Here is a 62,999-nt window from a genome sequence, read left to right on the forward strand (position 1 = left end):
CGAGAAGGCTGGGACTGGGTTTGTGATTGTTTGCTGTTACTGCCAGAGTTATTGCTGCTTGTTTGACTGGTTATATATATATATACATATGTATTTATGTATATATAGTAAAGAACTGTTATTCCTATTTCCCACATCTTTGCCTAAAGGCCCTTGATTTCAAAATTATAATAACTCGGAGGAAAAGGGGTTATATCTGCCACTTCAAGGGAGACTTCTGCCTTCCTTAGCAGACACCTGTCTTTCAAAACCAAGACAATGTGGAACTCTTAGGATACAACTTAATCCAGCAGTGGGTGGCAGAGTTAATACAGACAGTAAAGTTGAGAGTGCTGAATGGGTTCCTTGGAATCTGTAAAGTCAAATTTGCTGCATCCTGGACTGGAAGATGCACACTTTGATTCCTTGGTACCCCTCCTTGTATCCGTGGGTGCATCCCCCGCAGAGCTGGGACACGAAGGAAGGGAAATGAGTCCCTGACTTGTGTGTGACTGAAACACTGGGGGCTGCAAACAGGCAGAGAGAAAGGAGGACAAAGAGCAGAGAGGAGAGGAAATGGGGCATGGACTTGCAGCATGAGGGCAGGGATGATGTGCCAGCTCTGTGACAGCCTGAGCACACTTGGCACGGGGAGCTGCCCTCGGAGAGGGAGCAGTGCTGGCCTGGCAGGCGGCAGGGACAGAGGGCACAAGACCTGCAGATGCAGCAGGCTCTGGGGGAAAGCAGTGCCCAGCTGCCTGCCAAAGCACCCTGCCCAGGGGAACAACCCCAGGTGATCTGTCTGCTCCAGTGTCTGGCATCATTTGTATTTTTATTCATTCCAGGGGATGGAGTTTGTGGAGTTCATACGGGAAGAAGAGCTCAGGACTTTGCTCTCCATGGTGCCTCCTAGAGAAGCTTCTTCATGAAAAAGAAGCTGTTCTAAAACACAGTGAAAACTCTAAAATGACTTTATTTTGCTCCCACCTTTCCCTTCCAGCAAATAACCTCTTTGGATTTTTGGTGTCTACCTTCTCTGTCACAGCAGTAAAGCTGCAGCCTTATCAAATGCATGGAATAAAATGTAAAGTGCACAAACACATCCTCTTACCCAAGTAAGCAACACAGAGATGGAGGGTTTCTGCTTAAAAAACAAAACACAGAGAAACAAACCTGAGCCAATGAATTGTTAATCCAAAGCAAAATACTCTTGGTTGTCAGATGTGTTCTCTAAAATGTTCCAAACAGACTTTGAAAGAGTTATAATTCATTAAGGCATACCTGACACAAATACTTTAAGTTTGGGGTTTTGTTTTTAGTAACTGAGCATACTCTGGGTTCCTTCAGACCTTGATTCATCTCAGTTTTACTATAAATGATTTGAACTTGTTCATAAATAACAAAAGTGTCAGAACTGATGCATTAGTTGAAAAGAAAACCTTCCATGTTCTCCAGTGGTAATGAGACTTTATTGTTATTATTTTCCATTTTTTCAGAACATATAGCAAATGATATACAAGAATATACTAACACCCAACATTTGGTGTGAGTAGTGTAGTGAAGCAACCCTAATGGAAATTATGTCTTTCTTGCTTAGAGATTCCCAGGAGAAGAATTAGAAGGAAAATATTCACCCTGGAATGGAACAAGTCAGACTAACTCCAGGCTAGATAGAACAATTTTGAGTGGTGTATGATACATAAGCCTAATTAGGTTTTGGGAAAGACAAACTGCAACAGCATCCCAAAATAATAATAAAAGTATAATTTATTGTCAATTTATCCCTAGGAAACCTAGTGACAGAAACAATTCTAATATAATACTGCTATTTGTATATGCCATGATTACAAGCTTTAAAGTTTTCATGCTGCTGCAACCTTTTTGTTTGTTACCTGAATTGCACAGAGGAATTAGGGAATTATTCAGCTATCTGAGAGATTGATACAGGGTTTTCAGATAAGTTTCCTAACTGAGGAGGGAGAATTTGCTAAATCTTGTTAAAACTGAGCACAGCCATGAACGTCCTGAAATGCCAACAGTTTGCAACATTTCTGTTTTCAAGCCTCTCCAGAGGAAAACGTAGTTGCAACCTTTAATGTCTTAGAGAATCCTTATTTCCATATGCCTGATTTCTCTGGAGCTGGGGGTCTTATGCAATGAGATAACTGGGATTGCTTCGGACTAGATCAACACTGCCAGTGGAAATGAGTAGAATTTACTCAGATGGAGGCCAGTACAAGGCTGTAAAAGGTGGAAACTGTGGGGAGCACCTTGAGAAATAATCACAGAATTATAAAATCACAGGGATGGAATTACAGAGTGGTTGAGTTGGAAGGGACCTTAAAGATCATTTCATCCCCTGCCACGGGCAGGGACACCTTCCACTATCCCGGGCTGCTCCAAGCCCCATACAACCTGGCCGTGGACATTTCCAGGGATCCAGGGGCAGCCACAGCTTCTCTGGGCACCCTGGGCCTACCACCCACTCAGGGAAGAATTTCTTCCTAATATTTGGTTAAAACCTACCCTCTTTCAGTCTAAAGCCATTTGACTTGTATAAAATGAGAAAATGATGTTAAAAAGGGTGATTTAAGATCAGATTTAAGTCCAGTCTTAGTTTTGGGACGCAGTAAGCAGTTTCAAATAATGGCAAACTTACTCTAACGGTTAGATATAATTACAGACCCCAAAAACCTTGGAGAACAAGGGTTGCTCATTCAGTTCTTCCCTTTAGCCTAAAGGAGCAGTGGAGAATAAATAGATAAATCCCTTAAAAGCAATGAAGAATTTAATGTATGCATGGAAAAGAGTCGGGAAACAATCCTCTAACTTCATTTGGCTGGTACCTGTAAAACACCACTCAGATATTGTTAGTAGCAAATGATTCAAATTAGTACAAATTCCTAAGCAAATTTGTGCTGCCTGGAATTATTTCTTTGGGGTTCTTTTGGGGGAAATAAGGTATTATGATCTCTGATGACGTCTTGCATCAATAAACTTAGTGTCAGGCCACTTTTAGGCTCATAAATCATCTATGGGGTTAAAAATGTACCAAGGCACACCTGTGTCTAGCTGTACATATGTATATAAGTGTACATTTTCTTGAGGAGATTTGAGACATGATTATAGCAATATTGCAATGTAAAACTTCCAGGGTTTACTTCTTCCAAAGCTGATCAGACTCATCAGAACTCCACTGGCAAGTTGGCCAGAGAGCTGCAGCCTTGGCTGAGGGTCCTGTCAGCAGAGCAAGAACAGATGGAGCAGATGTAGCTGCAAAACCACTCCAAGTGTCTCTGCCAAGGTGCTCCTTGAACACAAGGTCTTGGTTCTAGGATGGCCAGGAAGGAGAACTTCTTCCCTTCCTTTCACTGGAGTGGTTTAAGTGATTTGTAAACTGGAGGAGAAAAAATTTTTCAGACAGTACCAGGTGCAGTAGGCTTCGGGGAGAGTCAGCAGCAAATGGGAATGAGGGTAAAGAAGCTGGCAGACAAATCTTATTGATTTTAGCCTGCCAGAATGTATTTTGGATGAGGCTGGAGACCTGCTGACTCTGTCCTCTCCTAAAGACTGCTGAAACATTCAGACGAGGAGACCTGCGAAGCAGCAAAGTCAGAAAGCCAAGATTCCTCTCCACAAAGCAATTCTAATTTTAATTCACATTCACATATGCAGAGATTTTCATTTCTTAGAACCTAATAAGGGCCTAAGGTATTGTTGTTCATTTTGGATGCAGATTATTCTTGAAGCCACAGTTAAAATTGTATTTTCTTTCCAATATACTGCCTGGGACTACAGTTTTTACTTTTATGTGACTATATATGTTCCATTAATTCAAATGGGAAAAGGACACATGTTTTCCATAGAGAATAGACTTCATTACTCTTGGTAGATTATTTTTCCCTGCTGTCAAGGAACGAGGTGAGTATTCTGGTCCAGATCTTTTATTTACTCTAGTCAACCAAAACACAACATTCTACTTTCTCAGGATTAATATTTTTCCATGACTGAAGAGATTCTGGATCATGAAATTTATAATTCTGTCTTGATTTGAGATTTATTGCAAATCTGGTCCCTGTATCTGAGAACACACAGAAAATTGCTCCCAAACTGGAGATTTTTCGGAGCAATTACACAAATGGGAACTTTTAATTATCCCATTTCTTTCATTCTGAGATATCCCAGTTTGTTATTCAGTTTAATTTCAGAAATTATTGTATTACACTAAAATTGTAAAACAATATGTGCTTCTTTAGCATTTCTTGAGGTTCTATCTACTAGGGCTGGAGTGAGAATGTGAAAGCTATCTAGGTTTTATTAGGTACCATTGTCTTCTGAATAAGTAAACTATTAGATTCCTGTTTATTCATCAGTATAATACATAAGGAATAACCAAGTGAATGACTTAGAACCATTATTTAATTCAAATAATGAGGGAAATTTTTTTCAGGAAGGTCCTGAACTGTGAAATTTTAAACATAATTCAGTCCCAAGTATTGCTACAGAAGTTGATACAGCACTAACATTGACCTCCATAGGAGCAGGGTGCCTGTGATTAATGGGATTAATAGGATTAATTCCTGCCTACTCTAGGGGTCCTAATTTTTTCTTACTTTTGTCCTAAATAATATGCACATTTCCTCTTCCACACTGTGTTTTTATCAGCCTTTGTAACATAACCTTAAATCATCAGTCGTGTATGCTCCCATTCTGTTGGCAATTTCCCTCAGGTCAGGTGATGGAACATGTGTTTCCTTTTAAGAATAAAAGCTCTTTTGCCAGTTTAGGTGTTGCAGGTGAGAATTGTTTAAGCAGTTTCTGTCTGCGTGTTTCAGGGTGGTAGAGGAAGAGGAAGCCTGAGCTGGATGTTTGTGTCTGTTTTACACCACTAAGAACTGCTGGGTGATAAAAGGAACCTGCATGATATTCTGAAAGTGTTACAGGTATGATTGCACATATGATTCTTTCTTAATAACTGTGGATTTAGACTCAGTTTTAAACTCAGAAAGTGAGTTCTTTCTCACTATGCTACCATAGATTTAAAATTAAGTGACACTAGTGTTCTCTTTGTAAAAGCTCTGTTTGTTTTTAAAGCTTTCAACAGTTTGTCATCTGAGTAAAATAGTTCAGCTTTCATGCTGATGTACCGAGGTGGTCTCTTGTCAGAAAACATTTTGTGTTGCCAAATGAAACCACTTGTTCTTCAGAACTCACCTCCTCATAGCAGACTCTGAATAGGCAACCAGGGCAGAAATGTTTCTCTTTAAGTCCCGAGTTTATTGCCCTACCTCCAAGGAATACAGAGTTGCCCCCACAATTAATAATTGCAGCATCTTCTTCTAAGAAAGGCCTCTCCTTCTCTGAGATGAAATTGTGCTGCAAATTGCAGTTGCATTATATCTGAACCAGAAGCTGGTCCTGTTCCACTGCTTTAGTTTCAGTGGTATGTCTTAATCAAACCTTGGCTGCTGAAGCATAAATTAGTTCTAAATTGCATAGTATAAGTTTTGTTATCCTTTAATGAATAAGAAATTATGTACATCTGGGAATTTCAAAACATATTGCACTTTTCAATTTAGGTATAAATTACATGCAAATCTTATTTCTATTGCTGGACCTTTGTTGATGGCTGGGGTGTTTTTCCTAAGTATTGGGAGTGTTGTAATGAAACAAGTATTTCATCCTAGGTTCCACTGTGAACAGCTGTCTCCTCTCCTCTAAATCCCCTAAATAATTCCAAATTATCTGACTGCAGTTAAATCATCTTTCAAACTTGCATTTCTCCTTGGAGATGCCTGTCTAGTGTTTCGTGTCCTACACAGTAAATGGTAGCATTGCTATATTGGATGCACACTAGTACCCAACTCAGGGTATTCTATGATCTGAAAAAAATCATGGGTTTATTCTTTTTCTCTATAAAAGTTATTGCAGAGAATATTTCTGGGATATACAGAAACCTGTACCTGCCTGAGGGGGAAAAAAAAAATTAAATCTGAATAGAAGATAACAAAAAAAATGAGTATTTAATAACATCAGAATTGAATGGACAGGAGTTTAAAGCAGCTTTGCAAAGTCAGCGTGACTGCACTCTGTGATGGTGTGTCAGGTTCTGAAAACCACCTCAGACCAAGATTTGATGAGAATTGATTGTAGCCTTATCACTGTGAGTTTGTTATCAGATAGGAGCTAACTCGTGGCAGGTGTTTGTTTATCTGGGTTAGATAATGCTGCAGAGCCTCTGTCACCTGGCTGCAAAAATGAGAAGATTCCTTCATGGCCAGGAGTGTCAGGGGGGCAGGGGATGTGGCAGAGCTTGTTATAAGAGAAGTTAAAGTTGAATTTTGATGCATTTTGAGGAGGGGGAGAAAAAAAAGTTATTTGGAGCACCCCCATTGTTGGGTTTGGGTTTTTTATGTCTGTGCTTTCAACTTAAATAGGCTTAGTCCCAGTTTGCACACAGTGTGCATCCAATATAGGAATGCTGTTATATATTTCTGTGAATGACTAGGAAGTGAACTTGTGGAAGGGATTAATATTTGTGCATTAATGTTATGCTGACAGTGGTAAAAACTCGTTAATAGAGTCAGAAAAATGGAAAGAGTTGAGGAAAAAGAGGATAATTAAAATGATAATTTTCCTGTGTATTTTTCTAACTTCTGTCTTAAAGGCTTTCATTCTTGTGTCCTTTTTGTCAGTGTGATCTAATGAGGAGAGGAATGGGAGATTATGAAACATTTTCAGCAGGGTGATGGAAGCCAACTTTCAAATCCAGTTTCTGGCACTGTAGATTGTTAGATTATAGCTGGAATTTGGTGCCCAAATGGCACAAAACCAGCGATTCTCACATGGGTAGTGTTATCTACCAGAATTTAAACAACTTTCTTTCAATAGGTAAAACCTAATTTTGGTAAGAGCTGTTCCTTAACTCCTTACTGATCACCACATAGCCTCAGAAGTCAAAATACAGTTTTATTTCAGGGAAAAATGTTATTTTCCCTTAAATAGTAACGCATTAAAAACTGAACCCATAAAAACCCAAAGATCTATTTAGATTATAAAGCTTCCATTACTTTGTGTTTTAAGAGCATAAATGAAGCCGTAGAGAGCTGTACTTTGTTCTGCGTGAATTGTAATGCTCACAGTTGTTCATTTAATAATCCCAGCCACTAGCCAGGGATGTCTTTAAAAAAAATAAAATCTGAGTATTTTAAAATATCCCAAGTGCTGTGTAAATGTAATTAAAGATAAAAAATTGTAAATTAGTTCTCTAAGAAGATTTATATATATATATATTTTTTGCCTATGTTTATGAAGTATAGAGGCGTAGATTTGGTTAAATTTTATTTACAAATATATAAAAATATAGTGATGTGATTTCTGTAAACGTTTATATTTTCATAAAACACTTAATAAAGTAGAGGCTAAGCTGTTTCATTAATATTTGAGGCTAGAAAACTGATTCCCATCAGCCTACTCATTATTTTTCTGAGAAAACACCTTTTGTAAAATTTAACGATACTTGAACACACATTATTTGTAGAAGCACTGCCTACTCCTTCCTGCTTGCTCCTTCCCCTTCTTTCTCACACACATACAGAAAAAGTACTTTATTAATTAGACCACCACAACACATTTGTCTTCCTGTGTCAATCTCCTTTTCCAATCTCATTATATTCAGGTGCTGTGTGCTACTAGCTACAAACTCCTGACATTTCATTTTGTGTCCAGCCACCACCCATGGAGAGCAAAGGACAGCTTCTCTTGATCAATATCCCCCAAAAATAAAGCAGAAGCAGATTTGGTTAACCATATGTTACCCATAGGTGTTCTCAGGCAGTGTGTAAAGATAAGGTGTCAAGGAATGTGGGTTTGTTATCCTCTGAGAGCAATTGTACACAAATCTGGTGTAAGTGAGCCCATGGAATAAAGTGCTGGGATTCCTACAGAGTATTGGTTTGTGCCCTCTAGGAATACACCAGGAGAGTGTCTCAAACTGCAGTGACTTAGCAGAGCTCATAGGAAATAAAAGCAGTGGGGACATTGGGCTGCAGGTTATGGTGGGAGCAACAGCTGAGGGCTCAGCACTGGTGGCCTTTGGAGTGTCCGGTTGATGCAAGAACTGAACTGGAGAAACCAAACTGTGCTGAAAACTGCCATAACCTGGATGGGTAAAACAGCACCCAGGTGGGTGGTGGGATTTTAAAGCAGTGGGGGGATGTCCCAAAGCTCTGTCCAGAGGCTGCAGAGCTGAGAACACAGTGACAGAAGAGCTCTGCTTTGTTCACTGGTGTGTTTTCTGGTTTTGTCAGCCACAGTCTTTGTGAGCAAGTCAGGAACTTGGCAGAGGCTTTGGGTGGCGATGATGCTGCCTCACTGAGCTGGATTATCTTGACAAGTCCTTCCAGCCTTGCTGTGGTGCTTTAACATAAAAACAAAATCAAAAACCCAGTTGTGTCTCCTCTCTTTGACAGCACAGCTCCAGCCACCTCCCTCCTGGGAGCAGAGGGACATCTTGTGCTTGCTTATTTTTCCCTGGTGATTTGCACTGCAGGATGCCCTGGCTTGGTGAGCCAGTGCTTTGTTTGTTGAGCAGAGATGAATGCTGTGGATGCTTTGTTTAGGAAGTTGAATTATTAATTCATTGTACACAGAGTAATATCCCAAACAAAGCCTGGAGCTCAAAGCTCCCTAGTTTTGAGGAGGTTTATAAACAGGTTCTGCTAATCTGAAAAGATTAGCTGCCTTGTTATTAGAGGTAAATAAATACTCAACTTCAGAATTATTCTTTCTCCTTTCTAATCCAGAGGAAGGTTATAATGACCTTTCTGACAAAGTTTTCTTCTGAGTATCTCCTCTATGTCTCTCTCCTGCCAGAGCTCCAGAATTGTTTGCACAATGCTCTCAGACACGTGGTGGGATTCTTGGGTTGTCCTGTGCAGGGCCAGGAGCTGGACTTTGAGGATCCCAGTGGGTCCCTCCCAATTCAGGATGTTCTCTGTGTTGTCCATTCACTTCCCACCAAGTTTGCTTTGTGTGCTTTCCTAGGCAGACTAAGAAAGTCAGGGCCCCAGTAAAGTCTGGATTTCCAGCAGCTGTAACTTGTGCCTCGGAGACACTTTTGGATAGCTCAAGCATCAGCAGGCAAAATCTCCCATCATGTCATCCAGAGAGTGAAACATGAAAGTGTTTGCAAAGACTGAATTAGGGAATTTGCCTCTCTACAGTCAGCAGGGACTGAGAGTTTCACAGAGACAAAATCTCACCCCCAGTCATCCCAAAGGAGTTGATTCTGTGATAGCAGCAGGATGTCCCTTGAATTCATTGTGCTGGTTTTTTTCTCAGGTTTTCTATAACTAATGAATGTTATTCATTAAAGGAAACTTCCTCTGAGAACAGTAATAAAAGATAAACTGTGCTAGCAAACACAAAGATTTGTTTAGTCCCCAGGATCCTGTGTCCATCCGTGGTGACCAAGGAGGAGTGAGAACTTGTGGTGCATGTCTCACAACTTCTGTTCTTGTGCTTTCATGGTGAGTCAGAGAACTCCAATCCATGTCCTGTCCTGCAAGGTTGCAGGCCTCAGAGTTTGAATCCAGTAGGGTTTAATTTCCCTGTTTATCCATCATGGAAGTCCATGCTGCTACACCTGGATGGCTTTAAAAATCACAACAACTGCATGGGATCTCACCATACTGAGATATTTTCCCTGCTGAGTTTATTGTTTAGTTACTGATTCAAGATTTTGTGTATTTTTAGATCATTAAATCTGAGTAAGGCTTAAATGCAAAACCTAATGGCTGCCTAAATTGGCTGTAGGGTATTTGTGTCAATAAGGGACAAAATTATATCACAGAGCAGTATAAGTAGACTAAGACAGCTCAAATTGTCGATATGATGAAAATTATTCAAAGAAAGCAATTAAAACTCCAATCCATGCCTAAATTGCTATTGGTTGTAAGTCCAGTGAATCCATTTACACATTCTGTTGTAGGATACTACATGATCAGGGTACTGTAGCAGAATGCCTTGTCAATAGAGAATTATAAAAACAAATATATCATCATGTTGAAATAAAATGCAAATCCCAATAAGCATTCTTCCAAGCTGTTAAAAGGCCAGAAGAGATGGGAAGAAAGCTGAGATCTTTTGATTTCAGATGAACTGATCTTATAACCTGCAAGTTTGTATACATTCCCGTGATGAAGACTAAAGATATAAATTTATATACTGTAGGTTTTGGTTACACCCTGCTGTAAGTAGAAGCATGAAAAAAAAAAAAAACAGAAGAGAATATTTGTGAGGAAATCTTGCAAATATTAAAATTAGCTTAATATTTACTTAGCATTTGAGTTCTAGAGCCTTGCAGCAGGATGCTTATATTGTTTCATATAACTGCAGTACTGATATACCTTTATTCATGTCATAAGGCCAAAAAATAATAGACTAAAATTACCATTTCTTACCTGATTTTTTTTTTTTTTTTTAAGTGGATTTTGGCCCTGAGAGGCCCCATAGAGCAGAACTCTTTGACTGAGCCCCTGATCACCTAGGAATTTATTTATTTATTTTTCCTAATGAAAGTTTAGTAGTGTTCATGTTTTGATCACATCCATTAAAACACAGAGTATGAAAGGCTTGCACCTGCAGGAATTTCAAGCAGCATCCAAATAAATGATCTATGAATTATGCATATCCCAATAAAGCTTGTATTAACATTTCTTTAAATTGGGGTCTTATAAGACACTGGAAAAGCCAGGACACGGGCTCTATGTGTAAGGACATGCACTTCTCACCAACTCCTCAGCTGTTTGAAAACTGTGTGCATCACTTTGGGTCTTATTATGTCAAGTTAAGAGTGCAGGAGAAAAATTCCAGCCCTGTGAAAATTGAGAGGGTGTTTTCAAACCAGAGACCAAAATGTGGGAATCTGTGTACTGTGAGCCTCTGGGGAAGGAGCTGCTGCTGATAAATTAGCAAAGCATATTTAGGAAACACAGATGCCTAATATTTTTGTTTGAACAGTAATGTGTTTTCTGAATCATTGCATTAATTTTAGAGTCTTGATTAAGATACTTCTACAGTAATGGAACAGATTATTTTCATTTTATGCCAAATAACTGATTATGCTTCCTTGTAATTTATGTGTTGTGAGGTAAAAACTCTTTTGGTATCTGAGAGCAGTCTAGATTATTTAGCCTGACTTGTTTGATTGTTTTTAGGTTGCATGGATCTGGAAATATGAGTAGAACTTTAGGCAATATTAAGGAACAGGGGCAGCAAGAAACCTCAACCGTGCCATTTGTCCACTGCACCAAGGAATTTTTGCTCTATTCTTCCTGCACTTCTGCACATCACTGGCAGAAAAATATAGAAAATTTACCCAGTCATGAAAAAAGAAAATTTTCTCTATGAAAGTAACAATAACAAAAAGTTGGACTTCGCTGGTTATTCTATTAAGAGAGAAAATGTAATCCTTCAAAACAGGGGTGGCTGTGGAAATTCAATATTTTTGAGTGGCTAATGCTTTCAGTTAATGGTGTTAACTTGAACTCTGACCTTTGTTAGAATGCTGTGTTTTAGCTTTCCTTCAAAAATTTGGTTCCCCCTCTGTTCTGGCTGCTCCTGCACTGTGACCAGTCTACATCGGGCTGCAAGAGGAGTTTCTGTTCAGAGTCATTGTGTTTAAATAAGGAATAATTCTGTACCTCTTAATTTGTTGGTTTTTTATTATGTATGGGGAATATACTGGCCATGGGGATTTATATTTGTTTGCCTAGCTGGTCATTCCAGAAATCAGGATTTCTGTCTTGCCTAGGTTGTGCCTGGATAACATTGGAGCAGTTTTGCAGGAGAGGGTTAAAAGATTCCAGCCTGTCTGCTAGGAAAAAGAAGGAAGATATTTGGAATATTCCACTGAGTTGCATTTGGAATAATAATTGGGTGTATATTCCCTTATTTGTTTGAGATGCAAGAGTTTTGCATTCGAGTAGAATTATAGGAGAAAGCTAATTAACCTTTATAAACATAATTCATTAGGCTTGCAAGGCACAACAAACACTTAAGAAAAAACAAGCCTCTGGTAGCATGCGAAGGCTGGCACCTTCCTTTTTGTGATCTGCAGAAGAAGACCAGCTTTAAAAGGTGTCCTTACAGCTGTGGCAACAGAATGAGTCCAAGCTTTATTTTGATTATGTCTGCCCATTTTTCATTATTTCTGTATAGGCTTTTTGAATCTTGATTTTCGGCTCTGAATTTGATTTTCCTCCAGTATGAAAGAGTTGATTTATTTCAGAATAAATTTATTTTCTGTTCACCTGGTTTGCACAATGAAATCTAGGCAAATTGGATTTCACTCATAGATCAGTCACAGAAACAAAATGATGTGCACCTCTCTTCATAATGGTCATGACATCTATTTCCTCTACACCTTTTTTATGGTTTTCTCCTCATTACCTTGATTTCCTCAGTGAAGTCCAAAAAATAACATCAATAGGTTTTATATTGTGCCATATTCCAGGTTAAAATTGAACTCCACAGTTCAATTTTTGTGGAAAACCAAAGAAGGAATGTGGAACAGCATTTTGACTTCTGTGAATGAAGTCTCATTTTGGAGAACAGTTCCTTCTGTGTCTTTGTGATCCTGGTTCCTTCCCTGATCATTCTTCTGACTCATAAAATAATGGAGGCAGGGGTCCAGAGGATGCAGATGTTTTACCCATTATATGAATCTTGAAAGGAATTAATGCAGACTGAATCATCTGCAAGACTGAAATGCCAATTTTCTATTTCTTTAATGTGTTATTTCTCCTGGAATAATTTTTCTTGGCATTTAACTTTGCATCTGATGTTGCTGGAATTGAGTTTTTCCTTGTTTGCATCCCTTAACATGAATGTAAATATGTCATCCTGCAGGTTTAGCACAAAATGAGTGCATGTTTTCTGGGCATTTAGTGCTATTGGAGCTTTGTGTGCCAGGTGAGAAGCCTTTTTAAAAGCATTGAGAGCAATAAAAATAAAGAAAGGCTTTTTCAGAGTATTTATTTTACTTATTAATGAAAATAACAAGTCTCTTCTGTAGCTTTGTGTTTTGGCCTTTAACTTTTCATTAATTTCCTCTGTGAAACAAGCTTGTTCAAAGAATTAGTTCAAAACAGCCTGAAATTGCATTTAAAATTAATATCTTTTTACGTTTGATGTTTAATGTACCACTGCTATCAAAACCTTGACCTGTGCCAGGGGCGTTATCAGACTGGCAGCTGTGTGATAATGAGGGGGGGTTTGGTGGGTGTACAAACAGTTTGGAGAGACAGTAACAAAATTACATTGCTGCCCTCTGGAGCCCTCCAGCCCAGTAAATATTTAGCTGGCAGTAGATGGCAAACTGAAGATTAAGAGAATTTGCTGCCCTAAATCTCCTGGTGAGTGCAGCCCCACAGTTCTGGTGGTGATCGGGAGCTGACCCAGCCAGAAATAGGAGGAATTGTCATTGTTTGTCTGCCCAGTGATCTGTCTGGGGCTCAGATGAAAAATAATCCCAGCCTGTCCAAAAGGCCATTTTGCCTCTTACTGAGCATGCACAACCACATTTAGGGGTTTACTCTTGCCAGCTGATTTTTATCATACAAGAGACTGCAGTGGCTGCTTGCCCTAAAGGGGTTTCCCTCAGAAGAGAGGCTTTGCTAAGCCCAATCAGCCAGGTTTGCGTTCTCTCCTCTGTCTGCCACACACAAAAACTCCTGTGTGACTGCATCACTTTGCCTCCCCTCCTGAATTTTTTTTTTTTATGAACTTCACTCCCCTGCTCCCACTTGAGAAATTTTACTTTTTCTTAAGTCAGAAGAAGGTATGCAGGCATGTGTGGCTCACACCCAGGATCCTTTCCAGTAGCACTGGGCTGGATTCCAAGGGGTGCCAGGGGGACTGCGGAAGGAGCCAGCAAACCTTTATAACTGAGGTTTGTGAGTGTTGTGTAGTGTCTGATACCCAAACCAGCAGCTGCCATCCCCTGCAGCAGGGCGTGGGGTCCCAAAGGTACCAGCTGGGAGAAAATGTGTGTCTGGCCACCATTCTGTGCCTGAGCTCTGCCTTCCCCCTTTTAGTGAATAGGACATAAGCAAAAACTCTTCCTTGGGCTCTACATGATGACTTCTATGTTTCATCCCTAAGATATAAGGAAATAATCTAATTTTACAGATTAAAAATCACAGACAACCTGTGCAGCTGTACTGTTCCCCAGTGGTCAAAGCAGAAGGACAGGCCTCCTTTATGGCCATAAATAATTCAGCCTGGATTTAGTCTGGCCCACGCAATGTGTGATGGATTGGAGGGCACTTCTCTCCTATGCACCCTACAATCTCTTTTACATTGCGATAACTTTAAAAATTATGTTTGTTTTAATTTTGTATTCATATAGGCTGTATTCTGGTTCAGCTTCTTAGAAATTGAGTACAGCCTCTTCAATTTCAGAGGGTATGGGGAGTTCTCAAAGCACTAAGCTGGTCTGATGTTGCACATTAGATTTTGGGGGGAGGGTGAGTGGGTAGATGGAAAAATAACAAAAAAAAGAAATAGAAAAAAAGGAAAAAAAAGAAGATAACTTTTTTTTTTTTCAATGTCACACTCTTTACTTCTAGATGCCCATGAACAAATAAAAGGAATTAAATCAAAGGCACAAGATGCCAAATTCATTTTAATCAGAGTTCACTGGAAGCCCGAAGGTGACAAACTTCAGGAAGTGTTAGGGAATATGTGCAAGCAAAAGGAAACTTGTGACTTCAGTAAAGAAATCTCAGCCATATGCCCTCTGAGGAATCTATAACAGCTTCTCCAAGGATTTATACCATCACATTTTTCCAGCAGCGCCGTGCCATGCACATGGAAGGGTATTTCTGCTTGTGCTCTGCCTGTGACCAGAGCGTGCAGTGTGCTGGGATCACAAGCAGCCCTCAAAGCAGATTTTTCCAGAGTGACCATTGTGTGGTTGTTGTGCTGGCACTGCAGCTGGTTCCAGCTGGGCATGGAGCAAGTGGAAATCCCATCCTGTAGTTCTGCTGGTGTTGGATTGCATGGAAAGAGAGGGATTTGGCATGTGCAGCTGTCAGCTCACCACATGGGCAACTTTCGTGCCCTGGTGCACATTGGATGAAGGTTAATATCAAAACTCTGAGCTGAATAGCAAAGTGTAGGTCTGGTGGAAAACCTATGGGCTTGTTGGTGTTTGATAAGGCTGATGTGGATGGAACAATGCTGAAAGACTGCACTGGGGTGAGGGCTGAGGGTCATGGATGGTCCCTGTGAGCAGCAAAGACAGCCTGTGCCTGTCCCCCTGTGCCACCTGATAGAGGCAATCACTGAAATCACCCAGAAACACTTAGAGGAAAATAGCTGCAAACGAGAAATTGAGCACTCATGTCAAAGGAGTTTGTGTTACTAGGCATTCATCATAAAATGTATCTTATATTTTAAAAGGCTTGTTTGGTAAGCAAGAACATCAGGGCTACTCATAGATGATGTGTAATAACAGGGTTATACTCAGCCCCAAATGCTTTTATCTACTTCAGACCGAGCTCTGACTAAATGAAAGCCTTCACTTGCCTACTTTGCCTTCCATTTGAAAAACAGAATGTATCTATAATAAAAAAAAAGTCTCTATAACCTCTTATATCTAACCAAGGCTTTCAACAGATCAAATGTATTTCCCAAAATAAAGATAAAACAGAATGTTAGTTTGTGAATCATTCTGTATTTCAACCACTTAATGTACTTCAAACACACATACACAATCAGGACAAGAAAGCTGGCTCAGAAATTATAAGCAAATTGCAGCTCTTCAAGACATCCTATAAATTTTTTTCCCCAGCTGCATTTAAATAATAAGAGCTCTTCCTTGTTTTGGACATCCTTGTTTTCATATCTGTTTTGAAACCATTTATGCTAAATAAGGAATTGAATAGACAGATAATTAGCAGATTGCAAAGCAGTGTCTTAACTTTCCTGGTACTCCTTAGCTGCAGAAGAGTCTTTGCAAAGATCTTTTCTGCATAAAACCAGTTCACCAAGTTGGGCATGTGCCATCTAGTGATCCACACAGGAACTGGAACTTAAAATTAGATGTACACTCATGATATCCACCAAGTGAGTACTTCTGAAATAAGACATTTGGGCCATTAACATATATGTGCAACTTGAAACTTGAGATTTTGAGTTGTGAAATGAAATTTCTGTTACTTTTTCCTTCATTAATTATGAGCTGTGCAAAGACTTTTCAGGCAAATGTAATTTTTGGTGATTTATGAGCTTTCTGTAATGTAAGGGTCATGGAAAATTCTTAAAAGCTCAATGGTCATTGTCTGTACTTGCACAAAATTTTGCCTGTTCCTCTCAAAGTGCTAATTGTGTTCTTTCGAAAGCAGTTCAAATTTTATGAGAGTAAAAGCAATAAAACAAGTAGTTTATGGAAAAAAAAAAAGAGTAGGTTTTGACTGATGAAAACTCCTTAAACTCATTGAACCCCAATTATAAATCTGTGTTTCTTCTCTCAGACAACTTTTGGAAGTAGATTTTGGTAGTTTTGGTGTCAGGCACTGTGGGTCAATGTGCTCTGTGGTGCCAGAAATGGACATTACCCAGCCAAGAAGGAAGGTGAGCCTGCTTTGGCTTTGCACCTTTTACTCCTGTGGCTTTCGGATCTCCTGGGTTCTTCTCTGCTGTCCTGCAAAATTACTGTTCCTGTAATTAAGTTTGTTCTCAGCAATCCCTAAGGCCATTGTGGCAGTAGGAGAGACCTTTTCACTTTGAGTTTTTCTCCACTGCCCATCGCCAGCAACTCCTGCAACAACTTTTCACAGTGATAAGATTTGTTTTGAAGGAAATTTCCAGGGGCAAATAAAGCTGGATCAATTCAAGGCTTTCCTTGGGCATTAGGTGGCACACCTGTAGCAACAGTACCTGTGCTCAGGAAAGATCATTTTAACTTGGCCAATACCTTGGCATTGAGAAGTTATTTTTAATTTTTATTTTAAAATATTTGAACATATATACTTGAAATATATACTCAGGTAGGACTATTCAGCTCGGAGACTTTCTGTAGCCTTGTGGTATAAAAGTAATTTACGTGGAGAAGCTGTACAGCCTTTTTCTTCTGTACACTGTGAAATATTTAACTATACAACTGTGAATTCAGTGTGAGAAGTGTGAAAGGAGAGAATCATTACTTACTGCAGGAGGGTTTTATTAGGCAGGCTGCAGTTATGCTGCTGGACAAAGTGCAGTAGGTCCCTATTAACTATTTAACAGCTATCTACAACAGCAGACACCTTATAAATTAATAGATAGACTCAAAACACAAAGTGGCTGTAGAGGAAAAGCTCAGCAAAGGGTGTAGATGAGCATCCAATCCAGCAGCTACAGTTTAATGTTGGATATCACAGTTCTGGGGTTTTATAAGCAGCACAGAACCACGTTTCTGTGGGAAATGCTGGGGATGATGTGCTTCTAAGGTCCGTTTAGTAGCTCATTTCACTAAATGATGAGTTTCTATTACAAAACTCAGACGTAAATTATTCAAATGAAGAATCCATCGCTATTCTGCAGGGAAAGGTGCTGCTGCAGTGTGAGTGGATGCTGTAAGTGGCTGATGGATTTGGGGTGACCTGATTGAAAACACCTGTGCTGCAGCTGGCAGTGCTAAGGAAGAGATGACAGCCAGTAATTCCTGCCTGTTATTTAAGGTTAAAAGTGGAGACATTAAATTGTCAATAATTAATTACAGCTTTATTGAGGAGTTAATTATGATAGCCTTTCTGGGTTCAGGAGGCTGCATGAATCTTCCATACTGAGGTTTAGTAATTGAGATGCAGTTTAGCATTCCTGTCCTGACACAAAGCAGAGGGGAAGAAACTGCTTTATAAACAGATATGCTGATACCTTCTTGCATTAGAATAAATATCCTGCTCCGTTCCAGTGACTATTTCCTCAGGGAAAGGAGTACTTTCATCAGGAAAAGTTGAAGTAGAGCAAAATACATTTCTGTCAGCACTAGCTGGAGTGGTTCTCAGTGCAAGAAAAAGATTAAAAGAATATGAATATTTGAGAAAACTGAGGAAATACTGAAATTTGGCCGTTTTGTATGGGTGACATCTCCAAAATATATCTGATCCCTTGTGAGAAAAGGACTGCCTGAGGGGAAAGTGGACCCAAGACACCCTATATTCTGAGAATTATTCTTCTACAATCCAAATACTCAATCACTTCTGCAAGGATGCTGCAGCATTAGGAAGGTCATGATTTAAAACATTAAAGCAAATTGCTGATTGTACATCTCCCATCTGAAGTAGAAAATAGTACAAAGATGCTACAGGGCCATGTGCTGGCTTGCCTGGAAGGGTTTAATTTGCATTTCTGTTCTTGAGCCACCAGAACCCACAGAGGTGATGGCACTGCATGGCATCACTCATTGCCTACCATGAGTTGTACAGATTTCCAGTGTGGGGTTTCTCCCTAACTTTGTTACCAAGCTGGCATATCTATGACCTTATCACTCCATCAGCACATCAATCACAACATTACCTGAGTTTCAAAAATCACGTAAATTAAAATCCCCTGTAGACTGCTGAAAAGGGTAAATATGCAAAGGCAAGGAAAGTTTGGAAGTTTTTCCTTTGGCTTAGTTTCACTGATTTTTTCATACATTTTGATAAGGCACTTGACTATTTCTGAATTTAGAAGATGCTCTTAATATTTTGATTTCATGGAAATGATTGTGAGTGGCTAAGTCATAGAGATTGCTACTTTAGACTCCCACTTGAGCTCACTTATGTCCATAGAAAGACCTCTAATGACTCTATCATTCTGCCTAGGGTTTTCTTTTCCCTTTTCAGTTCAACTCTCAAGCTAGAATGTTCTAGCTATGACTCTTTTTAAAGCAGAATTTATTTATATAAAATTTTAACTTGAAAGCAAATGTGCCCTTTTAAAGGATGTCACCATCATCCTGCCTTAGGAGACTGAAAATCTGAGCCCTGAAAAAAGAAGCTATTGGACATAATTCATCAGGTGTTGGAATTTATTCTACAAAATAGAACAATCCTGGAAAATTTTTTTTCCTTTCTGAATGACAAAGGAAGCCCAAATAGACATTTGTCCATTCCAGTAGAATTCCAACAGAAAACTTGGTAAGTTAAATAAAAAGCTCTGTTTCAGAAGGAAAGCTAAAGTTCTGTTATAGTTATTTTCCTAAGGGAAAATCTGTCCTCTAAACACACTGAAGCACCTGCACTTGCTTGGAGACTAAAGCTGGTTTAGAGGTGCTAGACTAATTTAGCAGGGAAATGTAGCTAATTTTGTTTGTAGTGAAGCGTAAAATTAGATGAGACTAAGTACAAGCAAAGCCTGTTTGTTCCCTGTTTCTTTTTGCCTTGATACTTCTTCCAACCTCTGAACAAAAGCACTTGGCTTTAGTAAAACCGATGAGTTTTATGACCACAGGATTCCAAAGAGGACAAAAATTCCCCTGGGATTGGCAAGGGAAAGCAGCAGCTTTCAATGCTGACCTAAAAACACAGTGATTTTGCTGATCTGCCCCCAAAACAAGGACTTGGGAGAAAGAAGTCACCAGACATTGGTCATGGGTGGACAGGAGGCAGGCGAGCCAAGAGCTCTGAAATAGCTCTGGGGCTGTTGTGAGGAACACTCTGAGAAATGTTTGCTGGCAGAAAGTTTGGGCGTGGAGTTTTAGTGAGTGTGTCACTTGCAGGTGGAGGTCGTGCTGTCTAGACAGGAGGAAAATTCCAGCTGTCTATTCCTCTGCTCCTTATTATTTGAGTTTGATGTTTTAAGCTGATCATGAGATGCACGAAAGACGGAGTTGAGTCTGGCCAGATAGACACGGGGCAAAATCAGAGAATTAGATCAGCAGATCATAATTGTTGAGATTAAAGTTGAAATTATATTTATGAAGAAGATCATTGGAGACAAGATTTAGAGCAAAGGAATCAGGGAGCTGAGCCTGGAGCCAGCAGAGCCCCAACAAATGCAGTCATTCTGAGGGCCCTGAGGGTTCAATTAACCTTGACAGCCTGGAGTCTCTTAAAAGGAGCAGAGCTTACGAATGAAATGCAATGAAAAATTACTACTTTTAAACTATTGGCAGTTTAAAACCTTGTCTCGACAGCAAAACCTCCTCGACAGACACCTCTAAAATGCTGTGCGCTAAATGTGCTGTAAATTTATTCTTGTGGCAGGTTTATTTCTTCATTAAATATTAATGTTAGATGGGGTTTAGCATATGCATGACGTTGCTGTAAATTGAGTTAGAAATTTATCAGGTTAAGTCATGTTTGAGTCTTAAGGTCTCATTCTTGAATGTTCAGTCATGCAGCAAAGAGGAGGGGACCTACAAATAACAGTCCTCAAAGACAAATGTAATAAATTTGAAGAGGCTGCTGTATTTTTCAGTCAAATCATGTCGGTATCTCTTTGCGGATATTATTTTTTTATATATGTTTTTTTCCGTCTTCCCAGTTTCTATATGTTGTGCCTGATTGGGTAAAATTTTCTCACCATTTTATGGGAGATGATTTGTAAAAATTCTTACAGCTGAGTGATTTAGTACACAAAAAGAGAATCTAAATTTTTAGGACTGTCTCTCTTCTGGTCGGTGGTGAGGAAGGAGCTCTTAGCAAGTTGTTCATAAATAACTGTTTTCTTTTATGTTAAATGGAGAATTTTCCAGCATCTTGACAAATTAACTCTTTGGCTTTCTATGATATATAGAGAGAATTACCAAATATTGACCAGATGAGTGGTTCTCTGCCACTGAGAAGAGGTTTCCTTGCCATTGGATCTATTTCTGTGCCATACAGCTGCCATCAAATTGATGGTCCTGAGCTGCTTATATTTAATGATTGGAGGGAGAAATGGATCGAGGGGTCTGGGATAAGAAACAGGAGAAAGAGTGCAGGGCCAATTTTCAGACAGAGATCCCAGTAAACCTTTGGAATATACGAAAATCTCCTCTATGGATATGGATATTTGCCAGTAACAAGTGCCATGACCTCATGAGCCACAGCACAATTTATGTTTTCATTTGGGAAGGGGAGGGGGACATTCCCAAATCTGTGATTTGCTACTTGACCAGCTCTGGCTGACATTCTACTGAACAGACTTTGCAGCTGGGAAATGCCCTAAGGGATGTTTGCAGAGGGAAAGGATTTTGTAACATCTTCTAGAAATCCCATCTGTGTCTGATAATATTCTGGAACAACTTCAGTGGCGATCTTGAGATCCATATGGATCTTATTAAAGTCCTCTTGCTTGCTGTGGGACACTCTGGGACCCGAAGTGAGTTGTAAAAGATCATTAGCTAAACTCAATGTGATTAATTAAACCTTCAGATTTCTAGGTTTGTGTTTTAATGTATCTTTTTAATTAAAAGGGGAAAAAAAAGGTTATTTGGGTTCTCATAATTTTTTAAAGAAACGTGATCTTCATAAGTGGCAACGTTTTTTTTTCACTTTTTCCTGATATCTGGAGAAGAGGCAACTAGAACAAAATAATAAGGCATTTGTGTTTATTAATTTTGTTTTGCATTTGCTTTAACAGAGCTTCTGCTTCTTATTTTCATTAAATATGGGGGTTGCTACTTATCAAATATAATTGCTGGCATTGCAGGAAGAAAAGCTCTGCCAGGGTTAGGTTTTTACCAAGGCGATTTCTACCTGCCTAGGATTTAGAAAATCAGTAATGTTAAGGATGAACCAAAGGACAAATGGGAGGAAATGGCTGTAGAGATAAAGGTTTTGTTTGAAATTATTATTTGTTGAAAGCTGTACACTTTGACTGCCTTAAAGTTGTTAGAATATAATTATTTGTATATAGAATATAATTGAATGCAGTAACTCGCATTCTACTGCCATGCAAAATGTTCCTGTTATCTCCTAATCTCCCGGACTCAACCTCTTCCCTGCTAGATCCCCCCAGTCTGTCAGAGTCCTGTGTCACAGGAGAAGGAATGCAGGAATTATTATTGTGATGCTCACTGCGGCGATTCCTTTTCTGAAACCTCCAAACTCATTTTCTGATGAGTATCTTGATTTGTGGCATTTACAGTTACATGGAGGCTGAAAAGCTGAATGTGTGTCTTGACTTGTCTCTCTTGGGTTTTTTGTGTCATGGGAGATGTCAGAGCGTTTATCAGCCAGCAGCTTTTAAGGGAAAAGGGACAAATGTTGTTGAGACACTGGGCAATTTAAATGCATTGTTCCTTTTCTGGGTGTGCAGTTACCCCCACACAATGTGATTTCCACCCAAACACAGCCTTAATCTGCAGCTAGGAGGTGGAAGAGGGAGCAGCAATTACAGCCCCCATTTGCTAGAGTTCCTGGTGGAAATGGCACAGAGGATACCTCTTCCCACAGTTTATTAAAGCTTCTGTGCCTGTTTAGTCTACATTTAAATTTATACTGTTTAGCAAGTATAAAATTCACCACTTGTTGCTGAACCAGAGGATGTCCACTGGAAAGGCTTCTAATTTTTAATTCCAACAATTTATGGGGTAAAGGCTCTAAGTCTGGATGTGTTACACCAGTAAGAGCAGGAGAATGGCCCCAGTATTCTGCCTCTGACAGTGACCAGGGTATAAAGAGTATCTATGATACATCCCACAGAACCTTCACAGCTTAAACCTGTCTGAAGTTAGGCAATTCCTAAACCAAACGGGAATATTTTTGTATGTATGTACCCCAGGGGTTTTGTGTGATCCCCCCAGGCACTGTTCACCTCCTTGGTATTTAGATGTCTTAGCTCCTGTGTGAATCATGATAAATAACAGGTTCTGCTTTTGATGTTGGAAGATTTTCAGTCCTCAATTATTGAAAATCTTAATACTTTATCATCTGAAAAATGCTGCATTGCTCTTCCTTTTGTTATATAAAGCCAAGAAAAGCTTATTTGATTCTTGAGAAGATTAGGAGGATAGACAAAATCACAGATAGCAACAATTTTCCCAGACATAGAGCAGGGAGGAGGCACTTAGATGAGTCTTTTTTTTTTTTTTTTTTTTTTTTGCAGTGTTTGAAAAAGAGGAAGCAAGACTATGAGAAGAGTGAAATAATCACTGTTTTCATAACCTCTGTTGTAATTACACTCTGTATGTGGCTTGTGTAGAGTCCAAGTACCACCTGCATTTATACCTCATGTCTGGTGCATCACTCGCTCCACACCCTGTTTTTCACAAGTAGCCAGAGAACAATGGATATTGGAGCAATATAACAGGCCAGAAATGTCAAATTTGAAGAAAAGGAAGTAAGAAACAGATTACTAATAAAAAAAAAAAAATCTTTCAGGTACTTAACATTTTGATAGTCTCCTCACAATGAGCATCCCAATTCTGTGAAGCAATCGTTTTCCAACTCATCTGAATGACAAGTGCTAACAATGGAAAATAAACATAATGATGATCTAATATGTGCATCTGAGGAGGCCTTGCATGCCTTATTTGCTCCTAATTCCTGTTGAGAAGATACTTATTATTAGGATATCATGTCAATCATGTTTCTCCATTTACTCTAAACTGTTAGCATTAAATTGGCCCCATGCAGGAGGTGGGTGAGTGTGACACAAACCAAACCCACAGTCCTGGCTGGCATGAAAGCAAAGACAAAGATTTGTCTATGTGAATTCCTCCAAATAGACCCAGCATTTAAAAACCTCTGTCATTTCTCATGAGTGCTTTCCTTACAGCACGACTGACAAGAAGGGACACTGGGTGTCTTTCTGACAAGCTGATACTGAAGTCATGGCATTTATGATCTGCACATGCTCTGATTTCAGTCACTTTCTGCTTCTGGTGCCAGCAATGAGAGAGGGAAACTGGGCATAGTCCTACAAAGGAAACTCATATAAATGTGTGTCTATTTTTTCTCACTTAAGTAGGAGTTTGAACACATCACAGAGAATCTGGGCCAGACACTGCGATTCCATAAACCATTGTTTAAATTTGCATCAGTAGAACACACTTGATTTTCCTGGTTTACACTTGGAGGAAATGACTGATAGGAAGACCTAACTTGATATGTGTACTAAATTCTTGGTGGCATAAGAAGGAATGTCCTGGTAGGCAGCGTGTCTTTGAGGGGGAGGGCACCAGAGGCTGATATTCTGTTTTGTACCAGTGATTTGCCATTCATTTAAGCTGTGACTACTTGATTTATCTCTATCTATTGCTGTGTTGCCATCTCATTTTTTTTGTGTCTTGCCTATCAAGCACAGCCTTTCAGCAGAAGTGTTGTTATTGGTACGTACCTGTTGGAAGGCAGCAGGTGACAAATGGAGCTCTGAGCGCACTTACACTCGCTGTTATTGTGCAGCCAAAACCATTACAAGAGGAAGGCACTGGATGAATGTTAGAGAATAGCATTTGCCACACACAATAGCTGTTATTCATCTCTTTCTCTCCTCAGTCTCTTCCTCCTGATGGAGGCACAGTGAATAAGTGTTTTCGGATTGAGTTTTTCCTCATCATGGTTATCTTTGCCATCCCTATGAAGTCGATTCACTTTCAGAAAGTCCTCTGCACCTCTCAGTGTCTGTCTGAGCAGCGTTGCTCCATTTGAAGACTATACTTAGAACTAGTTCATTGTATGAAACAGTCATGATAGTAATTCGTTCAGGGGAAATTGCTTTTCCAAAGGTGGAGAAGTTAATTAAGTGTGTAACAGGAGGAAGCTAAACCTTACTAATTAGCGAGAAGGGTAACGATTATGGGAGAGAACAGATGACACTTGGCTGAAGATGAACTCAAGAAATTGCTTTAGCCAAAAGCAAGTTAGAAGAGTGAATAGAAGATGAGCTTCAAGAAAGCAAAGACTGTCACTGTGTCCTGATAAATTGTACCTCATTTATAGTGTGTCTGCCAGGTATTAATCAATAATTTGTCAGGGTGATCCTTCACTGGGAGGCACAGACCCTGCTTTGTGTGATGGAGAATTTCATCAAATCCTTTAGGTGCTCCCGAGGAGGATGTGCTGAATAAAAGGGTGGCAGCTCTTACAGACAACTGCAAGGCTGTTTATGGGGAATGTGGAGAGGAAACTGCAGCTCCACTGCTCTGCTCTCCACTTCTGGGCTGGTTCTCCTGGGTGTCCATCACTCTCTCCCTGTTTATTCACACCAGTCAGGAAGATTGTTTGAAGTGTTGGGTTTTGGTTTGGTCCAGAGTAAATTTTTTTCTTGTGGTGTGTGTAAAGAACCAGTCATCGCTCACACATCACTTTTAATAGGGTTGTTCTAGTTAGTATTTTTTGCTTATTGTAGCAGTAATGTAAATATTGGATGGGAAAATACTTTATTCAGTTGCCAGATTTCCAATGAAGTGATGTGCTCTACCTACAGCAAACTCAAACCAGTCTCCAAGATTTTTAATATGTTCCAATAACAACTATTTTATAAAAATAATAACAATATGTTTGTTTTACTTCAGTATGATAAATGTTTTTCTGCATTTTCTTTCTGTCCTCTGCCCAAAGGAGCTCTATTGCAAAGCTCTGTCGCAAGGTCTGCATCCATACTGCATCCCAGTGCCTATTTGTATAACCAGATGAGACAATTATAATGTTGACCTACATTGTTATAATGATAAATCAAATTCAGACTGCTCACAAATAATATTTTATCTTGTCAGTGTGTAGCACCAAGGCTGTGCTGCAAGAAACTTGTGGCCTGATATTTTTAGCCATGTGTCTTAAGCCTTCTCTAAGGCCAGAGCTCAAAATCCAGTGTACTGTAGGCAAATGCCATCACATGTTTATGACCTTTTCTGGTTTCCTTCTGTAGCTAAGGACAAATAAGTGCAGTTCACCTTTGGTTTCAATATTTTTTGTTTCCTTTGAAGCAATAGGTCTGGCCTTTCATCAGTCTAGTTACTGGTACCTGCATACTGCAGCCAGTTCTTTGGTCTTTTATTTGGAATTAATTGATTGTCAGTGTTCTGGAATGAAACAAAATAGAGGGGAATGAGTCAAAATAGAAAGGAGAAAAGCTTGTTTTCTTTATTCAGTGTTTAGATTCTGATGGGAGACAGTAATATTACAGCACAAAAAAAGCAGATAAAATGTTTCAAACCATTAAATTTCAATCTTCTTTGTTCAGCAAGTGTTTTTAGCAAGTGCTCCTTTAAGGCATTGTCTGGTCTGGATTTAGTAAATTCTTCATCTCTTCTAGATAAATAGTTTTCTAAGAGAGTTAGCAATAAACGCTGAAGATGGCTCAGCCTTGCATAAGAGAAAGAACACCCTTAGAGTCTTCAGCATTTCAATTGCATCGCTGAGGTGAAAAAACATTTAGGGCAAAGTTTTAATTTAAATCTAAACCAGTTTTTTTTTGTTTGTTTGTTTGTTTGTTTTTTTGTTGTTTTTTTTTTTTATTAGGAGAATTCCTAATGGAAGGTGTTGTAAAAAAAATGGAAAAAGTAATCAGAGTATATTAATCATTTAAACTTCTTTGGAGTCTGGAGCACTATAACTTTAATTAGTGATGCCAAATAATATAAAATAGGTCTTCTGTTGGGTAGGCATAAAGGATGAGGAAACTTCTGCATTCTGCCAAACATTACATATTGTCCACGTGATGCTTACTATGCCAAAGCAAGGAACTCAACGTGGCATATTTGGTGCCAACAAATATGTTATTATAAAAAATGAGAATTGAAAGAGATTTTTAAGCAGAGCAGGTTATGTAAGTTTTTGTTTTTCACTGAGTGTTCATGACAATTTGCATTTATTCACATTAGCTTGTGTGGGCTGCTATTTATTTGCACTTCTGTAGTGCCTAAGAGTTCTCTGACTGTATAGACCATTTATTTTGTGCTAGATGGTTTATAAATGATGATTGTATATAGAGGCAAGGACTGAGTGTATATTAGTGTGCATTTACACATTTATCTGGGACATATCTGCCGTTGGTGAAGACTTGTGTGGATCTGAAGTAGGTGGGTAATGGGATCATTTGTGTTACTCCAGTCCTGCACTTTGCTTTAGAAAGTTCCTCAGTTTTGCCTGAAGTGTTAAACAATAAACACGTTTGATAAAAGGGTTTGATGGGATAAAAAGTGCTTTAGATACAAAACACTGTTGGTAAAAGTCCATGGGAGACCACCTCTAATTAGCCTTATCAGATTTAGGAAAGGAGCCCATGGCAAGAGGTGCAAATATAGAAAGGATCCTAGAAAGAGTCACCTGGAGAAATGGACAGAGGTGTCTTTTGTCTTAAGGAAAACTTGAGATTGATTGAGGTTCATCTGTGTTCCAGATGGAGGGGAAACAGAAGTAAAATTCCAGATATGCTTGAAATGAAAGTCGAAAATATATTCCTTCTGATTTGCCACAAGCCTTTAAAAGCCTTGTCACAAAGCCTGGTGTAGGATAAGAGTTTAAAATATAAAACTGATACCTGTTCCTCTATGCATACATGGAATTAATACTTAGAGAGTTGCACACTATTTTAAAATCCTTTGCATTCATGTCCATCAAGAAAATAGGATCTAAAATGTTTCTACTGCATGATGCAATAAGGAACAGTAAAACTGATTATTTTTGAATTTATTTAGGGGGGAAAAAGGCAGAGGTAGGAATGAGATTAATAAAATAGCCTAAATTCATCTGCAGATAATAGGATTGCACCAGGGATAAATTTGTCCCCATTTGTTTCCCAAGCTTTTTATATCTGAAGCTTGAGGTCAGATCAGTAGAGGAAGATACAAGATGCCCATAAGTGAGTTATAGGAGTTTGCAATGCTGAATGAACAATATTTAGATTTTTTTAAAATTTTGGGATGGTGTCATAATGTGAAACATCCTCTCAGAGTATTTCATGTCTCTATTTCCACTCTTCTGCCTTATCACAAAACATTTTGAAACTTGTAGTGCTCTATTCAGAATTTGTGTTTTCAAGAGAATTCTTTCAGGGCAGGACCAACGGTTCATGTCTGGCCAGTTCCTGGAACAGTGACCTGGAATGGTGAGGGAAAAGGCCATAAACACTCTTGGCTGCTCTGTCCCATTTCCTGCCTGCTGGAACATCCCCAGAGGAGGCAATGCAGCTTCTTGTGAGCTGCAGGGAGTCAGTCACAGCTCTGACTGATCTTAAATTGTGCCTGTGAATGTTACACAGCCCTCTCATTCTCTGCCTTTGTCCTCAGATCCTCCAGGAGGCAGAGGAGGAAGTATTGAGATGACAGAATATAAAATAAACACATCTTTCTTTTGGACTATTCAAAATTTCTCAGTCAGTTTTGGTCTTGGTAATGTTAACTTTCCTGCATTTTAATTCTGTTCAAACAAGTTCTTCCATCCAGCAATGATGAGGCAGAGTTTCACCCTTCATTCATTTAAAAAACCCCAACCAAACAAGCTGGTAAATGTCTAACACTTTGTTTCATGTTTACAACATTTGCTTTTTTCTCTGGTTGCATTTATGCAAAAATTAATTTGCCAACATTGCTAAAAGTAGTTCCTAATACTCTGTGGACTTGCTTGATCTCAGGAGGTTTTCTGCTTGTAATTTGAAGGCTTCAGAGTCACCTTTGAAGTGAAACTGAGTATTTGGTTGTTTTGTTTAGGATGGGTTATTTCATTTCATCAAGTGTTGCAATCTACAACTATTTGTCTGCAGAGAAAAGAATTTTGTTTATTTTTCTTTTTCTTCCCCCTCTCCTAAACATATTCAGGAACTTTATTCTGGGCTAATGGAACATCTTTGTCTAACGTGTCAGATCTTTAGCTGTGCTGGAGGAACCTGAGTTAATGGAAGGGATGGATTTGTTCTCATGGCACCTTTTCCTTTCAAACTCTGATATCCTCAGAGTGGTTGGAGCTGTTCGGCAGAGCCTCTCAGAGGATTCCTTCCAGCAACTCCCTGATTAAACACACTCCTGCCACCCCCAGAAATGGGGTGGAGTAGTTATGAAGAGCCCAACAAAGGGGCAGGTACTTTTCCTGGAAAACAGATACAAATAACCTCAAACACAAGATTTCCTCCATCATTCACGTGGTTTTTCCGGCTGCCTTCTGAGACCTTTAGGAAAGGTAATCACAGCAGCTCTTTCAACTATTTTGAAAGCATCTGGCCATTTTTTTTACATGAGAATATAACTGAACAAATATTTTGTCTCCCAAACCCTTGCCAACCTTTCTATGAGAAGAAGGCAGCTTTCAGGTGTTAAGTTTATTAATTAGGCAGAGTAATGTGGGTAAACTTACCCCAGTCCTGGCTTCTGTTCATGAGGCCACAAGGTTCAGAAGTTCAAAGCTGTGTCTTGCTGGAGCTTCTTCTGTTCCATAAGCCTGTACATCTCATTTACAAGTGTTATGTTTGCCTACTGAAAAGAAAGCAATGGTAAATAAGAGAGAAAAATGGAAAAAGAATGACCTTTTCAAGGGGGAGATGTAAAAGACATGCTCAGAGCTTTTGAAGGTTATAGACATTGCTTTCAGTAAAGCTGTAGGACATAATGGAAGCTTTCTTCACTGCATCACACAAGTTCTCTATGCTGGCCAGATAAATCCCTCTTTACTTGAAGCATTAGAGACATGCTGCTGTAACTACAAAACTCAGAAGTTTGAATTAAAAGGTATGTCCTATAACTGTAGCTGTTTTCATGTTGGTTTTTTAAAATACCGTTTATCAGCAGAGAACTTGACAGCCCGTCATTTTTATTTGAAAAAGTATTTTTACATTTAAATAATCAGTACAATCACTGATGTTGTAATGACTTAAAAGCAGCCATATTTCCTTAGGAAATTTGTCTAGAAAATAAAGCATTGATGCTTTAGACACAGAGAAACAGATTAAATAACATGTCTGGGTTCTTCAGTTGTTGGTATTTATATCCTCGGGGAGAAATCTGGAGTCCTTTGGCAACTGGCCAGTGAAAAGTTATGCTACAGAACGATAGTCAAAACATCCAGTGCAGGGAAGGTATTTGAAGACACCTGTGTCCACTTAGTATCTGGAGATCAGAACTTTTTCCTGAGAAAATGCAGTAATATAATTTCTGTGAAATGATTCGGTGAGGTTTAGTGCTGTCCTCTGAGCTGCAGCCACAAAGGACAGTGAAAAAGGTGTCACTGCCCGCTCTTCTTTAGTGACCAGGACCTGCAAACCTCGTGATAATCCTTACTCTGCCTGCAGGGGCTGACATTTTCTACTGGCAGCTTCTAAAATCATCCCACAAAAACTGTGTTCAAGGATTCACTGCACAGGAGAGTTAAAAATCCCAGGCCAGTTTTGCTGCTTCCTGCTCTGTCCTGCAGCCTGAAGGCAAAGAAACTCCCTTAATAGGAGTCCTGGCTCCTCCCTTCAGACTTTGGTTTAGCTGGATTATGTAGATTGCAGAAAAATACCACAGAGCTTGGTAGGTGAGGAGTTGGATATTATATCTTACTGCACACTTTATGCTTTCAAATACACTTCTTCCAAAATGGTTGAGTGGTTTGGAAGAATTTTACCTCCCATAGCTAATCCTCAGACTCCGAGCACATTTGATTCCTTCGACTCTTTTAAAATCCATTGTGATACTCCCGTTGTCTTCTTGCAGCTCAGACTGAGGTCCTGGTTGAACTGATGTGATGCTGTGTCTGAAAGGGCATAAAAAACCAGGCAAGGAACAACTTTTCAGCTTACTTTGATGATCCTGTGTCATGTTTAATCAGGGAAGATTGAACCAGTCACCTTGAGATTCTGAGAGCATTGTTCAATACCATTTAAAACATTGATTTTCTGTAACTATGAATCCTCTCAACTAGTCATTAGACAGGAAGAAAGTTACCTGGGGGGTTTTTAATACCAAAAATGTTAGGAAGAGAGAAATCTAGCCTGGAGGAGGCAAGCTGCAAGCTGAGGAGCAGTTTGTCAGAGCTGAAGCAAAGGTATCTCCCAGGACTGGCAGGGCTGATGGTGCTCAATTGATTCTCAGAAAGAGCTAGAACAACTTTCTGACCTTACCTCACCTGACAGCAATACTTTTTTAAAGAAAAATAAAAATCTTGGTAGATATGAAGAAGACTTGGATCCATGGATCTCTTTTTGAGAGCTGGCATTTGTTGTGGATGTTTACTGCCAACAGATGTTTCAGCATTAAGGCAACTACCTGAAAACATTGCCCAAGACTATGTGAACTTTTACTTCAGCAAAAAGTTATTTTCCCTAATCTCTCTTGGTGCCTGAAATTGCTGAGCTGAAAAAGAATGGTTGCTACAGGTGTTTACTGTCTTCACCTATCCTGTGGGTAAGAATGATACAAAGCACAGGCAACAGAGCTCTCAGACGGTTTTTAAATTAAAACAGAGACCCAGAAAAGCAGCCATTCATGCAAAAATATCAGCAGCAATGCAAAAGAACCCCATGTATATTTCTCTTTGCTAATGTAACTTGTATTAGCTGTCTGCTCCTGACAAGCACTGTTTGCCTAAATTGCAGCAGCACCAGAACTTGCTGGAACCCTGCTAATCTGAGAAAAGCCCCTAAATGAAATGGTCTGCTGCTAGAATGAGAAATAATTTATAGGGCTATCCACATACATAGAGCTAAGGTATTGGGATTTTATATTGATCTCACCCCTGTGGTGTGAGTGTGGTCTGAATTTGTTGTTCTGAAGTACAGAGTCATTGACAGGAGCTACCACGGGCTGGCAGGTTGTGCTGCGCCATGGAAAAAACGATGGTAGTAACTAAAATAATACAGGGCTGCACAATGAAAGGCTGGGTTTGGAGGCTGTGTTTGGATGTGCTTGAACTTTGTCTTTCACACCAAAGATGACCAGGTCTGAAACTTGTTTTGCCATTGTTTTAGAGACCAAGGAAAGTGAACAGTTTGAGAAGCAGCAGTTCAGCTTCCATTTGTCCTGTCTGGCTGTGGAAATATGATGCTGTGTGGACCTTTCTGTGAGACTGGGCTGGAAGAACAGTTCTGGTGAATACCCTCACACAACCATGGACTCCTAGGATGCTTTGGGTTGGAAGGGACCTTAAAAACCACCTTGTTCCAATGCCTGCCATGGGCAGGGACATCTCCCACCAGCCCAGGCTTCTCAAAGCTCCTTCCAGCCTGGCCTTGAACCTGTGGGTATTTTGTGGGTGTCTCAGCAGGGATTTCCTAAGCAGAATTAGCATAAACTGTGTACTAACGGATTTGAACATTTCTGTCTCTGCAGCCAATGCTAAAATATTTCATATTACTGCACTATAGAAATGTAGCAAACAGAACCAGTTTATCAGTGTTTCTTATGTAACACTTGTCTTTTTTTTTTTTTTTTCCTGTCCTGCTTACTCCCCTGTAAAATCTACAGACCTTAGTAAAGATTGTGCATCATAATTGAGTTCTGGATCGTTGCAAATGGCATAAATTAACCTCAAGCAATTAATTTGTTAAAGTTTCCAAATAATTATTTCACTTATCCAACATGGTTCTGGTGGCTTTACATTTATCCTTGAGAAGATGCTTTTGTGCTGCATCTTATGTTTTAGTGTGGCAGAACATATTTGGCAAAAAAAAAAAGGATTGAAAAGTAATTTTAATTACTTTAGTTAATTTAGACAACTTTGGCAATACAAACAGGTTTTTGAGGTATACTGAGATATGACAGTGGACAAGCAAGTGTGGATATTGTCTAATTGCCCCTCTCTGATTAAGAAGCTTGAAAAGGAACTTTATAGAAGCTATTGGTGGTGCAGGGTCTTTGCTTGTTGTGTGCACTGATTCCTCTGGCACGGGTGGGAGATGTTTATTTCAACATCACTTTATCTGACAATAACCCTCCCTACGTACCTGCTTGAGAACATGCTAGAAAACTCTCTGCAGCAACTATAACTGACCTCAAGCAGTGACTAATTGCTTCATTAGGGAAAAAAAAACGGAGTACAAAAAATAAGTGTGAAAGAGTGCTGCAATTAAAATTGACAGCCTTTAAAAAAAAAATTCTGTTGCAGTCTGATGGGAACTTTGGCATTGGAAAAAAGGGGCAAGTTGAAAAATGGAAATAGTCTATTTAGAAAATATTAGAATGAAAGGCACTGCATGCTCTTTCTATCAAAATGAACAGCTTGGTGACAGTTGCATGATTTCATATAAACATTTCAGTTTTGTCACAGCCTTAGCTTAAACAGACATATTACAAGAAAATTGTACTCCACTATAAGATGTCAATCTGATTTATTTTTCCCCTTGTCACAGCAGGCCTTTGATTTTTATTTACTTTGGACAGGGATCAATTTTTTTTTTTTTTTTCCCCCTTGTCTTTTTTACCTACTTTGATATATCTCACCTTGGTTGCTGTTTGAGAGTTGCTTTGCTGGAACAGCAACTCAATAGCTCATTTTGAGCAGCTGGGAATGAAGGGCCACTCATTTTTCACCTGTAAATGTATCTTAGAGAGCACATGATTAATTTATCATTAACTTTGATCAGCTGCTCGCAGAGGTACGGATATGCAGAAACCCAGAAGAGGCTCCACAAATTTCTCCATGAAGGACAAGTTTATTTGTCTTTTCTTCTGGAATGCTTTTGAGGCAACCATAAAGCATGTCTTCTTATTTTGAATAATATTCATGGAACACAGCTGAAGTTTAGGTGATGAAATCCACATGTCTGGCATCTGGCTCAGTGCTTATTTTCTTGTGGTTTGCCCCCTTGTATCCATGAATAATATCAACATATCTCTTGTTCTCTACCAAATAAACCTTAATCTAATCTATAAAAAAGGTATTAACCATGTATGATTCAAAAGTTGCTTGTATCTTAACAAAAATCAGAAATCCATCAGTTGCTAATACTTTGAAATATTTATTGTGAAATGAAATATTCATTGGAACTTAGAAGTATGCACACAGCGTGAACTTTCCATTTCTCCTGTGTTATTCCTGGTTATTTTTTCAAATGACCCACATGGAATGCCTGTGGCTGTTCAATTCATGCATTGTTTTTGTGCCCTGACACCTCGTTGGGCGATTCCGGTCTCATCATCAGGGTAGCCTGTAGTGAATCAGGGTGTCCAGACTGCATTGCTGGATGGAAGGTGGGTGTGGGGAGAATGTGTGGATCAGGTAACACTTCAACCCTTCTTTCCCAATACACATCTACTTTTTGTTTGTTGCATAAAGCTGGCTAAAGGTTCCATAATCATATTAAATAACTCTTGTGGTGCAGGGTTGCTACAGAAATAAGCTCATTCTCAAAGTAAACTTATTTATGTTAGGGAGAGGTGGCAAACTCTGTCCCAGATAGGATGTAAGACTGGTACTCCTTGAAGATACAAATAGTTGTGTCCCAAATATTAATTGGAGGTAAAATTATATATTATAATAAAATAAAATGTGCACGTTGTTCTGTGAAAGCACAGAAGTTTTAGCCATATCATGCACATATTGCTATGTCATCAGCTGTTCAACTGTTTCAAGTATAAAGGTAATTAATAAACTTAAAGACAGCTAATTCTACCCAAGATTGTTTTTAAAAAATGTGCATTTAGCACTCAGCTGTAGCTGTGGCAGACACTATAGGAGAGTCCCAGAGCTATTCAACTACTTAATAATTTTTATCTGCCAATTGTTTAATTTTTTCATTATTATTTGATTCCGTAGCAAACGACTCTACTGAGTTGCTGTGCTGTATCTGCCACACTGTGAGTCACTGGAAAAGCAAAGAGAATCAGTTTGGTTCTGCTTCATTTCCTGCAGGGTTTGTAAGTCCATTTCCAAGCAGGCTCTAAAATGTTGTGTGACATTAAGTGGCTCCCAGCTTCCAAGCTGTGCTAAAGACAGAGCTGAACAATCCATGGATTTCAAATGATGGACATCAGTGCCCAGGCTTAGCATACCCAAATATGAGGGTGCACCTTCAGTTCACCCTCAAATGTGGACAAGGCTGGGGGGAAAGTAGTCCCAGGACTCTGACCTGGAGGAGGAGGCTGCTGGCACAGGAAGAAGCTGTGGTTACAGAGTAGAGAAACTGTGGTTGCCCCTGGAACTGTCCAAGGCCAGACTGGACAGGGCTTGGAGCAGCCTGGGACAGTGGAAGGTGTCCCTGCCCATGGCAGGGATGGCACTGGATGGGCTTTAAGGTCCTTCCAACCCAAACCATTCTGTGATTCCCTAGTTTTGCTGGTGATACGAAAGGACTATGAACCAGTCCGTTCCTTTAATGCCACGTGTTTGGCCATCTTTGGAGCCAGGTGTGCATTATGAACAGTCCTTGGTGCAGCTGTGCCCTGCGCTGGCAGGGTGCTCTGACACAGCTCCAACCACGCTCAGATAAGGGTGGCTCCCTCGGGCACTGCTCAGTCCCTGCCCACGGGGCACAGGAGCAGCAGGAACACCGTGCTTCCTCTGTGCCTGTCTACCCAAAGAGCACCGGCACTTTGGTCACAAACCACACTTCATTACACAGCTCTGCCAGGGCTTTTTAGTGTAGAACTTGCCTGGGGCACAAAGCCTCCCAAAGCTATTTCTGGGCTGCTGCAGTTTACACAGTGTCTTTTGTTCAAGGCTGCACCTAAAACCACAGTGCAGCCCTTGCTTCTAAACAAGCCAACACCTCCTTTCTTTTTTTAACATTTCCACTTTCAGCTCTGACATTAGTACATTTTGTGGCTTCTCGGAATTAATATTTAAGTTTTAATGTTGTTAATAGCTCAGCCTTTAATTTACCTGTGTTGCTAGAAGCAATTAATAATACCTTACTGATTCTCCATGAATAGCATAAAATATTGATGTAAGAGCAGAAGGACTATTTATACTCCTGGAATTATATCCCCTCATTTCACTTGTCTATAACAGACAACTTTAATAAGGCTGTAGGAGGAGAATTATGTTGGCTTCTCATATACTCTCAGCCATCTCTACTAGAGTATTTGGTTTTATTCTGGAACGTTTTATCTTTAGCTATTTGATATGTTTTAGTCACAGAAGATACACTGGGTTTACAAGGAACAATTGGGTAATATTTTTTTTACCCATGTTCTATAGCAGGTGACACGAGATGATCCTAACATCTCTTGTCCTTAACATCCACAGGGAGACAGTGAAGCAGGACAACTGCCTGACTTTCAGTTTGGTGGCCAAGCTGAAATTTCTGTAGGAGAAATGGTTCTAAGTGGTGTTTGAACAGAATTTTGAGGGGGAAATTGTCAAACACTGTAAATCTGGAGATTAAATACAACGTTTTTCCATAGAATAAAGTTCATTTCTGTCAGAGCTTTGCAGGTAAAGACTAATTGAGAATGAGAAGAGGTGGGGCACCCATTCTGCCAGCACTGCTGCTGAATAATAAATGCCCATTTGACAAGCAGTGCTCACAGATCATCCTGCAGAACAGAATGTGACTGTGGTACGAATATTACTCGGGAAGGGAGAAGACAGATCACCCCATCATGCTGAATAAGTTATCAGGGAGGGCAAGGGGAAAGGATTACATCCCGAAGGTTTGTCCCTACTGTTCCATGGCAATGAGAAAACTTGTTTGTGTGATTCTGAGTTTGAAAAGCCCTAAGAGCCTGTACTTCTGTTCCACAAGTAATTGTCACTAATTCTGATTTCTTCAAATCTCCTTGGTGAATATATTTGCTACTAATACCTTTCCATATGTATATGTACATTCATTTCCCCCATTCCTGTCTAAATTACAACTGGAGTCAAACCCAGTGTTACTCTGTACTACGAATATTTTGGATATAAATCTGGAGCTCAGCTAAAACTGGGGAGCTGAGAAGACACATTTAAGTCATAAAGAGGAAACAAGGCCCTATTGCAATGTCTGTTTGCTAAAATACTGAGGCATAATTACATCTCCCAAACACCAGTGAACAAGTGAGAGCTGTTCAAACACTTTATTACAGTCCTCAAAATACTGCTATACTGTGAAATTAATTCAAATAAAAATATCCAAAGGAATAAGAAATAGGACTATGGAGCAGTCCTAATTCATATTCTTTCATGCCAGTCTTGCATAAGAACTCTGAAAAGCCAACAGTACATTTTGAAGTATATTTCAAATTTTCATAATCTCAGTGGCAGGTCTGTGAGAAAGGGTGGTCAGCAGGGGTGGAACCAACCTGAGGCTTGTGCTTTCCTCTTCTGCACCTTCTCTAGGAAACCATTTTGCGTGTGAAATTGGAAAGTGAATTATTCTCCTCATCCCTCAGTCCTCTGTGTGGGAATGGGGTTAAGAGAGTTCTTGTGTCTCACAGAGAAGTTAAATTATAAATGACTTTATAAGGTGCTGAGATTCTCCAGTAAATGTGTGTGAAGTGTGAAATACGCCCAGGCAGGGAGAGTTAATGTTATTTTAATAATATCAAATCAGGAACCTTCCCTATCAGAGCAGGCTGAAGGTGCATATAATAATGGTACTGATGTGTCATTGATTGCTACTGCTGTAATTATCTAGTACTTACATTGCCAACACTCTTAAAAGAGTTTGATTTTGCCAGAAGAACAGTTCTATTGAATTATGGCAGGCTGGGTTGCTCATGATTTTTGTAAACATTAAACATTTTGTAACATTAAATGTTTCTTTGCTCTTTGAGCTTAAGGACAATGGAAAAGAACACCATTTTTATACGAATATATATATATATATACACACATATAAAATATTGTGACATTTGAAGCAATAGAGAAAGGTTTCTCAATAAAACCTTTCTAAGGAGCTCCAGGGATCCAGGAATTACATGTTATCCTATTGAATGGTGCAGGTCTTACATACATTGTTCAAAATGGAATTTCCTTCCTCTACCTCCCTCAGGAGCAGATGGCTTCAGTGTTTTCTTTGTTTTCTTGTGGATTTATGATTATTTCACTCACTTGCCAAGACTTGTGTGAAGATTGGAACTTGACCTTTTCTTTTAATCAGGCTTTTTTTTTGTTGTTTAAAAGGCAGGAACGTACCAAACTAAACGTGATCTCGGAAAAACACTCATTTTTTAACAGAGAATTATAGAGTTTATTCTCCTATGAATTCTACAAACCAAAAATTGCATGCTACAGTGCCCAGCTCCCAGCATCCATGGGCTAAAATCAGGAAGCCAGGCAGAAGTGGGAGGAGGGCACGCAGAAGAAACTGTGAAAGTGTAAATGGCAGAGAGAAGCACGATTCCCTTGGCAAGTGATTTCCATATCTCACCCGATATCTTTCATTCTTCAGTCCCCTGTTTCAGGGAGTTAATAGGACAAAGCCCTGTGAATAACAGAACTCCAGTGGGAGGGGAGGGTGGCACATCCCACGGATGTGGGAGTTTTATCCCTTGCTTTAGTTGTATCAAAGCTTTAGTTTTTGCTCTCAGGGTGGCAAATCTGTTCCCTCTGCAGTGGTGTTTCAGCAGTGTCTGAGGAGGGTGGAGGGCTGGGGATGATCCCTCCTGAAGGCACCTTGGGTGGGTTTGACATCTGAAGAGTTGGGATCCCCTTCTCCTTATAAATTCATCAGAGGAAAACTCAGTGCAACAACATTTGGAAGCCACCACAAACATTTGTGTGAAAAACAAGGCCTGATGTTAGAAAAATTGCCGCCCTCTGACATCCATCTGGTCTTTTCCTTCTCACACACGTGGCAACCTCGTACCACTCTAAAATTCCCTACAAAATATTATATATGATACTTGAGTCAAGTACCAGGGGACACTTGGTGGTTCCAAAGCCCAGTAAATTAATTCACCTTGTCATGCCTCTTGGGCAGAAATGCAAGAAGTGATATTTAAGTAGATTTGAAAATAGCAGCAGTATTTTTCTTCCTATTGTTGCCTAACACTGTGTGTCAGATGTGATAAAGAGAGGAACATGTTGTCTGTTTGGGAGTGTGGCAATATCTTTGAACAAATCCAGATAGCTTCCGAGCTGACAAATAAAACAGACAAGTGTCAAACCTTAATACACATTAGACCAGCAGGCGAATGTCATCTTCTGCTCATTTCCACATCACAGGTTTTGCTCTGTGCTTAGTTATTAGGAAAAAAACAGGTATATTTTGGGGGTTTTGACAGAAAAGTTTAGAACAGATGGATGGATTAAATTTGTCAAGGGAAATACTCCCATTTTAATTTGCTGCTGTTCAGCCTCGGAGAAGAGCAAGGTGAATTTATTTTGATTTTTCTATGAGGAAGAAAATGAAAGGCTAAGACAAAGGTTATTTATTAGCTGCATAACTCTTAGCAGTAAAACAAATGCTAAACAAGATAACACCAAAAAGGTGCTATGTCTTGAGAATAACCCAAAGGAAAAATCCACATTTTTAAAGGTTTGAAAATATATAACAACATCTCTTGAAAGTAATGTGGCTACTTTATAGCCTAGTTAGAACGGCAACACCATAATATTTATAAAACAAATAAAAATGCTTATAAAAGTAGTGTATTTATAGTCACAAAGCAGTGTAGATTTCAACCCAGGAATATTCTTAATTGTGTTTAGTCTTTGATTTTTCCAGATCAGCCAGAGGCTCTGTCAGGTCACCTCTTCCCAAACCTCTATGACAGTTTCCAATTTTCAGCTGCCTTCAGTTCATATTCATGTATATCCAAAGCAAAAAAATAATTAGTTCTTGAAACCCAGAGAATAGCTTTGTAACAAAATTCTGGAGTTCTCTTTTAGGTTTATGAGACAGCTTTGTAATGGAACATGCAAATCACACAAATGTATTCTGCATTTTTTATGAAAAATATTTCTCTTGTCCTGGAAAAACAGACTAAGCTTTCAGTCAAAAATATGAGTGTTTTCTATCAAATTCAGTTCCTCCTTGAAAGGGGGATAGATTTTCACACTGATATGATCACAATTGCATGCTTAAGTTCCAAGCAGATGTTTTCCTGAATTCGTGAATTTTGAAGTAGTCAATTGTTTTCCGTGATTGTTTAAAGCAATTTGTTAAAATCACACCAGAACAGGATGGTAACACTTCATCGACCTATTTGCCAACAGAATATGCTTTGCATTTTGCAGCATTGCACACGTGAAGCTTTTCAAAGACTCTGGCTTAGTTTTGATTGTGAAATGGCTTTTTTTCATTAGTACCCACTTATGTAACCTGTGTAATGTAAAATGGATTTCACAAGCAAAATGAAATAAATTAAAGGGAGCAGCTCAGAGTTTTATTAGTTCATATACAGTTTGAACAGCATTTGCTTGATAAATCCTCAGCTGCAGATTGAATGTTTGTTTCTTTATGGATTACCATTTAGTTTGAAAGCCCTATAATTTAAATTAAATTTCATGACCCAGTCATCTGTATTCACAAGGAAGGTCTGCAAGCCAGACTAAGAATACCAGGCCAGAGTATTTTGTGCTAGGACTGACAAAGAAACCACTTAACAGAGCCACTCTTGCAAAGCACATCCAGAGCGTGCTCAGAGATTTCCCCAAGGTTATCCCTGTTTGCAGGCGTCGGAAAACAACACAGCCCTTTAAAAAAATACACTTATGATTACTTTTATTGCAAAATTAAAGATGATGGATTGGAAAGAGAAGTATTAGGTGTGTTATAGATTACAAGAGACCCCCTCATTTCCCTTGAGCCATTACGGGGGTGCAGAGAAGCATTCGGTTACATTAAAGCCTAATAAAAGTCATAAAATACGAAACTTTTCATGACTTATTGGAAACCTTTCATTGAGGAAAACACCATGACTGCATATGTAAAATAGATCTCAGAAAGCAAATTAGGTGATTACTTGTGAAACAAACGCCTGTGGGAAGCTCTCTTATCCATTTTTTTCCTATGGATTTGAATTTACTTTCCATCGTGTCCTGTGTTCTTCTCTAATCTCCCCTTGCCACTCCTTGTGCTGTCACTGTGCTCCTGATGGATGCACAAGATCTGGAAATGCCCTTGGATTTCAGGAACAGCTGAAGGGCAGAAAGACAAACTGGGCCAGTCTGGGATGACATTAGACATGGCTCTGCTCATGGACAAGGATTGCCAGAATATTCTCACAAAGGCTGTCCCTAATCTGAAGTGCGTGAACAGGAGAACTTGAAGGCTTTGAGGAATTCCTACTGCCATGAGCATGTCTGGATTAAGGCTGCTCTGTGCTCTTACCCATCCAAATTTGTTGCTGCACATCTCAGTGAGCTGTAACTGCAGGGGGAACAACCAGCCAGAGATTGGTTTGGGCTGATCAGGGCTAAGGGGAAAAATGTGTGAGGAAAACAACTGGAGTTGTTTCTCTTGTGGAAATGTGTCTGCTTGAGGGAGCTCTGGCCAGTAGCACATTTGTGATCAGAGTGGGACATGGATGGAGTCCCTGTGGCCCCAGAGGAGGAGGCCAATGCTCAGACTGTGGCCACATCAGAGGAGCAGGGTCAGGGTTTAGAAGGTCACTGAGGTGTCCCCAAAGAGCCACTTCAGCTTTCAACTGTGTGAGAGAGACCAGCTCTGTGAGTGAAGGCAAAGTCTGGGGGACAAGACAACTTGTAGTGCTCACTTCAAACAGGCAGAGCAGAGATTTAAGTGCACACACTGCAGGTGAATACTCTCACTGCTGAGCCCTGGGGCTGCTTCTAATGAGCTCCCCTCTTTCTGCAACAACAATCTAAGGTTCATTCTGACCACATCTAAAAACTTTCTTTTTGGTCTTATGATGGAATTTTTGTTTTGCAGCCCAAATACTTTTAGTTTAATAGGATTATCTGAATTTGAAAGCAACGGTGAGACTTTGAACCCATCTCTGATACAGTTCCATGGATACCAGAGGACTAACATTTGAAGGGAGCTGGAGCAATGTTTATATTTTCAGTCCAAGAAGAAATCTATATCAGCTTCTCTCTGGGATTTTCATTGCTTGTTTTTTTTGCACTGGAGGGAATAAGCACATTGCTCATCCCTGCAGAGAAACACCCAGTTTGAAATGAGACTGGAGTGTGCTCACCAGGATGTGCAGTAACTGTTAATGGACCTCAAAACCACATCACAATTAATTGGAATAAATTAACTCCAGCATGTATTATTGAGGCATTTCAACACTTGTTGCATCACAGTACAGATATATCCTGAACTGACTACATTCCTGCCCCCTGTAGAGGAAGAGCATTTTGAAGTCCCGGGAAGGATATAGACAGTTACAATGATGATTTGTTACATAAGAATATGGTTCTGAGAAATCACCCTCCAAAATTTGAAATATGAAATTTTACCTGGAAAAGGTCAATGTTGTTTGTGACCCACTGCAGTACACTGCAATACTTGTAAGATTGTACAATGGCACGTGCTCCAAGTGCAATGGGTAAATATAAATGTTGTGTATTTGTTAAGGATGTGGTGAATCCACTTGTGCCTGGGCTTTCAGACTTAAATGTCAGTAGGAAGAGAGACATTCTTTGATGTCAGACCATCAGCAGTGGGTGGGTTCATGCAGAGCACCTCTAATATTAAATAGTTCTCCTTTTCTGTTGTGTTATTATGGAGTTTTCCTTCTGTTACACCATGAGGAAGAATTTTTGAGGCACCTCAGAAGGTTCCCCAGTCTGAATAGAAAATTGCTGCCCAGTGTATCTGGCACTGGTAGATTTGAGAGGAGGTAAAAGGTTTCAAAGGAATGACAGCAGATTGCCTGGCCTGGGTGCTGGAGACACAGCAAAAAGGTGCAAATTCATATAAATTTCCTGCTTATTTTGTTGGTCACTTCTGCAGTATAGAGCAGATAGAAGGAAGGTTGGAAGCATAAATTGGTAAGTGACAGCTCTTTAACCACGTTGTGCAGTAAACCAAGCAGGCATTGGTTCTTAGGACTGGTTTGCAATAGATTTCCTCTCTGACTAAAAGCTATTTTCTATTTCAATGTTTTTCCATTACTGACTTCTCAGTTTTATTTCCCACAGAACTTCTAGAAAAGATTTTTTTTTTTTGAAGTGATCAATAAAGTTCTTAAAGCACCTCAAAATTGTTACTGGCAGGGAAATAGATGAACACCAGGTTGTTTTAGGATACAGAGAATGCGTTTCAATTCCTTCCTTTCCATAAGAGGTTGGATCTTGTGGAGTGCTCTCAGACAGATGGACTGGGGAAGGATATTCTGTTGTTGTGTTGGATTCCTCCCAGTGTACTCTGCCTGTTTTGAAGAACTTTGATGTATTTGTGAGAACACCATGAGAAAGAGCAAGGATGCTTTTACCTTGTGTCTTCCTCAGAGAAAGTTTCAAGGGAAAACTTAAAGGATTGGTTAGCAGAAAAAAAATAAAAAAATTGGGGGGACTGGTAGAGTCTACCTGTAAATTTAAAATTTCACTATTTTCCAGATAGACTATGTTTCTTACCTTTGTCTGTAAAAAGTAAAAGCTAGTTTTTCAGGCAATTATATTGTCATCTTCATTCTCACCTACTGACCTTAGTCCATCTGAGAAACTGAAGAGGGTCTTCCCTTTTAAGGAAAAGTGAGAGCTCATATCAATGTCATATTTTTGCCCTGAACTTTGAAACCCCTGGATTATTTCCATTTGCAACACTTAGCCATCTTCCTACTCTTATAATTGGAAAAATAATTTGAAGACTATATAGGGGTTTATGATTTTAGCCTCATTCTTGCCACAGCAGAACTTAAACTCCTGTTGTGAGAATTTATTCCCCAAGAACCATTTTAGTGAGGTCGCTTCCCTCTTTGTATCCTGGGATGGCAGCTGTAATGTTTTGGTCACATTTTACTGCATGTACAAGTTATATAGCTGTTTAATTATAAAAAAGGGATGAATTAATTTGAGTTTTCGTCTTCAGAGGTGATATTAAAATCTTGCAAGCCTTCTAATGAAATTCTGGTGAAGTAGGTCAGAAACCTTTTTGAAAGCATCTATTCTTGTGCAAGCCCAGTGCTCTTTAGATCTTATCTGCAGTTTCAGTTTCATCCATTAATGTTGTGCATGGTTTTATATTGATTACACACTTCAGAACACTTATGGCTCTGTTTAAGGTCTGTTTGGAGATGAAAAAGGCAAAAATGCAACTGGATACCTTCTCTGTATTTCCATTTCCGAAAGTAACTTGGCTCCAATCTATTGAAATCCAAATTGTGTGAGTAGCTGCTGGTTTGTACAACATCTGAGCTCCCCCAGGATGAGAAATAGAGGAGATTAAATCATGAGCTGCTTGTATTCTTAATGACAGCACGTGTGTGGCTCTCACCAAAGATCACCAAGATGGAGGAATGGTCACAGAATTTCATAAAGGTCATTTTTAAGTTTGAGTCCCATCTTGTTACTACAGAGTAAGGCTTTCTGTGGTTGTTTGTTTGGTTGGTTGGTTGGTTTTGTTTTTAAAGAGAGAAACAGATTTTACCATTAGCCTTTCCATCTTTGGCTGAAAATTTCAATTGAAATTAAGTTGATGTTTCCACCTTGACCACCACTTCTAAATAACTCAGTATTTTTAAACAACTCTATACCAGTTTTTAAAGGCAGAAAATTCTGTTCCTTAGTGAATTTTGATGGGTTGGCTTTTTTTCTAAATTAGAGGGGCTAATTTAGATTTTGGTCACATTTTGGTATTGATTCTTTTTAACAAAGAATGAAGACTTCCTGTGAGTGCCTCAGGAAGGCAAAGGATTACTTGTCTGTTGCAACTGTGCCAGTGTGTAATGTAGTATTTTTAAAGTTAAAATGAGGAGTGCTAATCCCTTCCAGAGATTCCTTAATCTGCTCGAGAGGCAGGGCTTTCCCCTTAGAATTCTCTGAAACATAACTGTGTGGAGCACTGGTTTGAGCCTGTGTTAAATTCTTGTCACATCCTTGCCCAAGGACATTGTTTTGAGAGAGTTACTGGAGAGTCAACAGAAATTTAAGTTGGAATTGTACTGAAAAATGTAACTAGTCTGTCCGAGGCAGAGGGCAGGAAGATCTATTCTATCCAAATAATTGCTGAAAGCTGTCAATATGCTGTTTGGCAAAAAAATGTGGTAGTTTTGGTGGTGTTTTTCTATGTAACTTAGTCCAAGGCTTACCAACCCTCAAAATCTGAGAGGTTTCCCCAACACCTAACCCTGGTGCAAATAAAGCTGGTTATGTGTCGTCTTAATAAGGTTGATATATGGGACAATCAGTCACAGACCTGTTACTGGGTGCATTTTAAATTCTGGAAGGTTGTTTTTATGCTTATGTGTTCTTGATCAAAGAGACTGGAGTCCTTTCAACATTTTCATGGTGGCTATAGCTCAAACTTTTCCATTGTTCTGTTTGTCCTTCTTAAACTTTGGTTTGGTGATAGTGAGGGTTTATCTAAGAGTATAAACACCTTTATCTACAGATAAACACAAAATAGTGAACAGATGCTATTTTTTTCCCTGTTAAAACCTTGCCAAGGTGTGTTCAAAGTGCTTAATAGATTATTGTGGTAACTTCCCAGATGAGTTCTGTGGGTTGGATTGCAGTTTCCTGATTCCCTTCTGCCCTCTCACTCGATACCAGGTTCGACCTTCTCCTGTAACCAGATTTCCTTTCCCTGCCCTGAGAGACATCGATCTGCTCTGTACAACCTGGACACCTCCTTCTGTCTGATGGACTTGCTCACTTAAGAACTTGTTTATGGTTGATTCTGAGTGTATTCAGTGACTTGGCTTCATCTGCCTCATTAAAAATCATCCCATGATATTGTTTGGAATAACATCTATGTTCAGCTGAGTCCCAAGTACCACTAATAGTGAGTCTGCAGTAATATTGTGTGTCAGAAAAACGTGAATCTGCTTTTTTGGCACGGAGGAGAGCAAGGTTTAACGCTGCCTCATTACACAAATCCCAGGCTCCATAATGCTTTTGTCAACCTGCTTTATAAAATAGATAGGGCAGTTGCCAGCACAGCAGATCAAAGGATTAAATATTTAATCTTTTAGAGGCTTTGCTCCTTAGGATCTACTATCAAACAATAAAGTCACTTACTTTTGCTTTGAATGGTGAGTTCCTTAATGGTGAATGTCAGGAGATGGAGTCTAGAGAAGAGATGAGAAGGAGCAGCTAGGAATAAAGCAAGGACAGGCTTAATATATGGAAGCTTGACGAAGGTAGCACACAGAAACAAGGCAGGGGACTGTTTTGCTTCTCTCTGTGATACACAAAAATGAAATTAAAATGCACTTATGTGCAAGGGTAAAAACAAAATTCTGTACATTCTCTTGATGTCTGTGCTTTCCTGACAAAACTCAGGTTTGTCATTCCTAATTCCCACTGATTTGGTAATAAAAGCAGGTCTCAAAAGGCTACTTAGTGCCTGTTCTACAGCCTTTGCATTTTTGTGTGTGGATGTTGTGTATGGCTGAACACACAAGAGATGAACATTTTTATTCTTAATGTTTGCATAACAAGCTGGTCAGTCCCCCTGCTCTTCCTGGGGAAGCACACTTGTTTGGACGGAGAGGAAAACAGAGTGAAAGAAAGCAGCACCAGGTATCACAATTCACATCCCAAAATGCTCATGAATCCCTTGATGAAGCCCTTGTGGGACAGGAATCATATCTGGGCAGGAAAGGGCAGGAGGGCCTAAGCAGGGTAAGTGCAATGTGGGGGTTGTTTCGTGTGTCTCATAGTGGGAGATAATACCAAAAAAAGTGAAATAAATTCCTCCTGTCAGGCTAAGAGGGGTAGAAGAGAGATCCCAGTCTCTGGTGAAGGGATCCTGTTTACAACTGGGATGTAATGGATCCATGGACTCACTGCTTCATTCCTCCAGGGAGATAACACCGATAAAAAACACCTGACCCTGTGATGTTCCTGAAAGCTAATTCGCCTGAGGAAAGAAGATCTGGTCAGTAAACAGAGATATTCCTTAGCATTTAGCTAACCAAGTTAATTTATTAAGGGGAGGAGCACGTGTGTGTGGAACACAAAAGCAGAGTTAATTTAATGACATCTCTCCTAGCATCGAGTATTTCCAGCCTGCACATGGGCAGATGTTATGAGAGTCTACCAAAGCACTGCTGAGAATCAGTTCAGTTCCTGAAAATTTCCATCTCATTAAATTTCTATGTATGGAAAGCAATTTCTTCACCGTAGATAATAATTTTATTAACACAGCTATTAGCACAAGGAACCCAGAGTGTTAAAGGACATTTCCTAAAAATAAGCAAATTTACATATGTTATAATAAACTCGTGACTAACTCTTCTTAAACATTAGAGAAACGAAAAAGAGCTCCAAATTACAAAAAATCAAACTGAAATAAAGAAATAAGAGATCTAACTAGAAAAAGCCCAAGCTTATAGATGGCAATAAGATTTTCATGCAACTGTTTTGGCAGAAAACTGTAGATAAATGTGGAACAGTAAAGATTGGTGAGAGCAGATTTTAAGCAGACTGGGTGACGTATATATAATAAATACTAGTGAGCAATGATTTCAAAGGGAAAGCTTGAGGGGACAAAATTCCAGAGTTAAAATAGTGAAAGAAAATCAAATGACCCTATTAGTGTCAATGCAGGGAGAGCAGGAAAGTCTTGATCTATTGAATTACTCATATTTATTCTCTGCCCCACCCCTGTCCGGGGTTTCAAATATAGGACCAGCCAAGCAAGCCAGATGTTGTCACTATGACCTAGGACTTGCACACATATTTTTATTTGTGGAGGAATTGCTTTCAAATGTGTGCCTTTACATTTTCAATGCAGTGTGAATGTTTCTTCTACTTTAAAACTCCCGTGAGCCTCTGTTCCCTGCTCCTGCATGTACTGCCAAGTAAAAAAAGTGCAGTTAGCAAATGCATTTCCCATTTAGTCTCACATGCTGAACACTTTGTAGCAGTGCATTTTAAAGCTACAAAACAATGGTCAAGGTGTTGACATCTGTTGTTATTAAAACTGAAGAGCTCCACAAACAAGCAGCACAGAGTAGGGACAGCAAGAGGACACAGAAGCTGAAAAAACAAGCATAATGTGTTTCTTTTCCAATTCTGACCAAAATGAACAATGCCTTTTCTTTTTGTCTGAGAAATTTTAGGAACTAAAAGCCGGTTGCTCAGAAAGTATTCTTTCTGATGTGTGAGAAATACAGGGAAATGACTCTGTGTGTTTGTTTATACCTATATATACACACATATGCACACACACACAAACACAGAGACTCCCAAATATGTATTCACATGGTGCTAACAACCTAGACTAAATAAAAAGCAAGGAAATACAAAATTCAAGCTGTTTGCTTTGCCTTATCTATTTCCATTATGCATGGTAAATATTGCAGATCATATGGTCTATAAAATCACACGCTGTTTGGAGACTCCTTCAGAGCTCTGCCACAACAGGGGACTCTGAGGATAGATGCAGTAGCAGCTCTGAGTTTTCTAGACTGTTTTTATTTGGTTGGACTTTTCATGATATCTGAATTTATTTTTTGCATGTGAAGTTCCTTTATTTCCTGGGGTTTTCAATTTACCAAAAAAAAGCCCCAAACAACAAACACAAACTGAAAACATGTTGAGGGAGGGCAGGCAGCATATGGGAGCCTTGAAGTTTTTCTTTTAGGATGTCTGAGTTTTGAAGGAAATAGAATGCAGCAGTGAATAATAGTGGATGATTAGATAAAGAGGTTTGATATTGCTCTTGCTGGGAACTGCTGCCTGCTCGGAGTCTGGGTCCCAGTGTGAGCATTTTACCTCCCTCGAGCCCCAGGTCAGCTCAAGTCCAGGGGCAGCTCGAGGTTTTCCTCACTCAGGCATTTAGGCTTCAACTGATCATCCAAAATTTCACAAGAGAACTGTCTTGTAAAAGGAAAAATAAATTTTAGGAAAGTCATACATATAAAACTGTTCCCTGAAACTCTGCTTGCGGGTTTGCTGAATAGGTGGACAGCGATATGTGAGGTAGGAGTAAGACCTTTCTTTTGCTGAGTGTTTATTTAACACTCCCAAACCAGCACCACCAGTCACTTTCTCTGCCCAAGATGAAATTTTTGTCTCTATGCCTAGAGAAATGTTGGTGTACTTGTAGGGGATCTATGCACAGGCTTTTCAAATGATTTTACGGTCAAGTTTGGATTTAAAGCCAGAAGTTATTGTAAATGGTGATGAATTAATGCCAGCATTTATCCACGGGAGAGGAGAACTGTTAAAAAGGTGAGTTCATTTGCTGTGTTAGACATGTTAGCATTAGCTCTATCTGATAACAGGTCATAATATTTTTAGGCAGAGTTAATAATATTATTATGCAAAAGTAGGAATCTCCTTTGGTTGGTTAATTACATTCTGCTATTATTTTAATTTTATTATCCTAAATGCAGATTAAAATTAGCACTGAACATTACAGCAAGATATTAGAGGATATTTTCTTGAGGTTCTATGTGAATGGGATGAGTGCCTCTGCACCCGTAGCAGAGACCATAATTCTGTGGGCAACCAGATCAACTCTTCTGGCTGCAGCTTGGGGTTAGATAAGAAATCCTGTCCTCAGCTGGTTCCCACAGTCTGCTCTGAGTCCTGGTGATTTTACTGCTTATTTGACCACTCCCTGACTCATCTTAAACTGGCCCAGTTTGCAAAGCCACCTCTGAGGGTAAATTTACATTTTCCCTGTGGTTCATCTGCTCAATCAGGCCGGCACCTGTTGAGATCTGAAATTCAACCTGCAGCACTGAGACTCCATCTCTGCGGCACCAGGAGGGTTCAGCTCATGAGTGCATTCTATTTTAGATGGTGTTGATGGTTGGTAAATAAACCTGAGGTTTTGACTTTGCATTTTGTTCCTACAGATCAGTTCAAAAAGCTGAATTTGATACTTTGTTTGCAGCCTGCAGCTGTGAGTTTGGCCAGAGGACAGTTCATTTTCAGATGAACCCATGCCAGATAGACACCTAACGTGTAAAAAGTTCCTCTCTTCGTGCTTGTTCTTTGTTGAACATTCATTTTTCATAAAATATAAATATTTAGCATGTTACTGTGCTATGTTCAACAGAAGTGAAAAAAAACTATTAAAATTATGCCTACATAATTTTAAAGAAATAAAAGAAAAAAGATATCATAGCCTTAGAGAACAGTGAAATTCAAAAGAGTTCTCAATATATTTGACTAAGGCTGGCAATCTCAAGAGAGGGTTTTTTAATTAAAATAATTCTGTTTTATTTTAATGAATTAATACTAAAGGTTTCCACAATTACATTTAATGTTATGGATCACAGGAGAAGGAGACATCTATTTTCTATGGCTGAATTCAGCTTATCATTACTACACACCTTTTTAAAATTCTTGTGGTTCCTCCTCAATCTATAAGGCTCCCTTCTATTAGTTATAAAAATACAGAAACTCCTATACATAAATTAGGAAATAGTTTGATTTTTTCTGTCTTATGAGAACATTCTCTCCTTTTACTAGTAAAAATATCTGCATATTCAATTTTCTTCTGAACTCTCCAACATTTCTCAGGCGAACCCAACAGAGGGATTTTTCACCGTGTTAGTTTCAGTGACTTCAAAAGCTTTATGTCAAATATGCACTGAGTCCTTTACAAACAGCTAAGCACAGAAAACCTTTATTTCAGGGCTGCTTTGAGGCTGAAAGTAATGAGTTCTGTTCCTCCTGCAGCAGTCCCTGCTGCTGATGAGGTGGTGAGAATGGCACTGGCTGCACACTCAGCTGCTGGAGAGGGGGAGCACTGCCACAGTGCCAGGACAGGAGAGAGTTCTGCAAGAATCTGAAATGGAGCAGAGCTGGTTTTGCAATGTCCTGTGTGCTCTGTTTACATTGCCTTTGCAACCAGCTTCCTGGGGGCTGAGGAATGGCTAGGAAGTATTGGAATTCATTTTCCAGATTTCATCTGGTTCAAGAGCTGAAGTGGCCTTCCTGTAATTTTAGTACTTCAAATATTTCAAGAGCAGCCCTGCTGAGAAGGACTTGGGGGACTTTTTCCCCATCATTATTAATATGTTCTCACCGCTCCTAGAACAGAGAGGAGAGTGCTGCTCATGTATCATGGCTGCTATAATGATGATGACAGACACTTTCAAAAGAAAAGCTATTTTTCCTACTAATACATGGATTTTTCTGGGGTGAACAAATTGTGGCAGCAGTTTCATTCCACCTGGAGCTCCCCTGCAGTCTGTCACATCATTCAAAGGCAACATTATTTGTTTATACTTGGCTAAACAATGCTCCAGGCAAGATCCAAACCTGGGCCAGGTGTGCCCAGCGAGCGTCGATTCCGTCTCACCCTCCCAGAAGTGCAATTCATGTTTCTTGTTTATGTACAAACCCTCACGGATACTCCATGGTGGAAATTGCTTCCTCTACATCAGAAAGTGCCTCTTTCTGGTCTTTTGGCTGCTGGTTTGGTGCTGTCCCAGTTAAGGAGCTGGCTCCAGCTGCTGGAGGGGCAGCAGGGTGTGGCAGGGAGAGGGGAGCAGGTGGAGCCCTTGATCTTGGTGACTCCTGATGCTCATGAGCACCTTCCTCCTGCCTGAGTGGGCCATCCGAGGGGATTAAACAATCAGCACTGTCACCCTGAGGAACATCAGTCCCTGGAGCAGCCACTCAGAACTCTGCTCTGGGCTCTGGAGCAGAGCAGGCGGCACTGCCTGTCCCACCTACAGAGGAAACACTAATGAATCCTTGCTCCCTGTGTGGGCTGATGCCTTTCAAGCTTTTGCTTGTTTGTCTCAATTACTGTTTAATCATAAAATGCTTGTTTTCCTTTTGTCTTGAATGAAACTGACACAGCAGTGGATCTTAAGATGGGTTATTGCATATTCCCTGGTTTAGGGGGGAAATTGGATTGACAGGTCCCCTAGCAGAGGTGGGTTTATTGGTATGTTTAGCATCTCCCTTTAACATTTACCCAGAGTGTGTTTTAAAATTTTAGACTATTTTTAAAAATTCATCAGGCAGAACCCCAAATCTAAAATGTAAATAGATTTTGGACAGGCATGGATCAAACTGCTTTTATCATCAACATACTGGGCAATAGGTTTATAATAATATAAACACATTATTTTTTATATGTTTCTTTATGTACACCCACGTTGGTGACACCTCCTCCAATATTATTGATTACAAACCACAGACAGTCTTGGACTGACTTGCTGATGTTCTTAGCACTCTTTGCTGATGTTCTTGAGAGCAGAAACTGCTGCTTACTTGTACAGTGAGATAATATAGAAATCACAGTTATATCTTCTCAAAAATACACGATCCAGTTTAATTTAGAAAGAAAAATTAACTCTTTTACTTTGCATTTCCTAGCTGCTCAAAGCTGTAAGTCTCATACTGCCAATATGAAAATCCAGTTTTGAAAGGAGGGAAAATATTTATGGAGAATAAATTAGCTCAGGAAAAGAAAAAGAGGGTTACAATTTATTTACAACTTCATATTGCTTTATACAAATTTATTTTTAAAGTGATTTTTAAAGTACATACAGTACACAGTCAGTGAAGGCATGGAATTTTCTCTACTTGTATAGTCTAAACTATGGCATAAAATTAGCAAAGACAGAAGAAAGTCGAGTTTTCATCTTGAAATTATTGTCCCATCTGAGTGTTTTTAGAAAAACACAGAATGAAGATTAAAGGTCCTTGGAGATGTGTTTAAGTTATGGCTGAGCCCCAGGGCTGCTGTACAAACAGCATCCTACCAGAACCTCACATCTACCTTATAAGCTATGTGCACCTCTTAAACTGAGGTGGAATAAGAAAATTTACAGTGTTTTTCATATTTCTGCATGTGGGAAATCATGACTTGGAGGCCTTTATATCCTTTTTGTGCTTCCTGGTATGGAGAAACCATTAAGGTTTAGGACCTTCCTCTGCAGAAGGTATGGGATAAAATTCCTGAATATTTGTGCTGATGCAGCAGTTACTAATTAAAAACCCCAACAAATAAACCCCCTGTATTTTTCTGCATTGAGACTACTGGCATTTAATAGTCTAATTATTAACATTATAATACATTCTGAACTTTAGAGTGCTCCTGCTTCCCTCAGGCAGAGAAATCATCCCGTGGCTTTGCATCCTCCTTTTTTCTGAGGTATCTGTGCAATTTCTTGATTTTTATTTCGTTTACAAAGAGATTGATTGCAGAACGTGTGACTAAAAATAGACATTTCTGAGAACACTTCTGTCAAAACATTGTGAGAAAGCTGCTACCCAGATAAATCAGTTACTTATACTGACTTTCCCTTTCAAAACTTTTCCTCTTTGCATGTTTAGCTGAAAGACTCAGGAGTGAAGTGGTTTTTATTCAAATAACACAGAGCAAGGCTGGCAGCTCCACAGGCCTTTCCAAGCCACCCAGCTCATGCAGGAAAAAACCCTGTGAAGATTAAACACCTCTAAGGTAAAATCCAAAGCAGCAATTTTTCATCACATTTCAGGAAATTGGTCCCTAAATAGATTAATTATGGAGATTAATAATTTTAGCTCTGTAGGTTAACATCAGTAAATAGTCGCAGTCAAAATCCTTATTCTTTAGTTAAAATATGGAGTAATTTAGGATTTAAAGAGGGTTCATTATCAAAGGAAAGGTAGATATTTCATTATTTAATTAAGACATTTTGGGTTGTTTGTTTCTGTCAGCAGAAAAAATAAAATCTGGTTTTCTTTGTCTCAAATATATATATATATATATACATATACAGGTATACATATACATATATATAATTTTTTTTTTTCCTTTCTGGTCTGTCTGCAAACTAAGAAAAATATTATTTTCCTGACTTTACTCTAGAGTTAAGAGTCTTGTTGTGTTCCCACAGCTGTTCCCTGATCCATTGCCTTTGGCTGACAGTGCCAAATACCGGCCCCAGCTCTCACAGAGATTTTTTTGCAGCGTAGACATCGCTCATTGGAAATTGGATGATAGCATCAAACCAACTCCAGGCCATCAGAAAGGATTTATCAGGCCTAATCACAGGCTCCTTTATGTGGCCGTATCTCCTGTTTCAGTGCTCCCCAACAAGGGAACGGCTCCATCAGTCTGGTCGATACCATAATCCCCTGTAAGGAAATACAGCTGCAGAAAAGAGTCTCTCTGTGTTTAGCAGGTGTTTATTTTCCCCTCTGTGACAGGAGCTCATTAGTAGCTCTGGAGTCAATGAAATTAGAGCACTGTCAGTCCAGCAGAGCTAAATGGGGTTTGTATCCAATGCTGGGACATTAAAAGTCTTTATCCTACAGAGCTCCTTCAAAGGCACGACTTCAGCCCCCCAGCAGAGCTGTTGCATTTGTTTGAGATGTTATCCTGTAGATTCAACGGGTATATTAGAAAAATATTTTATATAAAACTGATGTTAGTGATGCCTGAAAGTTGGCAAAAACAACGTAGAGTTTCTTAATGCCTATTAAGAACTGAGGAGTAAGTTTGGTTTATTTTTGTAGCTTAACAGTCAGGAAAAGAATTGTTTGAAGCTAAGGATGACATCACTCACGCTGTTGGATAGATCTCCTCATCTCTGTTACTAATTCCTGTTTAAATTGTTTCTACACCAGAGTCTGCTAAGATGTTCTTTCTGCAAAAGACTTTGGAACTACATGTTATACCAGGCTGTTTAAGGTAAAAGAATATTTGCCAGTTCTAAATATGTTTTTTCATTCTTTATTCTCACAGTGAACAGGTAAAGCACAGCATGTGCTCATCGTTTTCATGCTATATCTGTAATTAAATTTTGAAGGTCATCACTAAAACATGGTTAAATTGCTATTTCCATCGAGTGCTGTGCCAGAATTTTGGCTGCGGCTGCAGCTCGAAGCTCAGTTTCTGTGCGCGTTGTGCAGTGGCAAGTAGAAAATTAAGGTTGGAATGGAATTGAGAGCTCTGCTAAAACTTCCTTTGACTTTCAAAAGAGCAGTATCAGAACTCCACCACACTTTGTGTATGATTAGGAAGCGCAGTGTCACTGCTAAAGGATAAACTGTTAGACAAAATTCATCAGTTGTACTCGATTACGTGCGTCAGGAAGCTAAAAAAGGCTCCCAAATAGAACGTGTAATTTAGCTATGAATGACAGCCTGTATGCCCCAATACAGCTCAGTATCTGGCTGGAATGATTACTTAATGTGACTTTGTGCTCTGTTCTGAAAGATCCCCTGGACAGAATTTGCAAGTATTTTAAGAAGCTGCTATTGCCAGTGTCAGTACTGAGCAGTGCTGCAGATTGGGTTTGGAATGATTTCAATTCCACATCCTAACACGTTCCTTCAGTGGCTCCCACTTTGGATCAAGTTGGAAATAAAAGTGGAATATTTCTAGCTGCTGCCTTCAGCTCCTTCACTCTGGCCTCTGCTATTCCAGTTACCTCTCTTTCCACGAGAGGGAAAGTGGTAGCAGAGGATCATAGAATCACAGGAGAGTTTGGGTTGGAAGGGACCTTAAAGATCATCTTGATTGGATTGAAAAAAAACCAGAACAAAGTGCATTCACTACATGCTCAAATTCATGTAATTGTGTAAATTGGCACAAAGTGAGCAGAGTTTGCAAAGGGCAGAAAGGGAGTCTCAGATAAAAAGCAGGAGGAAAGAGACTAAGAGAATAAAACCAAGCCTATTTTGTGTATTTTGCTTTTCCAGATGCATATGCATTGTAATTGTCTGTTCCCACATGATATGAATTATTCACTTCTATTATTGTGCCAGACCTGTGGGAACAGACTCATCTGCCATTGGTGCAGACATTGTTACCAACCTACACGTTCTGCTTGACTTAGCCAGAATCTGCAGCTGAGTTTGATTCAGCAATTCCTCTGTCAGAGCTACTAATAAACCTATAGACCATCACTGTATTAAAACAATTCCTGGTTTTGGTAGGCTGCTTCAAAGTGAATCCTGGAAAATCTGACTGTATATATTTACAGAGAAAGAAAGTGGAAAAAGAAAGAAATCTTTCAAAAATCAAAGGAAGTAATTAGCAGTACAGCATGGAGTCACAGAATGGTTTGGGTTGGAAGGACCCTAAAGCCCACCCAGAGCCCCCCCCTGCCATGGGCAGGAACACCTTCCACTGTCCCAGGTTGCTCCAAGCCCTGTCCAGCCTGGCCTTGGACACTGCAGGGATCCAGGGGCAGCCACAGCTGCTCTGGCAGCTTCTGCTCATCCCCTTCCCGGGGAAGAATTTCCTCCTGACATCTCATCTAGACCTGCTCTGTGCCAGTGTGAAGCCATCCCCCCTTGTCCTGTCACTGGAGCTCGTGATGAGCGATAGCGTGGTGGCTGGCCCAGTGATGCTATCGTAATGAGTTCTTTATTGTGCATATAAATCAACATCATTCCAGGGAGAACTAGCATCAAGTAGAAAGCAGTGACCTTTCAGGCCTTGTTTTATACTTCTAAGAAAATTATGTTTCTTTGTATTGTGTGCATTTCCTTTTTGAAAGTGAAAAGCCTCCTGCTGTTGTGGAGGTGAATCAGTACTGTACCATTTTTGTTAAGGAAAAAAAACCTAATTAGTTTATTTTTATGTAAAAAATCTGTGAAGATACTAGTAGGATTTCTTTGTGGGCAGCAACAATCTTTTAGCTGAACTGCTATTGCAAATATTCACTTTTCTGGAAATGAGAATGTACTTGCACACTCACTATTAGCAAACCAGGACACAGAGCAAACAGTTAAAACCAAAAACACAACAAAGAGAACAGGGTAAAAAAAGCTTTAGAAAAAAACTGTAATTTCTTCAGACTGCAGCATGAAGTTTGTTTAAAAGCATTTAAAATGGTGGTACTACTTTTTTGGACTAGGTAGAGAATGGTCTCTGTGTGTGCGATGCATGTGAGGCAATTTTTGGAATAAAGGGTGCTTTTTTACTTGCAGAAATAGAATTAAAAATGATAAATATTTTTAAATAGGTGATAAAACCATACTACTAAAAACAATTTTAATTTCCTGGGAAACCTCTACCTCTTTTGTAAACGTTAATCAATTCAGTTTGTCTTTGAACTCTGTGAACTAAAAGGTTTACAAAGGTATTGTGTGGAAATTGTAATGTCAGAGATGTTTAATGTTGGGACTTTCCCTTGTTTGTATCCTAAGATAAAGTGACTAATATCAGAGCTTGGAGATGTGGGAGTGGAGGCCTGGGGAAGGGAGGTGAGAAAATGAGTAGTTTGGGATTTTAGGATGAGGAGCAGCAGCTGATGGAATTTTACCTCCTAATCTCGTGCTGCTGGGCAGGACACCGAGCTCAAGTGTGTGAGCAGTTGGACTTCATGCTCTGCACTTGTGCACTGTGCTGGTAGCCTGGCTCAAAACCATCTCTAGACATCCCAAAAAAGTGCCAGGTCAGCCTGGGAGTCACCAGCTCACGGCAGGACACAGAACCAGGTACTGTCTGGAAGCAGAGTCAGCTATATTCCAATTAAATACATGTATAATAACTTAGGGTTTAGAGGAAGGGAATTAGCGAGTCCTTAGCGTGCACGTAGACATCCTTTTAGTCAAGACACCTTCTGTGAATTAGCATAAGAATTACGCAGATAAGCTCTTTATCTCACTTCTGTGTAGTTCTTTGAAGTCCTTAGAAGTTTAGGAATTTAGCTAAAGGAAACTGAATAAGCAAGCAGCATTTCATTTGTACAAGAGATTAACTTTGCTTAAATACAGGTCTGGCTTCACATTGCTATCTAGTGACAATCATTCTTCTGTATGCCCATGTAAAATTAATTTTATATCTGAGATGAGTTTTACAATTCAGCGTGTTGCTGTGAGTTGAATTCAAATTAATTTCTTAAGGAATAAGGGTATTGTCATGATGACTCTGGAATGGTGTTCTTGTTCATGGGGCTCCCAGAGACAAGAAAATAAAAGATTGCAGCAGACAAACTTTAGATGTACTTACTTACAATTAGGTCTGGAGACAGGGAGGGCAGTCAGAGATACCAACCAAGAAAGGAGTGTGGAAACCTAAATTCCACAAGAATTCCAAAAGATCTCAGTCCCAACAGGAGAATGTTGCCACTGTTCCCGTGTCTCTTAAGGTCTTTTTGCCTGTGCCAGAAGGGCTCAGCAAAACCTTCATAAAGGGAAGAGTTGGGTGGGAATGGGATGAATAGGAAGAAGAGTGTCCTGGTTTGGGCTGGGGTAGAGTCAGTCTCGTCTCAGCAGCTGGCATGGCTGTGTTTTGGGTTCAGTATGGGGCTGATGTCAGTAACACTGTGATGTTCTGGTTGTTGCTAAGTTGTGTTTATCCTAAATCAAGAATTTTTCTGTGTCTCATGTTCTGCCAGTGAGGAGCTGCACAGAAAATGTTGTGAGGGAGCACAGCTGGGACAGGTGACCCAACCTGGCCAAAGGGATATTCCACACCATAAAACCACTGCCCAGTGTATAAACTGGGGAGGTTACCCAGAAGGGCCACTTGGGGTTTGGGGACAGGTTCTGGCGTCTGTCAGAGTGTGGGAGCAGTTGTATTCTGCATAACTTGTTTGTTTTGTTTTCCCTTTTTGTTACCCTTATCAATATTTACTATCATTATAATATTTTACTTTGTTTCAGTTACTGAACTGTTCTTATCTCAACCTACAAGTTTTACTTTTGATGGTCTTCCCCATTCCTCTGGGGTGGAGTGAGGAGGGTAAGTGAGGAGCTCTGTGGTGCCCAGTTGCCACCTGCCTTTAAACCACGACAAAGGTTACCCAGTGCTCACTCTGAACTTGGCTTTGCTTGTTCTGCAGGCAAAGAATCCATCCCAACAGGTAGCAGGTAACTGCCTTAAAAAATCAAAAGCAAAACAAATTTAATACGATCCTGTTCTAGGAACACACATTTTCCACCAAACTAAATTTATCAAAACAGATTATCAAAGTTTTATAATTAAATTCCTAGCAAATAGGAATTAGCATATATTATATGAGTGCTGTGCGTTAATCAAAGAATATTTAGTGAGGCACCCACCTATGCATGCCCAGGAATTACAAAGTTAATGAGAGACAGCAGCACATGTAACTGTAACTAATTAAGCAAGACACAAAAAATTCCGTAGATGTTTGGCTGAATATGTTAGAATTTACTCATTATCATATTTACATGGTGAGTTTATCCCAGTATTTAAGTTTGGCAAAGTAAGATATTTAAAGTTAACTTTCTCTCTGCTATACAGGTACACCCTCAATGTAATGCTTTGGTTTTCAAGTCCTGTATTTTAAATTAAAAAAAGTTAAATACCTAAAGGGTTTTGACCCTGGTTAGGCTGAATTAGCCCATGAGGCTGTATATATTTATTGAAGAAGGAAACCTATAGGCAATAAGTGCTTAAAACCCAGGCATCAATAGGCTGCCACAAGGTAGGTGGACTCAAACAAAGGCTCAAAGAAGTACCACAGGAACTAAAGTGTGTTAGAAATTAATAGGCTACACTTAGAAATATTTTAAACAAAAGTTCAGTAATTTCATGTAGCTGCTGTGATTCTACATTGAGCCTTTTCCACTTGTTTATACATAAACATGTGTACTTAAAATTAATTTAAAGGTGCAAGTAATGATTCCTCTTTGTAGAGGAATGAACAATGATGGTATAAACACTCAAATGGTTTTCTACACCATTCTCCAAGAGAAGAAAAGTGGTTGTTTTAGAGGTATGTCAAATAAAAATGTCTAATATATCTCTGTAATAACAGTCTAGGTTGCAAAGTGTTGTGCACTCATTTAGGTATGAATATGAGGAGTCACCTAAATTCATACCTCTCACAAATAATGTTTGCTCTCTCTTTAGACTGAGTTGTATTGTACCCTCCAACATGAAATCAGCAATAACGTGTAACTCTAGATTATACAGGGGTTTTTTGTATCATGCATTGTGTAGACATCAAGAGAATGATGTGAAATTATCGACAAGATGTTTATTTGTTTTAAGATAAGGAAGGGCTGCTCTAACTCCATTTTAGAAGCCGCATAAAGGAAAGAAAAATAAAATGTATAGAAAATCGTCTGTGATAATAAAACACAAATAGAGCAATTTAGATGAGAAACTAGCACTGTTTGTGTCCTTAATTTATTTTCATGATTTTCTATATCAGAATGTGAAATCTCTGGCTGGTTTTAATTAAACCTCTAAACTGAGGACTGTTTACTTCTTTTTACAAAAAATATTGTTGATTACAAAGCATATGTTGTTTATCTAGACTGCAAGCTCTCGCTGTTCAGATGCATTTGAGTTTCCTTTGTATCCACTTTGAGCTTCTGAGGGCTTGTTGGTTGCTTTTTTCCATTAAAATGTCTGTGGGAAGTGAAACCTATCAGTTGAAATGCATCTTTACTGTTAATCAGCAGAACTCTGGTGAGTGGCAGACTTGTGTGCTGTCACTGAGAAGGACTGAATATCACAATCGCTTCGTCCACAGAAAAAAACTGAATTTTAGTGTTGTCAAAGATTTGGGGTGTTGAGGCAGTTGGCTTTCGGCTTTGTTTCCTATGGAAACGAAGGTTATGAGATTTCTGCTGTCTCCTCCTTGATGACATTTCTAATCTGTCGGGCAGTTTTAAACTATTTTAAAGTCACTATGTTCCCACTGATTGGCTGAACATATGTCTGCACTGATACCAGAATAGTGCTGTGGAGGAGAAGGCTGCAGTCCAAGCTCAACCTTAGTACAGAATATTACAAAATCCACTTGGCACAGCCATTAGGGTTTGCTTTGGGATCCAACTTTTGGGAGTGTTCACTGCTTTTTGTTTTTGTGTTAAATAATAGTGTTTCTCTGTGGAGTTAAAAAATGAGAATATGAAACAACAAAAAGGTTGTTAGCTTACCTTAGTAGAGTAGAAATTGTGTTCTATTTAGTGTGGTGATGAGCTATTTCAAGTAACAACTATGGTAGGAATATTGATAATGCATAAACTGTATCAAAAGAGGGGTTTTTTTAATGTCACAAGCATTTCAATTTTTTATTTAATCCATTTCCTTTTCTGTTAGAATCTTTGTGATTAAATGGTTTAATAATTTCTCCTATGGTAGATGTGATTGGGATCTGCTTTGGCCAGCTGGTAGATGTGGGTTTGTATCAAAAATGCAATCAGGGAATAGATTCATTCTTCCACTGTTGAACAGTGGAAGGGACTTGCATATCCATTCTGCAAATGTAGGATTGTACCTTCTGTTTCAAAGAATTAATGCATTTTTTCTTATTTTCTGATCATATCATGCATGTTAGAAAAAAAAAAAAGTGAGTACTTCTCAGGAAAGAAATTACCTTTCTCTGAAAAATCAAAGACTAAAAGTTGACATTTCAAAGATGTTCCTCTTCCATTAGATCGCACAAAGATGTTACAAAACATCAGTAGAAGAGAGATCTAGGAAAGAGGTCGGAAGTGATTAGGCTGGTAATTAAAGTGTGTTTTATTTGGGGAAGATGTCATTTGCACGCTCTGCTCTTCTGTCTTTTTGTCCTCTGGGTGGTGCCCTGACAGTGGATTACAAAGGCAAGTCCGCAGCTGGAGTTTGAATTTTTAATAAACTGGGGAGAGGAGCTCTGAGATACAAGAGATTGAACTCCACGGTTCTGATTCTAAAGATCTTGTTCATGTTGTAAGATTACAACATTTTATGCATCAAGCCCTGCTGGTCAGGTCTTCCACTGCTGAGGGTCATCACAAGGAACTTGGACTTGAGCATGCCACAGCCTGAGCACATTCATTGTTATTACTGTTATCACTATTTTAAAGTATTGGCAGCAGTTATGTGTTAATATTCAATTTTTAAATCTGATTCTTAATTAAATTGTTTTACCTAGAGGAGAGTCAGGGAGGATGAGGAAGGCAAGACTTAATAGGAAGTTTTAAGTTATACTTTACTGACTGTCAATGCTTTTGGTTTGGAGGGTTTTTTTTTTCCTTCTTTATTTAGAGATCAGGTCTCTAAATCTGATTTTACAAATCTGTCTGATTTGTAAAATGTCTAATTACAGTCTAAAATAAATAGAAAATTCATTCAGACACCAGGGTGTTAATGGTGAGTGATTGGCAGGAGTGATCCCCAAAGAAGTACATGAAAGTTTCTCATTCAGTTGAAAGTGGAGTTCAGGGAGTGAAGTGTCAAATGCAACCAGAACTAAAGGCTGTATGCATCACTAAGTGTATTTTTTCTGGGGTTTTGTGTTGTTTTGTTTTTTTTTTTTTACTGTACTTAAATTACAAGTGAAACCTTCTAAATGCTTTTATTTCCATGGCTGTTTCATGTGTAGATCTTTCATCTCTGTGAACAATAAAGTGTTTCACTAGAAATGTCTGAGCAAGCAACTGATTCTTGTGACTTGCTGCTGTATTTTTTAAAGACTTGTGCATGTTAGTGTGTACAGAGAGTTCACTAAACTGTTGAGGAAATCTAGTATGGCTGAAATAGAGTGTAGAAGAGCCAGAAGGGGTTTTCTATGTGGCAGTGTAATGCTGGTGGCCAAAAAATGGGTGTGAAAGACTGACAGGGACATTTGAGATTCCTGGCCAGTACTGGGCAGTGGACACCAGGCATGGCCACAGGGTGCTAATGCCACCAAATCATCAACCATCTGAATAACCACTGCTGTAGTCAAGATCTGAAATTCAAGAATTTAGGTTCTCCTCTGTCCACGTGCACTGTTGCCTACAGATGCACTAAGGTTATTCCTTCTCCATTTAATTTGAAATCCATTCTGTATTTTTCCTCTGTGCCTCTGAGTCTTCTGTCAGCACGCAGCAAGGTACAAGTGACTTTCTTTATAATATCTTTGTTCTGAACTTAGAAATGAAGATCAGATCAGACTTTTTTCCCTGTATACCTTTTTCTCGTGCTTTTGGAGGGATGAAGCAAAGGCCTTTCAAAGCAGATTGGCTTCATTCCAGCAGCAGACAATGCATTTGATTATGAGGCCCTAAGATCAAGGCAGTTTCTTGAAACCAGCCTCAACTTCAAATAATGCACAGCTGAGGTGTGCAGATGGGTTTGATCTGCATCTTGATGTATATCCTATCTTATGTAGGGGCTTTTTTCCAGTGAAACATTGGAGGACGTTTTCTGAAGTTTGCTTTTCCAAGTTGACAATAGAATTAACACCCCCTTTTGTAGTTCCCACTAATCCCCTGTTTCTAGAATAATATTGCTGTTCCACAGGAATTAATTTATTTCTCAGTTTTATAGAGAGACAG

General features: G+C 39.3%; 1 long non-coding RNA gene across 1 annotated transcript; it reads left to right on the top strand.

The window, feature by feature from the left end:
* The first annotated feature begins 8,852 nt into the window (after positions 1-8,852).
* On the top strand, positions 8,853-28,074 carry LOC108448539. Its single transcript, XR_001864440.1, has 4 exons — positions 8,853-8,976; positions 11,777-11,783; positions 17,216-17,225; positions 28,064-28,074. It is a non-coding gene; the product is annotated as an uncharacterized LOC108448539 (long non-coding RNA).
* Positions 28,075-62,999: the final 34,925 nt, after the last annotated feature.

The sequence above is a fragment of the Corvus brachyrhynchos genome, unplaced genomic scaffold (assembly GCF_000691975.1).
Source record: "Corvus brachyrhynchos isolate BGI_N302 unplaced genomic scaffold, ASM69197v1 scaffold220, whole genome shotgun sequence".
NCBI lineage: Eukaryota > Metazoa > Chordata > Aves > Passeriformes > Corvidae > Corvus > Corvus brachyrhynchos.